The sequence below is a fragment of the Salvelinus fontinalis genome, chromosome 24 (assembly GCF_029448725.1).
Source record: "Salvelinus fontinalis isolate EN_2023a chromosome 24, ASM2944872v1, whole genome shotgun sequence".
Classification (NCBI taxonomy): Eukaryota; Metazoa; Chordata; class Actinopteri; order Salmoniformes; family Salmonidae; genus Salvelinus; species Salvelinus fontinalis.
In genome coordinates, this window is record NC_074688.1 from 19,946,388 (window position 1) to 20,018,476 (window position 72,089).

The following is a 72,089-nucleotide window of genomic DNA, read 5'->3' on the forward strand; positions in this document are numbered from 1 at the left end:
TGAGCTGAGTGAGGCTGACAGATCTACTTGTGCCACTTATGTTGCTATCAATGCTAACACAATTGGACTAGGATGGAGTTACTGATTGTCCAAAACACACCGAAGAGAGAGTCACAAGGGAGGCTGTTTTACACTGTCATCTCCCTCTTTATTCAAAGCAAGCAAGCACCTCCAGCTGACCCCTCTCTCTCATCCTCCTCTCCAGCCCTCTTCTCTCTTCACCAGCTTTCTTGCACGTCTCTAATGAGAGTGTGTTTCACAAGCATTCAGAAAACCCCTCTTTTAACTACATGGCAAGAGGTTCTGGGCGGCTAATGAAGAAGAATAGCTAGTGCTGGCGCTGGGACTGGGGCCCAGTCTGGGGCTGAACAGAGGAGGGGAGGGGGGGCTGCGTGGGGGTTTGTTTTGGAGCTCTGCCAGCATCTTATCAAGGGCACGCTGGACTGAGCATCTTCTTCTCCCTCCTCTTTACTCCGTCTCCTGTCTGTCTCCCCCTTCTCTCATCTTTCTTTTCTGCTTCTTGAGCTAGAACTATGTTAATTGCAGTTAGTTAACTCACTGAAATGTTTCATCACACTGTTGTATTTGAAAAGAGACATAAGGAGGGGATGATTTTAATCCCTGTGTTTTAACTTGCAGTCACTTGGTACATTTGATGATCTTGAATAAAAATTCTGAGAACAAACATTATATTGGGTCAAAATCAAACTCTGTAAATGTGCCACCATCTCCAGAAATGGCAAGTCAAGTCCATACATGTGAATTGCTCTTCTAAAAGGTTTTAATTTTACTTTCTGGTCCTTCACTCAAAAGGTGAAGTGGGAAGCATTTGTTTTAATAGTACAGTGACAGTGTCAGTGTCATATTTCAAGACAACAACTTGTCTGCTGAGCTGAGCAACAGTCAACCACTATCCTCTGATCCCAGGTCAGATGCAGGGAACAATGCTCTTCAGATTGAACTAAACACAGTCCCTGACTGGGGGGAAGGGGACTCAGCATGTGATTCTGTATAACCGGGTCTGTCAAGGCAACGCTTAAACAGAAGAGCCCTGTCCTGGGTACAGAAACATGAACCATCTGGGGCGAGTGCACGCTCCCAAACTATCAAATACTGAGGATGTTAGTCTGATTTAGTAGCCCTATTTAGGCCTGTTTAGACAACTTGCCAAAGGGATTGGTGCCTTAATTAAAGATAATATATCTCCCAAGACCTCTGCTTCATAGTCAGACGGCAACTAAGTCACAGTTCTTTGGGTCAAAGTGTGACCTAACCTACCGAACCACTGCCACTTCTGTATAAACCCACTCAAACCAATACAGAGAGCCTTTCCATGACTTGAGTATTCATTTAGTACTCCAGTGTTTCTTTCTTTTTACCAATGCCAATATAGCGTCTTTTCAACGACCTAAAACTCTACCATAGCGATCACACATTGATACTGTCATAAAATATTACATCCTCACTTTAGTCATTTGAATTGGGTCTTTAATCTAAAAATATCTCGGCAAGGAATAGAACACGTTTTGAGCAGAAAGATTAGGCCTCTGCCTCTGAAAGCACCACATCTCGGAGACAGAAACACACAGGGACCAAAATAGACGTTCTCCTCATAAAGAGCTCCTTCTTTGTAGTTGGCCTAGCAACATCTGCGGGCCAGTTTCTTCGGTGGGGAAAGGATTCGGGCATCATATCAAAGAAAATGGCCATCTCCTGTGTGAGGGGAGTGGGAAGAGAACTCCCCATTGTCATTCTCTCCCCTGAAAGAGACAAACACAGCCCAGGCAGGTTTACCTACAGCAATCAGAACACTGCTAATAAAATACCATTAATATCACCTGTCAGCTCTATCTCTAGAATATCCAAAAATGAGAAAGTGAGACAAAGGTTTCCTGATCTACACCCAGTCAACATACCACAGCACACCATTGGGGAGAGGGGGAGGGTGTTGATTAAAACAATATTGATCTACACCCAGTCAACATACCACAGCATACCATTGGGGAGAGGGGGAGGGTGTTGATTAAAACAATATTGATCTACACCTAGTCAACATACCACAGCACACCATTGGGGAGAGGGGGAGGGTGTTGATTAAAACAATATTGATCTACCCCCAGTCAACATACCACAGCATACCATTGGGGAGAGGGGGAGGGTGTTGATTAAAACAATATTGATCTACACCCAGTCAACATACCACAACATACCATTGGGGAGAGGGGGAGGGTGTTGATTAAAACAATATTGATCTACACCCAGTCAACATACCACAGCATACCATTGGGGAGAGGGGGAGGGTGTTGATTAAAACAATATTGATCTACACCCAGTCAACATACCACAACATACCATTGGGGAGAGGGGGAGGGTGTTGATTAAAACATTATTGATCTACACCCAGTCAACATACCACAGCATACCATTGGGGAGAGGGGGAGGGTGTTGATTAAAACAATATTGGGAATTGGGATGACAAAGGCATACTGTCAATGAGGCGACATAAGTACAACACACAGGACTGAGAGATCTTCTAAATTCTATTCTTATTTTTAATTCACATTTTTTAGAGGGTGGATCAGCTTTAATATTGCAGATAGATTGTAGTTTCCATCAATGTAATTGTCTGCATTATTTCCAATCCCCCATATATTTGTTTTGTAAATATATATACAGTACCATTTAAAAGTTTGGACACACCTACTCATTCAAGGGTTTTTCTTTATTTTTACTATTTTCTACATTGTAGAATAATAGTGAAGACATCAACATTATGAAATAACACGTATAGAATCAGGTAGTAACCAAAAAAAGTGTTAAACAAATCAAAATACATTTTATATTTGAGATTCTTCAACGTAGCCACCCTTAGCCTTGATGATAGCTTTGCACACTCTTGGCAAAGCTGTCTGGGGAACGGGCGGGCCAGTCCATAGCATCAATGCCTTCCTCTTGCAGGAACTGCTGACACACTCCAGCCACATGAGGTCTAGCATTGTCTTGCATTAGGAGGAACCCAGGGCCAACCGCACCAGCATATGGTCTCACAAGGGGTCTGAGGATCTCATCTCGGTACCTAATGGCAGTCAGGCTACCTCTGGCGAGCACATGGAGGAAATGCCACCCCACACCATGACTGACCCACCGCCAAACCGGTCATGCTGGAGGATGTTGCAGGCAGCAGAACGTTCTCCACGGCATCTCCAGACTCTGTCACGTCTGTCACATGTGCTCAGTGTGAACCTGCTTTCATCTGTGAAGAGCACAGGGCGCCAGTGGCGAATTTGCCAATCTCAGGTGTTCTCTGGCAAATGCCAAACGTCCTGCACGGTGTTGGGCTGTAAGCACAACCCCCACCTGTGGACGTCGGGCCCTCATTACACCCTCATGGAGTCTGTTTCTGACCGTTTGAGCAGACACATGCACATTTTTTGCCTGCTGGAGGTCATTTTGCAGGGCTCTGGCAGTGCTCCTCCTGCTCCTCCTTGCACGAAGGCGGAGGTAGCGGTCCTGCTGCTGGGTTGTTGCCCTCCTACGACCTCCTCCACGTCTCCTGATGTACTGGCCTGTCTCCTGGTAGTGCCTCCATGCTCTGGACACTATGCTGACAGACACAGCAAACCTTCTTGCCACAGCTCGCATTGATGTGCCATCCTGGATGAGCTGCACTACCTGAGCCATTTGTGTGGGTTGTAGACTCCGTCTCATGCTACCACTAGAGTGAACGCACCACCAGCATTCAAAAGTGACCAAAACATCAGCCAGGAAGCATAGGAACTGAAAAGTGGTCTGTGGTCACCACCTGCAGAACCACTCCTTTTTTGGGGGTGTCTTGCTAATTGCCTATAATTTCCACCTGTTGTCTATTCCATTTGCACAACAGCATGTGAAATGTATTGTCAATCAGTGTTGGTTCCTAAGTGGACAGTTTGATTTTACAGAAGTGTGATTGACTTGGAGTTACATTGTGTTGTTTAAGTGTTCCCTTTATTTTTTTGAGCAGTGTATATATCTTTATTATATTACCCTAACCCTACCACCCTAATTGGAGTAAGTTAATGAACAACAACACTTAGGATTCTACTTCCAGGTTATACATTCTATTTACATTTTGCGGACAAGTGTATTTTACAATAGTTCTCTTTTGTTTGTTTTTAATCCCATCCAGCTACCCACAACCCCTTCCATCTATCTCTGAAGACCATCCAGTTTTGATTTCTATTTGCCATATATTTTTAACTGTGCTGTTTCACAAAAGTTCTGAACCTATAGACATTTTATGGACATAGTATATTTTAGTCCCACCCTTCAGCACCACTCAACCCTCCCATTATAAGGGCACAAGGCGAGACCCAGATGCAGACACAGGAGGCAGATGGTTAGAGTCTTTGTAGTTTATTTATAATCCAAAAGGAGTAGGCAAGAGATTGGTCATGGACAGGCAAAAGGTCAAAATCAGATTCTGAGTCCAAGAGGTAGAGTGGCAGACAGGCTCGATGTCAGAGCAGGCAGAAGTGTCAGGCAGGCGGGTACGAAGTCCAGAAAAAACAGGCACGGGTCAAAACCGGGAAGACTAGAAAAAGAGAATAGAAAACAGGAGCATGGGGGAAAACACACTGGTTGTCTTGAAAACATACAAGATGAACTGGCACAGAGAGACAGGAAACACTGGGATAAATACACTGGGGAAAATAAGCGACACCTGGAGGAGATGGAGACAACCACAAGAACAGGTGAAACAGATCAGGGCATGACACCCATCTATCTTTGAACACCATCCAGGTTTGATTTCTATTTGCCATAACGAAATTCCTAATGATTTACTCATGTTCTACTGGCTCATCTGGAAATCACTGCTCTTACTTTCACTTCAGTTTAAACACAATAGTTCACCCAAAATCTTGGTTTGTTAGATGTTTTTATACTTCAATAGTGTTCCAACTTTACCATGCCAATCCTGTGCCAGTTCACTGAGGACTGAGACCTGCAGAACTCTCCTGATGCCTATAGACAACAGATGGTGTGGAAATGGGTTCAGTTTGACATCAAACCACGTTTGAGGTATGAAAATGTCTGCCAAACCTTGGGTGAACTATTCCTTTAATACCCAGAAGGGTCTGTCTGATGGCCTAGTGACTAACAGTAGGGTAGACTTGGGCTTCATGCGAAGAAGATGTAGCTAACCATGAAGCAAAAAAGCAAACAGCCATCTCAAAGTAAAACATAGTGAAATAAATAACCAGAGTACATATAACTGTAGTTTCACTAAGACAAAAAACACAAGGGAAAAAATGAACGTCAAGTAACACCATGACTTTGGTACAAGGTACAGTTGGCAATAAAAAAGTTCATACTCTTTGAATTATGGGGCTTACTGGTGGTGATGGCATGATGTTCACTATCTGTTTAATGTAAAGCATGACTGCAGTTGAGCCAGAGAGAGAATGAAAGAGTGAGAGAGAGTGACTGAGCGTAAAAAGGTGGCACAACAATGGCATGAGGTTAAGTGATGAGAGCTGCTTCATGTGGAGCAGAAGTGTATTGGGGCCTCCCCTTTGAACTCCCAATGCTGATTTTTGAAACAGCATTGAGGGGGCATTAGAATAGATCTGGATTGCATTCCTGCCCCTTTATTCAATTTAGTTCATCAGAGGGGCGAGCCCGATCTCCTCTTTTCGCATCGCAATAACTCATCCCCTACCCTTTTGCCCCCGACGTGTTGCCTATCTATGCCCTGAGGGGGCCAGGGAAGAACAGGGGTGGCCGGGGGCGGGGGGCCGGGGGCAAGGGGCCCGCGTCAGAGCTTCAAACGAGGTGCTGAGAAAGCGCAGGCCACGCGCCCCAGCCCAGCTTGCCACTGGGCTCCTCGTCTACAGCACTTCTTCACGCCTCTCACCTTGGACTTGAACAAGATGTACTTTAAAGAGGCAGCCTCTGCCAGGGGCTTGGTACTTTATCATTCAAACAAATGTTCTACCAGGGTCAGGAGAACATCACTGAGTCACAAGGTGTTTCAGATGAGACGCAAGTGTTGAGCTGATAAATCCCTGCTTTTCTCATTTCACCATCATGTTTTCAAGTAGAATGCTTTTTTACAGATAGAAAAATTCTTATAGCGCAGTTAATAACCAAATAAATAGATACATATCATGTTGTTTCCTGTATATCACAGCACCCTATCAGATACAGAGGGCTTGTAGACTTCCCGGCGTGTGGAATCACCTCTTCTCATTTCGCAGACGACTGCCTGAGGTTTCCGTCAGGGCTCTAATCAGCGTCACACACGCATGGCCTGGGATGGGGCTGAACGGCGATGAGGCACCAGCCACTAGAAAGCTGTGGAGGAGCAAATAGATGACAAATATTCAGGAACCAGATACCTCTCAAGGGTATCCTTTATAGTCCCGGAGGCAGCCATGCGCCGCAACTACATGTGCTGTTTGAGACACCTTGGTGGTGGCACACTGTTGATGAGCACATGCCTTCTGACACCAGGCAGGATAGAAAGGGCCCTTGGCCTGTATGTTCTAACAACTGACTGACCACTCCCTAGGTCTCACCCTTTCCTGACACTTCACTGATGTGATACTGTGTGGCCTGTGTGCCCAAAATTGGGGACTTTTTCCAGGCCACCCAGGAAGCCTATCCATTGTCACCAAGTTCCAACTACACCTGCAAAACCAAGCGAGATGATCATATCATTGGCTTGATGGTAAGAATTCAAGATGACACTGAAAAAAGTATATATGATTGACAAACCTGCATAGGACTGATGGTGAAAATCCAGATGTGTCACTAAACAATAACACGTTTTTCTATTTGGATAACAACAGTTCGATTACTCAGCGATTGTGTGGAACACCCCAAAGGGAATTTGAGTGGGTCTCGGTATGATTCGAGGGTGGGACTTAAATCCGGCAAGTGCATATTCCTTCCTCCTTGGACTCACTATAAGCCCAGGTACAGCATCAGTGCATTGAGTCTGTCTACAGCTGAACTGTCACAGCCAACTAGCCTACAGAGCGCACCACTCAACCAACCTGCAGGAAGTTTCACTCACAACACACGGTAAGTTTATACTCTTACCAATTTTACAAATCCAGCAGATATATGTTGGTGGAAAATAATGTTGTTTACATATAAATATGAGAAACAATAGGAGTGTGATGTGTCGGGTTGTAAAGCTCGCTTTGAAGTGCAGTCGCGCTTCCCGTGAGGAATGCTGTTGGAGCGTGAATGAACCGTGCAATCTGGTGCATTTTGAATTAAACGGAGAAGACCGCGTTAATTTGATCAAACGTACATCAAAATAGTTTTGAAAAAAATGTTAATTACAGCTTAATAATATTTGTGGTATATCTGCATTGATATGCAATAGCATATCACGTGCGTCTCTGTTTGGATTCTCTGCTGTGCCAATTGCCATTGACCCAGTCATTTGGAAAATATGTTTATATAAAATGTTTTACCTCACAATAAACCTTGAATTGAATGCAAACTATTGGTGTCCTAATGTAATTTCGTGACTTTGGCTGCATAGATTTATGATACATATTTTTCTCTTGTAGTCAATTACAATAGTTATCACTTGACAATGATAAAGTATTTGTGATGTTTGCTAATTAAGGCATACATTCGAGGCTACTTGTCCCTACCTACGTTGTCTGTCAGCTCCCCTGGAAACGCACTCCTCTCAGCTGGGTTCCTGTTCCCCGTCTGTTGATGTTTCTACTAGTAAACACATGATAATGAGATGCCCAAAGTGAGTGGGAGGGAAGGAAGGAGAGTGGGAGGGAGGGACAGAGGAGGAGGAGGAGAGCGGTAGGGAGGTAAGAAGGGGGGGGGGGGATCAGGCAAAGAATTATCAGCCCTGAATATTGAAAAAGCTGCCTCATATAAATGTCCAAATATGGAGACACACTAGCAACTGAATACATTATAATCTTGACTGGGATGTTGTAGGCTAGAATTTAGTATTTGTTATTGCATTGTTGTCCATGCTAATTTATTTATTTATTTTTTGTCCATGTAAAGAGGAGGAAATAATCAAGTTGTTATTCATTAAAGATCCTCTATTTCTAACCCCATTTTCATCAAGTGATTATGTCATTTAAAGTCAACATTGCAAAAAGGAAGAATTATCACAAAGGTGTTTGGGATGTCTGCATTAGATGTTACACAGGGCAGTGTGGGGTGGTGCCACTCTATGTAGACCTGTGGTGACAGCTTATTGTAGTCACACACAGTGTAAACAGTGTGTGATTGATAGGGGCCCCGTCTCGGCTGTTTGTAGGCTGATCCCTTCCACAGGCCTGCTGCTCCATCCAGACCCCAGGATGAGTTACTACATGGATCCAGTTTTCTCCTACTCGACCCTTCACCCCTGTGACCGTCTGGGTGCGATGGTAAGACCCCGACCACCATAAATCACACTCCTGTTACAGCCTGTGGACCGGCTAGCTACCTACCACATGCCACGGTGTAGGAGGAGTATGCAAGTGTGTGTTAGCAATGCACCTCTGGATTCCATCAACCTACTGCAACACTGGAGCGTTGTTAAGTTTACTATAAAAAATCTGCACTTTATTTGTCATTAAAAAAATGCTACAATCAGTTCTTCATTCTAGACCACTATGGACCAGAGGTAAAATGTAAGGTAGAAATTGTCTTGGGAGGCTGCAGTGGAATAAGAGATGGACGACGAAGACCAAGGTCTGAAACCTATAGTTTCAATCAACTCTGCTCTGCAAAACAATTATTACCCTCATATCGGCAGTAAATACTTAGAAGTGTGGGGCCCAACCATCACTGAGCCTATTTGGAGTCATGCAGAGCACCCTCACAGGAAAACACTTTACCATGTAATACCATCTTGATGTGCTATAGAGCAGGTTATTTAGGCTATTTGTAAACACAGTCTGGAAACCATGTGTTTGATGTATTTGATACCCTTCCACTTATTCCGCTCCAGCCATTACCATGAGTCCGTCCTCCCCAATTAAGGTGCCACCAACCTCCTGTGCTTAACAGTGCCGATACAACTGCCCGCTTCCCCTGGCTATCACTCCCCTCTCCCTGCCAGACTGGACTGATAGTGCCGTCATCGGCACATGTACCCCCTAGAGACTTCACTAGATTAGACTCCACAGTCCCCTCTCACTATTAGCTGGCTGTAAATTTGACAGCCTACTGATAAACCCAGCATCGCTTTAACAAGAGTCCTTATCAGATGGGCAGTCAGTCAGGTACCCTGATCTGAGGTCTCAACTCCGAGCCATGCCTGTTGTGAAGACCGACCAGGCAGTCAGTTAAGTGGTGAGGTTACAGTGGTGAGGTTACACCACACACTATGGTGAGCTAATAGAGCTGATAGATGGAAACTGCAACTGTAGAGGCTCCTATGCTTCTTGCTACTGGTCATCACCACCAAATACCATCATATTGTCAAAAATAAGAAACATATTGTGAAAGAATATTTTGGGCCAAATTACCCAGCCCTAGACCATTTCCAGGCTCACTTAGTTAACCCCCTGTTTTGTGTTGCCTTTACAGAGGCAGAGTGGAGGGGTGGCTATGGGACCACTGAACCAGCTCCCTGGTATGGTGGTTCACCCCCAGCAGCAGCAGCACTACCCCCCATCCAGAACCCTTTACCCCCAGGACATCACCCTGCAGGAGGTCCCCAATGGACACGACCTCATAGCCACAGGTAGGAGCCAAAGTAAGCCTCTGACTAAGAACAAATCCTACAGAACACAGTTGTTTGCCTGTTTATCAGGTCACTGCACTTAATACAGTGAATTAAGCAAGCATAGTGAAATCTGCCTTTTAAATTTCTCAAAGGAACACATGGATAGCTTCATATAAACGGAAACTAGATTGGGGTAAAATGGAACTGAGATTGGGGGTGAAAGAGATTGTTCATTATGGATTAAGTGTTCACTGCAAACAAATTACTTTGTGTGGAGAGGTGTGGCAAATGAACTGTGACTCACATACAGACACACACACACCTCATCCCCACATCTTACATGGACACACACACACACACACACACACACACACACACACACACACACACACACACACACACACACACACACACACACACACACACACACACACACACACACACACACACACACACACACACACACACACACACACACACACCGGTCCAGGCAGTCCGTCTTGCTCCAGAGTGCTGCATACAGAGCGGCCGGCTGAGCAGCCCCGGGGCCCCCTGTGGGTCTCCTCCTCCCTGGCGACCATGGTGACGTTGACCCCAGGGCCGAATGCCTTTACCAGATGCCCCCTCCTCTCCTCCTCTGGGGACCTCCACATGCCCCGCATTTTTCTGCCTGCACTCTGTTTTTTTCTGACGTTTATTTTAAACTGGAACATTCCTCCCAGTGCATTGCCTCTGTTTGACTCTGGCCTCCCTCTTTCTTAAGAGTGATTTATTCAGGGGACTGGGACACACGCCATGGGGGATTGGGGGGGTGGTGCTTAGGCCAGGCACCAGCTTTCTTCCGTCTCCTCCCAGGCTGGATGCAGGGACACAGGGGAAAGGAGGACAAAAGGACAGCCGTCTTTTTCCCAAGCCTCTGGTTCCCCCCGGGGGTAAGGTCGGGGCTGGATCTGATGGGATTTGCTGATGTTTGTTGCTGGAGACACACTCCTTTGGAGCCTCCAGTGGTTCCAGTGCTAAACCGTTGACATAAACATTATCACATGGAAAAAAACGACCTCCTGTTGACCTCCTCTCCCTCGTGATGGTGATCAAGCAAACCACTGCTGTTCATTCATCCGCGCAATGCAACCACCTGTAGACGCAATTAGAGTAATTTGGTGACCCCACAGAGTGTCATATACATATTGTTGCTGTCATTGAAGTGTAGCCTCCCAGTGTATGGAGCTGAAACCTCCTAACCAGTAACCCTTGACATACTCCACCTCCTAAAACCGTTGATCTGACCTATATGTTTCTCAAACTTATATATTTTGACTTCTTAACCACAGTCGTTCGAGGTCATCTAATAACCTGTTGAGAAAACCAACTATATAGTAAGGATAGAAGTGAAGAAGTCTTCTTTGGCTGTCTGTGCCACCGGCAAACATGCTCTTCCTTTCCTGAAGCCACGCTTTACCGTGTGTGTAAGTTTGCCCTGAGACCACTCCTACACCTTGCTTAGCTTTAAACACATTTGCGTTTGCTTCCCTTTCATATTTTACAGCCCAAGTCACTGCGCACAATTAATTGGTGACATTTTTCTGCTAATGAATATTTTGCCAGCTACTACATGTTTCCTTTCGTGGAACCAATGCAATTAAACACAGATACCACCTCAACTGCTGTTGAGTCAGGCTAACATTATGGAAAAGGACTGTCTGTGTGTCAGTATCCACCTAGAACGTTGTCACGTTCCTGACCTGTTTTCTCTTGTTTTGTATTTATTTAGTATGGTCAGGGTGTGAGTTGGGTGGGTTGTCTATGTGTTGTTTTCTATGTTGGGGTTTTGTGCGTTCGGCCTGGTATGATTCTCAATCAGAGGCAGCTGTCAATCGTTGTCCCTGATTGAGAATCATACTTAGGCAGCCGGGGTTCACGTGTGTTTGTGGGTGTTTGTATTTCGTGTCAGTGTTCGTGCCACACGGGACTGTCTTTCGGTTCGATTCGCTTTTGTTATTTTGTTTCGTGTAGTGTTCAGTTTATTGTTAATAAATCATGGACACTTTCCACTCTGCGTCTTGGTCCGATCCCTACACCTCCTCTTCAGACGAAGAGGAGGAAATCAGCCGTTACAAACGTCCAATACAGTATACAACTTGTGAAGAACCTCTTTGTGTTTCACTATGTATACGGCCAATACAAACTGCCCTGGTTCTCTTTCATAGAAATGATAGCTATAATACCAGCACAGGTGCACTGAGTACTGGGGCCAGTAACGAAAATGTTTTCTACTTTTTATAGAGGAACACAACTTAAAGTTTGAAAGACTGAGTTCCTAACACAGTACCCTAACACCCTTTTAGTTTACATCACTTGGATTTATAGCTTGTTGCTACAGTAACTGTGAGAGAGACCTGAGAGCTGATGTGGTGAAGGGATGTTGTATGTTAAAGGGCCTTTGCATGTTTTGCCCTGAGCCCACTGTCATACACATCTTCCTGACATCCGCCATACCATGGCACTGTTTACAATAACCCCCCTCTCACTTTCCTCTCTTTTCACTCATCTCCTTTCCAGTCCTCTCTGCTCCACTCTTCTCTTCTCCACTCCTCTCTTCTCCACTCACAGAAACCTAGCCACTCTCACACCGCTGGGTCTGATCATTAACACCCACTTAAAGATTCATGATGTGTGTGCTGCACAGTCTCACTGAAACCCAGAAACCCAGAGACACACATACACACATACTTTACTTCTGGTAGTCGCTCACACCCCACATAGTCATTCATTAAATTCACACCAGTTCTCTGGCATTTATTGTATTACTGTATCCTCCCATTCAGTAAAAAGCCCACTTCGACATACATCCACTCCCAGGCACTCAGGATCTCACTGTACATTTAAACATCCACTCCCATTTAGAACACAGCTGTGATATGGAACCCAGGGACCATTGGTCTGGGTTTTATTTTTTTGTGATTTAACAGCTGGATAGTAGGGAGGGGGGATGGTCACAGGGCTGGGGGTGGTGGGTTGGAGGGAGAGAGGGAGGAGGAGAGTAAAGGAGTAAAGGAGGGGAGGGGGGAGAGATTGGGGATAGGGGGGGGTGGGCGTCTTCGCCTCTGATGAGGGGCACGTCCTCACGGGCGCAGGCCTATTTATTTTTTCTAAGAGTAAACAAGCAGCCTGCGGGGGTCTGGAGGTTATGGGAAAGGAGGAAACAGCGATGCTAATCAGGCCGAAGCACACTTCCCCCAACAATAAAACAAAATGAGGGGAAAAAAGAGAGACAACTCTGAAGCAGAGGGTTGCAGCGCAGCCCCACTTCGCTAGACTATGTTTTTGTGAGTGGTTGTAGTAGTGACATTGGCTTTGTTTGTAGTGATAGCTGATAAGCTGGCATTGGGCCGGGGATGGCACAGCCATTAGGCATATGTAAAAATTGTTCTCTAGAGAGCCTCTGTACATAGCTGCATAGACCAGTTCTGGTAAGGGTAAGTGGGGTCAGTTCCTCTACGGTGACTAACGAGTGACCACATATACAGAACATTCAGTCTTCAAGGACATACACTACCATCATGGGAAGAGGTGATGCATCTAATGCCAGCTCATCGGAAAGGTGGAACATGTGGGTATGATCCAAGAAAAGACCTCTATTGTAAAAATGCTATTATGTGGCTTAGTAATACCTACTGTCATTACACCCTTACGAGTGTGTCAGGACTGAACAATGTGTCAGTGTAGATAACGGTAATGAGAATATTGTTATTATCATAATGGTATCATAATCATATCACATTTGGTATAGTGTGAGCTTTTATAGTCAACCAATGAATCCATCTAGTGATGTTAACACTATATTGTAATGCAGACCAGCTTATAATTAACAGGCTGTAGTCTAACTGGGGAGACGAGGGGCTTTCCTTTAGCTGCGGGGGGTGGTTGAACTTGATCAGTGAGCTCTCTCTCTTTCTGTGAAAGAGAAGGATGGACTGATGGAAAGAAGGAGGGAGACCTGGGAGGCTCAGAGACTCTGGGGGGTGGGGGGGTGGGGGGTAATTGAATTATTTGCACAATGGAGTGATGGGGGGCACATGGTGGCGCTAATGGAGGAAGAGACATATTTTTTAGCGAAGGCAATTGTTCAGAAAGAGCTGAGCTTTTGTTCAGGGAGGCCCAGAACCACCCCTAGCATACTCACTCAAACACACACACACACACACACAGAGACACACACACACACACAAAACACAGCCCGTGGTCCTGTCCCTACTCGAGACCTATGATCTCAGCAGAACTGCATCCAGCTTATGGCATCCCTAGACGCCTAAGAGATCAGGGCCCTGTCTGTCTGTCTGTTTGTCTGTCTGTCTGTCTGTCTGTCTGTCTGTCTGTCTGTCTGTCTGTCTGTCTGTCTGTCTGTCTGTCTGTCTGTCTGTCTGTCTGTCTGTCTGTCTGGCTGTCTGTCTGGCTGTCTGTCTGTCTGTCTGTCTGTCTGTCTGGCTGTCTGTCTGTCTGTCTGGCTGTCTGGCTGTCTGTCTGGCTGTCTGTCTGTCTGGCTGTCTGGCTGTCTGTCTGTCTGTCTGTCTGTCTGTCTGTCTGGCTGTCTGGCTGTCTGGCTGTCTGGCTGGCTGGCTGGCTGGCTGGCTGTCTGGCTGGCTGGCTGGCTGGCTGTCTGTCTGTGTGTGTGTGTGTGTGTGTGTGTGTGTGTGTGTGTGTGTGTGTGTGTGTGTGTGTGTGTGTCAATGAGTGATTCATCAATTACTCGCTAAGTGGTGTCTAAGCACAGGGAGGCCAATCCAGTCATGCCATACCCATTGGCTGGTGGTACCCTTTAGCTGGTACCAGCAGCAGGTTATTTCAGCTAGCTAGCTGTCAGTTAAACCCTGATAGCAGCAGCAGGTCTTTTCAGCTAGCCTGGTGTCAGTTAACCCCTGGTAGCAGCAGCAGGTCCTTTCAGCTAGCCTGGTGTCAGTTAACCCCTGGTAGCAGCAGCAGGTCCTTTCAGCTAGCTAACTGTCAGTTAACCCCTGGTAGCAGCAGGTCCTTTCAGCTAGCTAGCTAGCTGTCAGTTAAACCCTGTTAGCAGCAGCAAGTCCTTTCAGCTAGCTAACTGTCAGTTAACCCCTGGTAGCAGCAGCAGGGCCTTTCAGCTAGCTAGCTGTCAGTTAACCCCTGGCAGCAGCAGGAGGTCCTTTCAGGTAGCTAACTATCAGTTAAACCCTGTTAGCAGCAGCAGGTCCTTTCAGCTAGCTAACTGTCAGTTAACCCCTGGTAGCAGCAGGTCCTTTCAGCTAGCTAGCTGTCAGTTAAACCCTGTTAGCAGCAGCAGGTCCTTTCAGGTAGCTAACTATCAGTTAAACCCTGTTAGCAGCAGCAGGTCCTTTCAGCTAGCTAACTGTCAGTTAACCCCTGGTAGCAGCAGCAGGGCCTTTCAGGTAGCTAACTGTCAGTTAACCTCTGGTAGCAGCAGTAGTTCCTTTCAGCTAGCTAACTGTCAGTTAAACCCTGGTAGCAGCAGCAGGGCCTTTCAGCTAGCTAACTGTCAGTTAACCCTTGGTAGCAGCAGCAGGGCCTTTCAGCTAGCTAACTGTCAGTTAAACCCTGGTAGCAGCAGCAGGTCCTTTCAGGTAGCTAACTGGCAGTTAACCCCTGGTAGCAGCAGCAGGTCCTTTCAGGTAGCTAACTGTCAGTTAACCCCTGGTAGCAGCAGCAGGGCCTTTCAGCTAGCTAACTGTCAGTTAAACCCTGGTAGCAGCAGGTCCTTTCAGGTAGCTAACTGTCAGTTAACCCCTGGTAGCAGCAGCAGGTCCTTTCAGGTAGCTAACTGTCAGTTAACCCCTGGTAGCAGCAGCAGGGCCTTTCAGCTAGCTAACTGTCAGTTAACCCCTGGTAGCAGCAGCAGGTCCTTTCAGGTAGCTAACTGTCAGTTAACCCCTGGTAGCAGCAGCAGGTCCTTTCAGGTAGCTAACTGTCAGTTAACCCCTGGTAGCAGCAGCAGGGCCTTTCAGCTAGCTAACTGTCAGTTAACCCCTGGTAGCAGCAGCAGGTCCTTTCAGGTAGCTAACTGTCAGTTAACCACTGGTAGCAGCAGCAGGGCCTTTCAGGTAGCTAACTGTCAGTTAACCCCTGGTAGCAGCAGCAGGGCCTTCCAGGTAGCTAACTGTCAGTTAACCCCTGGCAGCAGCAGCAGCAGATGCACCAGTTATATGTCTGGATTAAGGAGAAGCAGGCAGCCATAACAGATGTGCCTGAGGAGCAGCTTTGCTTTAGCTACAGCTGCTAAACTGCAATGCTATTGCATGAACCCCTAATTGTCAAAACCATGGCAACAGCATTTGCCAGGTAAAGAAGCTAGACATTGAAACCCAAGTGCACATGTTGCCTGATCAGTGGGAGATGATGGTGGTGCTGCTGCTCAGTCTCATGGGAGGGCTGTCATTGTACACGTACAGTGACATGTACAGACTTTTTCATTCCCATAAATATCCCTTCTTCCTGTAACTTTACAATGTATACATTACAGTACAATGACCAGTGACTAATGTAACGGATGTGAAATGGCTAGCTAGTTAGCGGGTACGCGCTAGTAGCATTTCAATCAGTTACGTCACTTGCTCTGAGACTTTAAGTAGGGTTGCCCCTTGCTTTGCAAGGGCCGCGGCCTTTGTGGAGCGATGGGTAACGATGCTTCGTGGGCAACCGTTGTTGATGTGTGCATAAGGTCCCTGGTTCGCGCCCGTGTCGGGGCGAGGGGACGACATAAAGTTATACTGTGACATTGATGCTGTTGACCCGGATCACTGGTTGCTGCGGAAGAGGAGGAGGTTGAAAGGGGGGTGAGTGTAACGGATGTGAAATGGCTAGCTAGTTAGCGGGTACGCGCTAGTAGCATTTCAATCAGTTACGTCACTTGCTCTGAGACTTTAAGTAGGGTTGCCCCTTGCTTTGCAAGGGCCGTGGCTTTTGTGGATCGATGGGTAACGCTGCTTCGTGGGTGACTGTTGTCGATGTGTGCAGAGGGTCCCTGGTTCGCGCCCGTGTCGGGGCGAGGGGACGACGTAAAGTTATACTGTTACACTAACATATTTGGAAAAGGAAACCTAGTCAGTGGTACAACTGAAATGTGTCTTCTGCATTTAACCCAACCCCTCTGAATCAGAGAGGTGCTGGGTGCTGCCTTAATCAACACCCACAGCACCCAGGGAAGAGTGGGTTAACTGCTTTGCTCAGGGACAGAACAACAGATTTTATTTTACCTTGGATTCAATCCAGCAACCTTTCAATGACTGGCCCAACACTCTAACCACTGGGCTACCTGACGTGGTAGTATCCAGGAAACTGTATCTTTGGGTCAACAACAATAGCCCTAGATCTTACAAATGTAGGATCTTCATTTGAGGCAGTTTGCTACAGCAGGAAAATAATCCTGCAGCAACAGGAAATGTGAATGATTATGTGGATTACAATGAATGGACATTTTTGTTGGGGTTGATACATTTTTCGTAAATTTCAAACTTCTGAAGCCTTTTTAAACTTCAAATGCACTACAAGTTGTACATTTCCTGAATTTCACTCCTGCAAATTAAGATCCTACATCTGTACCTGGCTTTTGGAATGATAATGTTTTTATTTTAATTTTATATTTCCTCTCAGATTCTGTCTTTGAAGTATTTTAGTAAAGGGAGACCCAGCTCTTATTCACTCTGTTGTAACGCTCATGGAAATGAGTTTAGCAGGTCAGATAGATAATACTGAATGAAAACTAGAGTGTATCAACCAAGTAGAAAATGGGTACATCAGTCTGCCTGCGCTTATATGTGTCTGTGGAGCTCTCAAAACATTAAACAGAAGTTTATATTCAACTTGATCTATTTTCAGAACTTAGTAAGTTTCAAGCTAATATATTAAGTACGTAGATAGATTAATACCCACTTTAAATGTTTACCATTAACAAATGGATGATACAAATAAGGGAGCGAGAGGGGTCATGATGCACCCCCATTGAAAAGGCCATTCTGCAAGCTCCTGTCCAGATATTAGTCAGCAACACTATTAGTCTTAATGGCTGTCCTCAGGCACAAAGGATCTGGGCTGTCCTTTTAATAAGAGTAGATACAAGGAGCTCATTAAGCCAAAACAAAGATGGTCAGGGAGAGGGAGAGAGAAGAGAGTGACTGACTGACTGAAATGAATTGAAAGGTACCCTTAAACCACCCCTCCCACCCTCTTGACGGCCCCTTGTGAGGAGCAGTGAGACCGCAGAGGCCACACGACATCTCTGCCTGGCATTTCCACTACGGCTGATATCTGTGAAGTGAAACATTATCCAGGTTCGCTAATGGAGACAGTGAAAGATCTCTATTTAAAAATCCATACATGATCAATACCCCTGGCTCCCCTACCTCCCAATCCCATTTGGAGGTATACTGTAGCTACGTACATGCATAATCATGTTGTCTTGCATATTAGGATGGACCATATTGACTTATCTAGCTAACTATGTTATTTTGTGTATGCAGACCTGTGTAGATTGGATGCTGATACACTGGCTAAATCCAATGTCACTGTATTGTTTGTTTGAGGAATTAATTCCACAGCTCAAAAACAATGAAACGATTGTACTTTATCTGTCTACTTCTACCAGTAATATTGTCTTGGACAGACCATCTTACTGTTGTCAACATCGCTAGGTTCCACTAAAGAAGCAAAGAGACCTGCATGTGACAATTGCAATGACAATCTGTTGCCATGGCAGGTAATTTCCATATGGTTATCTTTGTTCCAAGTGGAGCACCAGCACTCTTTCACTCTTGCTCATATATTCAGTCATTTTCCTACAAGAGGCAGAACTAAATATTGATTCAATTTCCGAAATTACACGCTGATTGTCCCTCACCGGAGTAGCCTAAAAAACTGACTAACACATGAAAAGGAGCTTATAGATAAAACAGTAACCCTTACAAATCAAATTAACTGTGATGGCCATGATGACAGGGGCCCCAATTTGATTTGTGTCGATAAAGAGCCAATAGATCCATTTATTTTGAATTCTCTGTGTCCACTGAGCAGTGAAGATTTTAGCATTTAAATCTTGGTGGAGCAAACTCCCCCCAAAATGTTTTTATGCATGCCAGGAAATCCACTACACAACACAACACTAAACAATACATGAATTGCACTACAACGGTGACAAGCAGTGCCCACAAACTGTTGGGGCCTACATAAAGCTGTCCCAACAGCAGAGTCCCAACAGCAGTCCCAACACCTTACCACTGCTACACCTGGATATTAGCAGAGCCTTGTCTGCGAGCTGAACAGTTGATTCAGCCTTGTTGTGCTGTGCTCACTTGAACAGGAAGGTGGTGCGGCGGCCCTTCGTAGGCTAATTTTGTCATCAAACTTCATCATGAAAGTCTGGCATTCTCTGGATTTATGGGGTTTTCAAGACAACTGGGAACTCGGAAAAAAACAAGGGTGAATCATGACATCAGTGATCTTCAGGTAGAAGCTCTAGAAAGAGGCCTGATAATCCCGACTTGGAATTCTGAGTTGGATGCAATTTTTGTCAGAGTTCCCAGTTGTCTTGAACTCACTGAAGTATGAGATTTCCCGGTTCCAAGTTTCCAGTTGTTTTGAACGCAGCATAAGTCATGCTGGATTGACAACATGGCCAATGTTGAATGTTTATCCTTTCAAGCTTGGGAAAAAAAGACCCCTAAACCCAGACTTGGACCACGTACCCACTCCACTGAATAGCAGGCTAGTGATTTTTTTGCAATGCTTGCAGTTAGCCATTGATTCCTTCCAAACCACTCATTGTTGCAATTTCCAACTTCTTGTCTAATGTTTATGTCCAATGGCCGATGAGCACCAATACAGTTTATGTATGATTTCTCTTCATATGACAAGTATTAAAAAGGATTTGCCAGTAGGTTGTCGATTTGATTCATGATGATGACTGCTACCTTGCTAGCTAAGATTTTGAAAGTATGATGTCGACATAATCAGTCCAATCAAAGCTACGGTAGACATAACAAGATTTGACATCATTTTATATGTGGCCAATGACCATGAGCCTTATTGGATGGGCACTTCTAATGTAACCCTGACATAGCAGCACCCAAGGGGCTTACATTTTAGAGCTCTCCCCATAGATTTTGCGGTGGTGTAGTGTCCCAATGAATGATAGAACACTGAGCCAATCACAGGTGCAACTACAGAACATTACCAACCCCTACGCTCCATATGTTCCACTGGCTGCCCAATTACCACAGAAAGCACTGAGCTAGGCTGAAACTCCTGTTTGTATGGATGCTTTATTAACTCAATGATAAAACATTTTTACATTGTTTGCAAACTGATATGTGACACATATTAGTGCCAAAAAAACATGCAAAACAGGGGCAACATTTTTTAAATAATATATATTCTTTTGGGGTGGGGGGCAAAATAGGCTCTGCCCCACCTGCCCTGAATGACGGGTCGCCACTGCCACTGATTGATTTTGGATATGTTTCAAGTTTCAGCAGCATCAAATCCTGTGCATTCTCCCAAGACGTCATCCCTTTTCAAAAGCCTGAGAGGCAGTTCTCTAAAAAGACAGGCTTGGTTTTGATTGATCAGTACAAGGTGAACAGGAAATACTCTGAGGTGTTTATGAGGATGCTTGGACCCTTGGAGTTGGACACAGATGGTCCCCTTAGCCTGAAATGCTTGGTACAGTGCCTTCAGAAATTATTCAGACCCCTTGACTTTAAAAAAAAAAAAAAAAAGTTACAGCCTTATTTTAAAATGTATTAAATTGTTTTTTTCCCTCATCAATCTACACACAATACCCCATAATGACAAAGCAAAAACAGGTTTTTAGAAATGTTTGCTCATTTATATTAAAGAAAAAAACTGAAATATCACATTTACACAGGTATTCAGACCCTTTACTCAGTACTTTGTTGAAGCACCTTTGGCAGCGATTACAGCATCGAGTCTTCTTGGGTATGACGGTAAAAGCTTGGCACACCTGTACAGTACTTAGGGAGTTTATCCCATTCTTCTCTGCAGATTATCTCAAGCTTTGTCAGGTTGGATGGAGAGCTTTGCTGCACAGCTATTTTCAGGTCTCTCCAGAGATATCCGATCGAGTTCAAGTCCACGCTCTGGCTGGGCCACTCAAGGACATTCAGAGACTTGTCCTGAAGCCACTCCTGCGTTGTCTTGGGGTCATTGTCCTGTTGGAAGGTGAACCTTCGCCCCAGTCTGAGGTCCTGAGCTCTCTGGAGCAGGTTTTCTTCAAGGTTGTCTCTGTACTTTGCTCCGTTTATCTTTCCTTGATCCTGACTAGTCTCCCAGTTCTTGCTGCTGAAAAACATTCCCACAGCATGGTGCTGGCAACACCATGCTTCACCGTAGGGATGGTGCCAGGTTTACTCCAGACGTGTCGTTTGGCATTCCGGCCAAATAGTTACATTTTGGGTTAATCAGACCAGAGAATCTTGTTTCTCATGGTCTGAGAGTCTTTAGGTGCCTTTTGGCAAACTGCAAGTGGGCTGTCATGTGCCTTTTACTGGGGAGTGGCTTCCATCTGGCCACTCTACCATAAAGGCCTGATTGGTGGAGTGTTGCAGAGATGGTTGTCCTTCTGGAAAGTTCTCCCATCTCCACAGAGGAACTCTAGAGCTCTTTCAGAGTGACCATCGGGTTCTTGGTAACCTCCCCCACCAAGGCCCTTCTCCCCTGATTGCTCAGTTTGTCCGGGCAGCTAGCTCTATGGACAGTCTTGGTGGTTCCAAACTTCTTCCATTTAAGAATGATGGAGGCCACTCTGTTCTTGGGGATCTTCAAAACCCTTCCCCAGATCTGTGTCTCAACACAATCCTGTCTCGGAGCTCTACAGACAATGTGTTCGACCTCATGCCTTGGTTTTTGCTCTGACATGCACTGTCAACAGTGGGAACTTACATAGACAAGTGTGTGCCTTTCCAAATCATATCCAATCAAGTGAATTTACCACAGGTGGACCCCAATGAAGTTGGAGAAACATCTCAAGGATGATCAATGGAAACAGGATGCACATGAGCTCAATTTCGAGTCTCATAGCAGAGGGTCTGAATACTTATGTAAATAAGGTATTCTTTTTTTTACATTTTATAAATTTGCAAACATTTTGAAAACCTGTTTTCGCTTTGTCATTATGGGGTATTTTGTGTAGATTGCTGAGGATTTTTATTTATTTAATCAATTTTAGAATAAGGATGTAATGTAACAAAATGTGGGAAAAGTCAAGGGGTCTGAATACTTTCTGAAGGCACTATACTGGTCTGTATACTTGTCTATCAGACGCTAAGTAACCCTCCCTCACCTTTCTTTTAACTTGTGCCTTAGGGTGACAGTGAGATGTTTCAGAAACAATGGGAATTGTATAGGGTTATTAACTCACTGTATTAGGCCTCTATCTGGATAATTATGTAATTTGTTCAACATTGTAATTGAAGACCTTCTTATAATGTTTCAGAAAAGTTGCCTTATGGGGGAGTCTTTGACATTAGGGTTATAGAACATGGATGAACTTCTGTGGGCCTATTGTTGTGTGTGTAAAAACTGTAAACAAAATGAATCAAAATGAGTCTAACTAATCAGATGTCCAAAATAGCCTACTATCAGCCTCCGAATTGGACTAATTTGCGGGAACATGCGGATGATTGATTCTCATAGAAAGACAGCAGGCAAGAATGTAATTGAATTGTGAATCACTGGTGGAGTTCGTTTGCATGGCCCGATGCTCCTGTATGTTGGAGATTTCACTTAAAGACCAATGGAATGGTGTAAAATGCGAACTCTGCTTGCCCGGGGAACCGTGCCATGCAAAACGAGTTTGACCACTGGCGGTAGAAACGCCGCCCCTTCAAATGCCGGTGGTACATTTAGGCTCCACGGAGGGAACAACACAACCTCTTTCGTACTGCTCAGTCAGAGCGACAGAAACGCCCTGACGGAGATAGATAGAGGGAGGGAATGAGTGGGAGAGAGAGAGAGAGAGAGAGAGAGAGAGAGAGAGAGAGAGAGAGAGAGAGAGAGAGAGAGAGAGAGAGAGTGAGAGAGAGTAGCGGACAGAGAGCGATTGAAAGAGAAGTTTGTAGCCTACTGGATACATTTTGGTGGAGATAAATTGAAGCGGGAGGACAGGAAAAACGCAATATTGTTTTTGAGTAAATCAAAACTTTATTAGACGGCAAGAGAAGAAAGCAATTTTTAATAAATTATCACGGAATTATTGTGTTAGAGAGAGACACAATTGATCATCCCGTTATCGAACAAATTGATCTGATGATCATGACGGCAGCTGTCGATATGAAACCGACATTAACCATCATAAAGTCTGAAAGAATGGACGGTGAGTAAAGCAACTTTTGTATTTTGACATATAACATTGTAATTACAGTTGCCTACGCTCCCTCTGTATGTTTCATGTTGTAGCGGCTTGTATTTAAAACTCGGGTCAACTTTTGTAAGGCAAATGCCATCCTATGTAGTGCAACATGTATCAGTGGAGGTAATACGTATTTCCCTATGATAAAGCTATCATTTAGCCTAACGGGATATGTCCGTGTCCTATCGCGTCTTCACAATTGTTGTGCATGCAAAACATTAATTTGTTTATTGTGTAAACGAATAAGACAATATTTTTGGATAAATGTTTGTGGATCCAGACAGTTGTGCTAGATAAAATAAGGGACAAAGGGAAATACATTATTACTCTTATGCAATTTCTGCTAAATGGTATCCCCGTTTACATAATTGTATTTCTTAATCGTCCATCTCATGTTCTCAACATACCGGTCTAATGCTCTGTGTCACACGGCTAGACTTTAGGCTAAAGCTGCAGCTGCTGAACCCTGCATTAGACTGACAATCATATTTCATGGATGAAGCGTTAATTTATGAGGAGGCATGATTTAATACGTAAAAAAAACATGCGTATGTGACCACCAAATTTAATTTGATTTGAAGAGTTAATTTATGAGGAGTCATGATTTAACTATTTAACCTATATGAACACTTAGTTCAACTATGGCAAAGAACATGAGACTAAAGCAATCAGTATGACATTGTGCCTACTAGTGTTTGAAAGTGCCTGTGTGTTTAAAAAAATGATGTTAATTTGACAGTTGACACTTCTACTCATTCATAAAACGTTTGGTAATTTGAACACATTATTTATGGAGCTGTACAGTAGCCTTGTGCCTTTAGTATGTGCCTTTGGTGTACTTTTTTTCCTTTTCAAATGAGTTCCCTCTAGAGAGTCAGCCTTCTGTTTCATGCTAAGTAGATCATGCCTTGCCGGGCACCTACTATCATAGTCCCATCTCCCTCCCTGGCCACCCAGAGTAGCCCCAGTCCAGGGAGGGGGTGTCATATCAGGCATGCTGCTGTCTGCATGGGAAACCACCACTGGTTCCCAGTCATCAGTACTATTCCTCTCCTCTCCTCTCCTTCTTGTGCTGAGTGGTTTAGCCAGAGTCTCAAGAGAGAACCAGAGGCAGACGGGGTTGATGAGTGTGCAGGCCTGAAGGCTGGATATCCTGCCTGTTGCCCGTAAGGCCAGGTCATGGTTGCACTGGGCTGTGGCATGGAGTGCAAGCCCACACAACACAGTGTTTGAGTCTGTATTTAGAACTCTGTGGTTTAATTCCCTTCGAAGTGACTCTGTTCTTTTACATTCAGAGTCAGACTGATTTCACTCTTTCTTCCTTCATTGAGAGGGCTGACTGGGCTTTAATAGCTAACATTAGGCTAATATTCAAATCTCTACGTTTATGGCTTCAGACGTGTGCCAGCTGTTAAGGTGGCAAAGGCTTGAGACGTCATGGAAACATCATACATACACTTCTCCGTAACCCGTTATGCAGAAAAATAGGAAGAAAGTGTAATGAGATGTGTTCACCACCTTAACTCAGATTACACCTGCAGAAGGAGAGCACATACACACACATACACACACACTCACACACACTCATGGTAACGCACTCATATCAAAAAGTTGCTGACAGCTGCAGTGGGGTTGCCAAAACATACCGCTATCTTGCAAAGCCATTTCGCAATGCTAGCTTTCTCTGCCGACCGTGTGTGCTGGGGTCAGGCTGTAGCTGCCAAGACTCTCTACATCAGACATACACATAACATCTACTCCTTCCCCATTTCCATGTAGCTAGCTTCTCTCACTGCAAATAGGACAGTAGACCAGTGGCCCACTGATGAAGTGAACCCTTCCTGCTCCTTCTGATCCAAAGAGGAAATTGCGATGTTACCTCGTGGCTGAGTTTTACTGAGTAGGCATGACAGAACATGACAGGATCTTTGTGAATGGTGGACACACACACACACACACACACACACACACACACACACACACACACACACACACACACACACACACACACACACACACACACACACACACACACACACACACACAAATTAAATGTATTTAAAAAGCCCTTTTTACATCAGCAGATGTCACAAAGTGTTATACAGAAACCCAGCCTAAATCCCCAAACAGCAAGCAATGCAGATGTAAAAGCACAGTGGCTAGGAAAAACGCAGGAAGAAACCTAAAGAAGAACCAGGCTCTGAGGTGGGGCCAGTCTTCTTCTGGTTGTGCCGGATGGAGATTATAAGAGTACATGGCCATTAAGGCCAGGTTGTTCTTCAAGATGTTCAAACATTCATAGATGACCAACAGGGTCAAGTAATAATCACAATGGTTGTAGAGGGTGCAATGCACGCACGCACACGCACACGCACACGCACACGCACACACAAACACACACACACACACACACACACACACACACACACACACACACACACACACACACACACACACACACACACACACACACACACACACACACACACACACACACACACACACACACACACACACACACACACACACACACACAAACACACACACAGCAAGACAATAGGATTAAGTGGTTGGAGTACATCTCATTGTCTTGTTTATTTTTCTATCTTTGTGAAGGTGCAGTGGGTGTCAGTTTACTGAAGCTTTTTTCACTCTATCCCACTGAGATAATTCATTTTAAGTGCCTACAGACTGTGGAGGTTAGGGGTGATCCCAAACAAAGCTGTTTATATATACCAAAAAGCAGGTTCCTGAGTGTTACTGTATAAGTACTGACATAGTAGATCCTTCATTCCCACACAGAAGTCAGATTTTTTGGAATTTGAAATGAGTAGCGTCAATGATATATTGGGAAATACAAGTGAAAGATTTCTACAAGCAAGTGAATACTTGGCAATAAAGTGCTGCTATATTGAATTAGATTTGACTGTATTCCCAGTCCAATGTAGAGCATGGTGCAGTAGCTGATTACTCAGTTTATCAAGTAGCCATAACAAAACGATAAAGCTAAGGAGTGGAGCTGCGAATGCTAAGATAAGTCCGATTCCTTCTCAAGATGGAGGGTGTCGGATTGCAAAATAACAGGGCCCCTTTTTCTGATTTCAAAAGAATGTAGCTCATGGCTTCTTTACAGTACTGTACTTACACTATTCCTACCACTGTATCGTGTATAAGGGCGTGCTTTCATGTACTGACTGAGTCCTCCCTGCATGGTCTAGGATCCCTCTCTCTCTGTTCTTCAGGTCTGCAGGTCAGGGTGCATTGACTGAGAGGAATGTGTGTGGCAGGCAGGCCTGCTGGGTGCGAGTCTCCCTTTTATCTGGTTAAGACGCGGCTGCTTGTCTTAACTGGCATGCTGCACCACCGGGCCGGGCGGCTACACTCAGGGCCCCCTATGCCACCACACACCCATGTCACATACAGCCAGCCAGGGTCCACAACGGGCCAGGAGCCAGAGGCTGACGCCCGACTGTCCCTCCCCATTTTGGTGCCTGTTGGCATGGTGAGGAGTGTTTTCCTTCTGGGAAGGGTGGCTTAAATAAGCATGTGTCAGCTGAGGGCTGGTTTGACAGTGTCAGCACTTCTTCAGTAGTGCTGTGTAAAATGCTAAATGTGCCCGTGTTTGAACCCGCCTGGCCATTTGGCAGCTGTGCAAATAGCGGTGGGGCGATTCAGCCTCCTCCGATGTGGGTTGGCGCTGCTGGACCCAACAGAACAAACAGGTATGCCGAAGTCCATTTCACTCTGCCGAGTAATGGCCAACCAGGATGTTCGATCAAAAGTGCTTTTTGGTGTCTGGTATTTGGTGCTTTGCCCATAGTAATTAGACAGTGTTTAGCTAAACAATGTCTCCATGATGCCAGGCTGCCGTTGTGCCCAGTGGGCACTGAATGCCCAGTCTCCTGAATGGGTCTCAGACTCATCTCATGTGGGGCAGACGTTTCAAAGGCTGGGCTGTTGGTAGAATGGTTGTCTATGAAGAGGAATACTTTACTACTGGCCACAATGACCCAGTGTCTCTGCTGTGAATGGGCTATGATGTCACCCTATCATATCATTAAATGGGTATCTCCTCCCTCCTCCTTCTCCTCCTTCGTTCATTCATCTCTCTGACCGTAGTCCTGCCCTGTTAATCTGTGAAACATTATTGTGCGTGGGCAATATCGGGATGTCTCTCTTGTGACTACACACATTAATTTAGCCTTTCAGAACTTAGTCATAAAAGTAGGCTTGCTACCTTGTGATACATCAGTGTGCTAAATAGTAAGCATATGTGGAGCGAGAGCACAAGAAAGGCATTTGAAGGTGTGGCACATACTGTAAGATATGCTGAAAGCATAGGCATGTGTGGAATCGGGTTGAAAAATTAATTTGGTTGTACTATAAATCTTTTTGAAGTCCAATAACGGTATGTGAACTTCTTGAAAGATGATTTCTTTAGAACTTGTCAAAAACAGAGTAGATTCATCTCTTGGAGTGTAGCCTTCACCAGTAAGCCTTCTCGAGACGCCAACCAAAACAAAGAAACAGCATGTCCACGAGTTAGGTAAGAAGAAGTAACAAGCTTGAAGGTTTTTTACAGCCTCCCCCCTCTCATTCCTCCTCTCCCCCTCTCCTTCCTCTTTTCCATCCCCTCTGTGGGCCACATGAGCATCTCTCAGTCTAACGTCACCTCAGGCCTTGATGTGGCGTCGGCCTGTCTCATCCCAGCCATCTGTCAGTCTCTGCTAATCACTGAGTCACAGCACCCGCCACACCACCGCGTGCAACCGGCTGCCTCCTGCCGCCACAGGCCCTTCCTCTCCCCATTACTCTACATTACTGTGCTGACTGGGAGAGCTAACTGGTGGGCTCCACGGTGCCTCACCAAACCAATAGCTGTGTCTGGAGGTGTGGCCAACCACCTCCCACACGTCCCACCATTCCCTGTGTGTTGCATTACATGTATTTCTGTCCCCATACTGCTGTTTTACAGTTCCCCATCGGGAGGTTGTTTGCCCAGAGTAAACGATGCTTTGTCTGGTATAGACATCAATCTGGTGTCCTCCGAGGACAGCCCAGTCTTTTGCTTACGGCCAGTGGCCCAGATTTTCCTAATTCCCTTTTGTATGCATTTTCTGTTTTCTGCAGACCACCTGTTTTTGGAGTCAGCATTTGGGCTGCTTTTGTAATCAGGCTACTAGTGAACGTCCAATGAGCCACAGACTGCGCTTTAATGTATGTCAACCCTTCTACATCAGAGGGGTATTGACAAGCAGGTCTGCTCTCCTTAGCAGAGAACAATAAGGAAAGCTGTGGCGGGGGAGGAGAGCTGTATGATGTAGGTGAGACTCTGTGGCGCTCTCACGTCGAGTCGAGCGTCAGTGATGCAGGCACAGTCAAATCGGAGGCACATGTGCTCTGCTCTGGCACCCCAAGGAAGGGAGGTTGGGGTTGGGGTTGGGGCTCAGGCTGTGGTTGGTTTGGAGTTGGGTGTTTGTAACAGCTGGATGCCTTAGCTTTTTTATTTATTTATTTCACCTTTATTTAACCAGGTAGACCAGTTGAGAACAAGTTCTCATTTACAACTGCAACCTGGCTCCTTCTCTCTCTTTCTTCATATCTGCATATTTTCGATAGAGTGAGTGGCCTGGCAATCTCCAGACTGAGTGTTGCTAATAACAGTTACTGTGGGCATCTGGAGGAGTCCCAAGGGCCCATTCTATTGAGAACTTGTCGTTGACACCGTTCACTTCCACCACTAAAGAGCTGCTGGGACACAGTCCACTGGCAGTTTCTCATAAAACCACATTAAGAGGTCTCTCTACGTGCTCCTGCCTCAACACTCAGACCTCAGTCTCCAGTGTGTTTTTATGGGAACCTCTGAGGAATAAATTACAAATAGTGAGTAAATGACAACATTCTTTTAGAAAGCCAAATTTCTTGCGTCATGTTTACTCACATCAAGAGGAACACAATGTTAAGTCCAGTCATTCTTTGACAGTGTGAGTCACATCTGCTCAATGTTTTGCCTATACCTGCATTTGGATGAGTGTGTGAGTGAGTGTAAGGGTTTGTACGCTTGCGTGCATATTTTTCATGAGTTGTTACACATCATTTGATCAGCACACACACAGCTATATCTCTCTGAAGTGTTGCATTGCATCAAAAACCACCTATATTGAGATAGAGGTAAATAAAAACAGTAACCAGACATTTGATGTGTTTTACAAACACTAATTTCAACTCGAAAACAACACTGTTCCATCCAAAATAGAGAGTAATTCAACTCTTTGACCTCCAACCATTTTCTAAAGGGGCCACAGTCATTTTCGGTCCCACTAAAGGCATCCAAGAAAGCTGTCAGAAACACATTAGTGATTGTAAAACACCAGAGAAATGTATGGCACGCAACAGGAAAACAATGTGGTCTGCAGGGAATTTATTTATCCAATATCCATCTGTCGCCCATGCTTTAGAATGAGCAGAGCACATTAAGCTGTGTGATGTAGAATTGTATCCATGGCTCATAGTGTTTGTGTGCGTAGAATGTCACAAAGAGAACTGTCGAATGAATGAATATTCCATTAATATGACGGATTCCCCCTACTTTCAGTCGGTATCGCTTCCCGCCATATTTCAGAATGGTGTCAGGAAACTGTAGTCACGGAATGTTGCAGTTTAGACTGAAAAGGGGCCAGGCATGGTGGGTTTGTTAGAAGAATGCAAGCGAGCGAGTAAACTGTTTGTCAGATATTTTGTGTGTTTGCTTTAACGCCTAAACAGTTCCCCCAGAGCATCCCCTGTGTGTTTACAGCAGGGCTGGGGCCAGGGAAAGCTGCTACATGCCGCTAATCTCACACCACCTGCTCTGCTCTCTAGCATGTACTCTAACAGCTAGCCAGAGCCCTGGTTAACTCACAAACAACATAGAACAGACTTCTCCTGCTTTTATCCCTTGATCCTTGCCTTGGGTGGATTGGAGGGTTGTGAAATGCTGAAATGTGCTGTAGGTGTTTTTCATAGAGAGTTGGGGCATTGCACAATCTGTGTATGTAGTTTTGCAGAGTGAGACATTTTGTAACCCAGTCGTTACTTCTATTTTGAAGACGCATAAAACCATCTGGTCTTTCTCTATGATTGAAGCATCGAGTATATGATCGTGAGCAGCATAGATGGTGACCATGAGCCCTTAGTAAGAGCTTTGTCTCGGTTTTATCCCTTCTGCAGAAAGCAGGGAATTTCCACCAGCTTTCAAGAGAAATACACTCCACCAGGCATAGCCAGCGATCAATTGAAAAAGGCAGCTAATGTCATCACGCAAGAACTAAGACTGGTAAACAATATGGAGTTAATGCACTTACTACACATCAGAAACTAATGTGATTTCAAAGATAGAGAAGAGAGAGAAAGAGAGAAGAGCAGCTATGGGGCATTAGTCTCTGTTAGCATGAGAGTGGTGTTCCTTGAGAGCTATGTGTTTGTGTTGTAAAGAGAGACAGACAGACTGAAGAGTAGTTTCAGGTCTGGTCAACAGTAGTAGTAGTTATGGGTCTGGTCAACAGTAGTAGTAGTTACAAGTCTGGTCAACAGTAGCAGTAGTTTCAGGTCTGGTCAACAGTAGTAGTAGCTATATGTCTGGTCAACAGTAGTAGTAGTTACAAGTCTGCTCAACAGTAGTAGTAGTTACAAGTCTGGTCAACAGTAGTAGTAGTTACAGGTCTGGTCAACAGTAGTAGTAGTTACAAGTCTGGTCAACAGTAGTAGTAGTTACAAGTCTGGTCAACAGTAGTAGTAGTTACAAGTCTGGTCAACAGTAGTAGTAGTTACAAGTCTGCTCAACAGTAGTAGTAGTTACAAGTCTGCTCAACAGTAGTAGTAGTTACAAGTCTGGTCAACAGTAGTAGTAGTTACAAGTCTGGTCAACAGTAGTAGTAGTTACAAGTCTGGTCAACAGTAGTATTAGTTACAAGTCTGGTCAACAGTAGTAGTAGTTACGGGTCTGGTAAACAGTAGTAGTAGTTACGGGTCTGGTCAACAGTAGTAGTAGTTACAGGTCTGGTCAACAGTAGTAGTAGTTATGGGTCTGGTCAACAGTAGTAGTAGTTACAAGTCTGGTCAACAGTAGTAGTAGTTATGGGTCTGGTAAACAGTAGTAGTAGTTACAGGTCTGGTCAACAGTAGTATTAGTTACAAGTCTGGTCAACAGTAGTAGTAGTTACAGGTCTGGCCAACAGTAGTATTAGTTACAAGTCTGGTCAACAGTAGTAGTAGTTATGGGTCTGGTAAACAGTAGTAGTAGTTACAGGTCTGGTCAACAGTAGTATTAGTTACAAGTCTGGTCAACAGTAGTGGTAGTTACAGGTCTGGTCAACAGTAGTATTAGTTACAAGTCTGGTCAACAGTAGTAGTAGTTACAGGTCTGGTAAACAGTAGCAGTAGTTACAGGTCTGGTCAACAGTAGTAGTAGTTATGGGTCTGGTCAACAGTAGTAGTAATTACAGGTCTGGTCAACAGTAGTAGTAGTTACAGGTCTGGTAAACAGTAGTAGTAGTTACAGGTCTGGTAAACAGTAGTAGTATTTTGTAACTGTTTTATTTATTTCACCTTTATTTAACCAGGTAGGCTAGTTTGAGAACAAGTTCTCATTTGCGACTGCGACCTGGCCAAGATAAAGCAAAGCAGTTTGACACATAAAACAACACAGAGTTACACATGGAATAAACAAACATATAATCAATAATACAGTAGAAAAAGTAGATATACAGTGAGTGCAAATGAGGTAGGATAAGGGAGGTAAGGCAATAAATAGGCCATGGTGGCAAAGTAATTACAATATAGCAATTAAACACTGGGATGGTAGAATGTGCAGAAAAGGAATGTGCAAGTAGAGATACTGCGTTGCAAATAAGCAAGATAAATAAATAAATACAGTATGGGGATGAGGTAGTTGGATGGGCTATTTACAGATGGGGTATGTACAGGTGCAGTGATCTGTGAGCTGCTCTGACAGCTGGTGCTTAAAGCTAGTGAGGGAGATAAGAGTCTCCAGCTTTAGTGATTTTTGCAGTTCGTTGCAGTCATTGGCAGCAGAGAACTGGAAGGAGAGGCGGCCAAATGAAGAATTGGCTTTGGGGGTGACCAGTGAGATATACCTGCTGGAGCGTGTGCTACGGGTGGGTGCTGCTATGGTGACCAGTGAGCTGAGATAAGGCGGGGCTTTACCTAGCAGAGACTTGTAGATGACCTGGAGCCAGTGGGTTTGACGATGAGTTTGAAGCGAGGGCCAGCCAACGAGAGCATACAGGTCGCAGTGGTTGGTAGTATATGGGACTTTGGTGACAAAACGGATGGCACTGTGATAGACTGCATCCAATTTGTTGAGTAGAGTGTTGGAGGCTATTTTGTAAAGGACATCTCCAAAGTCGAGGATCGGTAGGATGGTCAGTTTTACGAGGGTATGTTTGGCAGCATCGGTAAAGGATGCTTTGTTGGGAAATAGGAAGCCAATTCTAGATTTAATTTTGGATTGGATATGTTTAATGTCAGACTGGAAGGAGAGTTTACAGTCTAACTAGACACCTAGGTATTTGTAGTTGTCCACATATTCTAAGTCAGACCTGTCCAGAGTAGTGATGCTGGACGGGCGGGCAGGTGTGGGCAGCGATCGGTTGAAAAGCATGCATTTAGTTTTACTTGCATTTAAGAGCAGTTGGAGGCCACAGAAGGAGAGTTGTATGGCATTGAAGCTCGTCTGGAGGTTAGTTAACACAGTGTCCAAAGAAGGGCCAGAAGTATACAGAATGGTGTCGTCTGCGTAGATGTGGATCAAAGATTCACCAGCAGCAAGAGCGACATCATTGATGTATACAGAGAAGAGAGTCGGCCCAAGAATTGAACCCTGTTGCATCCCCATAGAGACTGCCAGAGGTTCAGGCAACAGGCCCTCCGATTTGACACACTGAACTCTATCAGAGAAGAAGTTGGTGAACCAGGCGAGGCAATCATTTGAGAAACCAAGGCTGTTGAGTCTGCCAATAAGAATGTTGTGATTGACAGAGTTGAAAGCCTTAGCCAGGTCGATGAATATGGCTGCACAGTAATGTCTCTTATCCATGTCGTTTAGGACCTTGAGCGTGGCTGAGGTGCACCCATGACCAGCTCTGAAACCAGATTTCATAGCGGAGAAGGTACAGTGGGATTCGAAATGGTCCGTAATCTGTTTGTTAACTTGGCCTTCGAAGACCTTAGAAAGGCAGGGTAGGATAGATATAGGGCTGTAGCAGTTTGGGTCTAGAATATCTCCCCCTTTGAAGAGGGGGATGACCGGGGAAGCTTTCCAATCTATGGGAATCTCAGACGATATGAAAGAGAGGTTGAACAGGCTAGTAATAGTGGTTGCAACAATTTTGGCAGACAATTTTAGAAAGAGAGGGTCCAGATTGTCTAGCCCGGCTGATTTGTAGGGGTCCAGATTTTGCAGCTAGTAGTTACTGGTCTGGTCAACAGTAGTAGTAGTTACAGGTCTGGTCAACAGTTGTAGTAGTTTCAGGTCTGGTCAACAGTACTGGTAGTTACAAGTCTGGTCAACAGTAATAGTAGTTACAGGTCTGGTCAACAGTAGTATTAGTTACAAGTCTGGTCAACAGTAGTAGTAGTTACAGGTCTTGTCAACAGTAGTAGTAGTAACAGGTCTGGTCAACAGTAGTAGTAGTTACAGGTCTGGTCAACAGTTGTAGTAGTTTCAGGTCTGGTCAACAGTACTGGTAGTTACAAGTCTGCTCAACAGTAGTAGTAGTTACAAGTCTGCTCAACAGTAGTAGTAGTTACAAGTCTGGTCAACAGTAGTAGTAGTTACAAGTCTGGTCAACAGTAGTAGTAGTTACAAGTCTGGTCAACAGTAGTAGTAGTTACAAGTCTGGTCAACAGTAGTATTAGTTACAAGTCTGGTCAACAGTAGTAGTAGTTACGGGTCTGGTAAACAGTAGTAGTAGTTACGGGTCTGGTCAACAGTAGTAGTAGTTACAGGTCTGGTCAACAGTAGTAGTAGTTATGGGTCTGGTCAACAGTAGTAGTAGTTACAAGTCTGGTCAACAGTAGTAGTAGTTATGGGTCTGGTAAACAGTAGTAGTAGTTACAGGTCTGGTCAACAGTAGTATTAGTTACAAGTCTGGTCAACAGTAGTAGTAGTTACAGGTCTGGTCAACAGTAGTATTAGTTACAAGTCTGGTCAACAGTAGTAGTAGTTATGGGTCTGGTAAACAGTAGTAGTAGTTACAGGTCTGGTCAACAGTAGTATTAGTTACAAGTCTGGTCAACAGTAGTGGTAGTTACAGGTCTGGTCAACAGTAGTATTAGTTACAAGTCTGGTCAACAGTAGTAGTAGTTACAGGTCTGGTAAACAGTAGCAGTAGTTACAGGTCTGGTCAACAGTAGTAGTAGTTATGGGTCTGGTCAACAGTAGTAGTAGTTATGGGTCTGGTCAACAGTAGTAGTAGTTACAGGTCTGGTCAACAGTTGTAGTAGTTTCAGGTCTGGTCAACAGTACTGGTAGTTACAAGTCTGGTCAACAGTAATAGTAGTTACAGGTTTGGTCAACTGTGGTTGTAGTTACAGGTCTGGTCAACAGTAATAGTAGTTACAGGTCTGGTCAACAGTACTGGTAGTTACAAGTCTGGTCAACAGTAATAGTAGTTACAGGTCTGGTCAACAGTAGTATTAGTTACAAGTCTGGTCAACAGTAGTAGTAGTTACAGGTCTTGTCAACAGTAGTAGTAGTAACAGGTCTGGTCAACAGTAGTAGTAGTTACAGGTCTGGTCAACAGTTGTAGTAGTTTCAGGTCTGGTCAACAGTACTGGTAGTTACAAGTCTGGTCAACAGTAATAGTAGTTACAGGTCTGGTCAACAGTAATAGTAGTTACAGGTCTGGTCAACAGTAGTAGTAGTTACTTGTCTGGTCAACAGGAGTAGTAATAACAGGTCTGGTCAACAGTAGTAGTAGTTACAGGTCTGGTCAACAGTAATAGTAGTTACAGGTCTGGTCAACAGGAGTAGTATTTACGGGTCTGGTCAACAGTATTAGTAGTAACAGGTCTTGTGAACAGTAGGAGTAGTAACAGGTCTGGTCAACGGTAGTAGTAGTTACAGGTCTGGTCAACAGTAGTAGTAGTTACAGGTCTGGTCAACAGTTGTAGTAGTTACAAGTCTAGTCAACAGTAGTAGTAGTTACAGGTCTGGTCAACAGTAGTAGTAGTTACAGGTCTGGTCAATAGTAGTAGTAGTTATAGGTCTGGTCAACAGTAGTAGTAGTTACAGGTCTGGTCAACAGTAGTAGTAGTTATAGGTCTGGTCAACAGTAGTAGTAGTTATAGGTCTGGTCAACAGTAGTAGTAGTTACAGGTCTGGTCAACAGTAGTAGTAGTTATAGGTCTGGTCAACAGTAGTAGTAGTTACAGGTCTGGTCAACAGTAGTAGTAGTTATGGGTCTGGTCAACAGTAGTAGTAGTTACAGGTCTGGTCAACAGTAGTAGTAGTTACGGGTCTGGTCAACAGTAGTAGTAGTTACAGGTCTGGTCAACAGTAGTAGTAGTTACAAGTCTGGTCAACAGTAGTAGTAGTTACAAGTCTGGTCAACAGTAGTGATAGTTACAGGTCTGGTCAACAGTAGTAGTAGTTACAGGTCTGGTCAACAGTAATAGTAGTTACAGGTCTGGTCAACAGTAGTAGTAGTTACAGGTCTGGTCAACAGTAGTAGTAGTTATGGGTCTGGTCAACAGTAGTAGTAGTTACAGGTCTGGTCAACAGTAGTAGTAGTTACAGGTCTGGTCAACAGTAGTAGTAGTTACAGGTCTGGTCAACAGTAGTAGTAGTTACAGGTCTGGTCAACAGTAGTAGTAGTTACAGGTCTGGTAAACAGTAGTAGTAGTAACGGGTCTGGTCAACAGTAGCAGTAGTTACAGGTCTGGTCAACAGTAGTAGTAGTTACGGGTCTGGTCAACAGTAGTAATAGATACAGGTCTGGTCAACAGTAGTAGTAGTTACAGGTCTGGTAAACAGTAGTAGTAGTAACGGGTCTGGTCAACAGTAGTAATAGTTACAGGTCTGGTCAACAGTAGTAATAGTTACAGGTCTGGTCAACAGTAGTAGTAGTTACAGGTCTGGTCAACAGTAGTAGTAGTTACAGGTCTGGTCAACAGTAGTAGTAGTTATAGGTCTGGTCAACAGTAGTAGTAGTTACAGGTCTGGTCAACAGTAGTAGTAGTAACAGGTCTGGTCAACAGTAATAGTAGTTACAGGTCTGGTCAACAGTAGTAGTAGTTACGGGTCTGGTAAACAGTAGTAGTAGTTACAGGTCTGGTCAACAGTAGTAGTAGTTACAGGTCTGGTCAACAGTAGTAGTAGTTACAGGTCTGGTCAACAGTAGTAGTAGTTATGGGTCTGGTCAACAGTAGTAGTAATTATGGGTCTGGTCAACAGTAGTAGTAGTTACAGGTCTGGTCAACAGTAGTAGTAGTTACAGGTCTGGTCAACAGTAGTAGTAGTTACAGGTCTGGTCAACAGTTGTAGTAGTTACAGGTCTGGTCAACAGTAGTAGTAGTTACAGGTCTGGTCAACAGTAGTAGTAGTTACAGGTCTGGTCAACAGTAGTAGTAGTAACAGGTCTGGTCAACAGTAATAGTAGTTACAGGTCTGGTCAACAGTAGTAGTAGTTACGGGTCTGGTAAACAGTAGTAGTAGTTACAGGTCTGGTCAACAGTAGTAGTAGTTACAGGTCTGGTCAACAGTAGTAGTAGTTACAGGTCTGGTCAACAGTAGTAGTAGTTATGGGTCTGGTCAACAGTAGTAGTAATTATGGGTCTGGTCAACAGTAGTAGTAGTTACAGGTCTGGTCAACAGTAGTAGTAGTTACAGGTCTGGTCAACAGTAGTAGTAGTTACAGGTCTGGTCAACAGTTGTAGTAGTTACAGGTCTGGTCAACAGTAGTAGTAGTTACAGGTCTGGTCAACAGTAGTAGTAGTTACAGGTCTGGTCAACAGGAGTAGTAGTTACAGGTCTGGTCAACAGTAATAGTAGTTACAGGTCTGGTAAACAGTAGTAGTAGTTATGGGTCTGGTCAACAGTAGTAGTAGTTACAGTTTTGGTCAACAGGAGTAGTAGTTACAGGTCTGGTCAACAGTAATAGTAGTTACAGGTCTGGTCAACAGTAATAGTAGTTACAGGTCTGGTCAACAGTAGTAGTAGTTACAGGTCTGGTCAACAGTAGTAGTAGTTACAGGTCTGGTCAACAGTAGTAGTAGTTATGGGTCTGGTCAACAGTAGTAGTAGTAGGGCCTCCCGGGTGGCGCAGTGGTCTAGGGCACTGCATCGCAGTGCTAACTGCGCCACCAGAGTCTCTGGGTTCGCGCCCAGGCTCTGTCGCAGCCGGCCGCGACCGGGAGGTCCGTGGGGCGACGCACAATTGGCATAGCGTCGTCCGGGGTAGGGAGGGTTTGGCCGGTAGGGATATCCTTGTCTCATCGCGCTCCAGCGACTCCTGTGGCGGGCCGGGCGCAGTGTGCGCCAACCAAGGGGGCCAGTTACACGGTGTTTCCTCCGACACATTGGTGCGGCTGGCTTCCGGGTTGGAGGCGCGCTGTGTTAAAGAAGCAGTACGGCTGGTTGGGTTGTGCTTCGGAGGACGCATGGCTTTCGACCTTCGTCTCTCCCGAGCCCGTACGGGAGTTGTAGCGATGAGACAAGGTAGTAATTACTAGCGATTGGATACCACGAAAAATTGGGGAGGAAATGGGATAAAAATTAAATAAATAAAAAAATAAAAAAATAAAAAAAACAGTAGTAGTAGTTATGGGTCTGGTCAACAGTAGTAGTAGTTACAGGTCTGGTCAACAGTAGTAGTAGTTACAGGTCTGGTCAACAGTAGTAGTAGTTACAGGTCTGGTCAACAGTATTAGTAGTTACAGGTCTGGTCAACAGTAGTATTAGTTACAAGTCTGGTCAACAGTAGTAGTAGTTACAAGTCTGGTCAACAGTAGTAGTAGTTACAGGTCTGGTCAACAGTAGTAGTAGTTATGGGTCTGGTCAACAGTAGTAGTAGTTATGGGTCTGGTCAACAGTAGTAGTAGTTACAGGTCTGGTCAACAGTAGTAGTAGTTACAGGTCTGGTCAACAGTAGTATTAGTTACAAGTCTGGTCAACAGTAGTAGTAGTTACAGGTCTGGTCAACAGTGGTAGTAGTTACGGGTCTGGTCAACAGTAGTAGTAGTTACAGGTCTGGTCAACAGTAGTAGTAGTTACGGGTCTGGTCAACAGTAGTAGTAGTTACAGGTCTGGTCTGGAGGCTGAGCACCACAGGCTTGTGAAGGGAGTGGGCGCCCAGCAGACAGCGGTGGAGCCCTAAGAATAGCAACCGTGTTTCAACAGGATGAAATGGACGGCTAGATGAATGAGGGGATAGCCCCAGCCTGTGACCTCAGAGCAGCGCCTGGGCTGGCCCTCATCTGGCCCTGGCCCACTGTCGGTCCTGCTGTAACACCACTACTCTACCGGCCCGGCAACCTCCTCTAGCGAGTGGCAAGCAGCCACTTCTATTCCTGTCTCTGGCCCTGGCCCTCACATGGAATTCCAAATAGCGACAGAACAAGCGGACCTCTCAGGACTTAGAGTGCCCTCTGACCCCCCCCCCCCACCCACCACTTATTTCCCCTGCTGCTCTACTCTGCAGGGCTGAATGGTCTCTCTTTATGTCAGCGGGGTTTATGACCCTGTGCTCCCAGACTGGGACTGATACAAATCTCCATCAAAGCCTCTCTCAGATAGCAGCGTCACCTCTGGACAGGGGGTCCCTGAGTTGGTTGGACCCCCTGGTGGTACCCACCACCGCTGCCTAATAAACCATAAAGCCTCAGAGGGATATTTTCGTTAAAGGGGTTAACCTGGGTTGGCCCTGAAAGGCCCAACCCGCTCAACCCACTTCTCACCTCTCTCTCTCTCTCTCTGGGAAGTGACACCTTACCCTCAGGAAGTGGAGCCAGTCGCATACATAAATACAGCCGTACCACCCACAAAGCGCTGCAGAGAGAGAGAAAGAGAAAGACAGGTGTATTGTCAGCCAAAGATGTTAATCTCACATTAGACTGAACTAAATCAGCCCTTTATGGCTTTAAAAGCATTTCACTGCTGAAATATCTGACAGTCCACTGAATAGCCCCGTAGACGTCCTCCCTTCTTTGATTGCACACCAACTCTCTTTCTCTCTCACACACAATGACAGACCTAAATGGACACCCACACATTCATACACACTCAGTCTAGGTCTATTTATAGCCACATGATAGCACAGTGCTTCTTTCTCCCATTGTGTCAGTAGAAGTTTCATGCTCCATGCATGTCGTTGCATCATCTGAAGCAGAGGCAGCATCGTAGCAGGGGGTTTATGAATGAACACAGCAGTCTCAGCCAGAGGCAGGGTGATGGCACCATTCCCACTCTGATGTCAGACAGAGGGAGCACTCTGAGGCCTCCCTTTTCATTCATCTCCCCCCAGTCAGTCCTGTGATCGACTCACATTACAGCTCAATGACTCATCCTTCCACTCTCCCTCCACTCCACTCCCCTCACCCACTCTACCCCACCCTGACTTGCCCTGCCCCGCCCCAGCCCCACCACGTTTCCTTAGGGCCATGGCCCTGGCCTCGCTCCGGCGCACAGGCGAAGAAGGCTACTAATTCGGTTGACGTGTGTCTCCCTCCTCCTATTCCCCGCTGCTAATAGACCTGTGGGCCAGAGGTGTGAACTGGAACCTTTGTCTGCAGGGAAGGTTAGGAGTGGGGGAAGAGGGATGCTTTTCCGGCACGCACAGCATCTATTCAGTGGGCGTCTGTGGGGACAGATATCATTGTGGCACACCAACCAGTGACTATCAATATATTTTACAGTAAATCTACAGGACATCTCTCTCCCGCTGTCTGTCAATGATAATCTAGTCCCATTTTACATACCACTTCTAATAAAAAATGTAATGATCCATATTTTTTCCTAATTGTTGGGCAATAAGACTATTTACCATAAGCCACATGCAGGCACGGTCCTCCCTCTCTCCAATGTAATCTAAGTTGTGGGTGTCATAGATCACCAACCTTACCCTCCTTCTGTCATAATCACACTACATATTAAACCCAATCACACTGTCAGTCCACTAAATGGATGGGTCTTATCCTATGATAGACTACCACTCTGTGTGTGCAGGTGGCTGGCTAACTCTCAGTGATTAACTCTCAGTGATACTGACCCTGCCTAACCTGCCCTAATCAGACTCCCAGGCATTGAAACCATATCACAGCCTCATAATTTAGCAGAGACTCTATACCCAAGCCAGCCTCCCCAGTTATTATATATACAGTACATTAGCTATCTTACAGAGAACTGCATTTAAAGTTAAAACATGAATGTTATGCAGTTCAGACACTCTGGTTAAGTCATAACCAATATTAATCTTATCTGGGGTTTTTAAAACTGCCTGTTTCAGCTGGTGGGTGTCTGTACAATATGAACCCCCACCTGCTCCCCCAGAGGGAGCTGTGTGTCTTTGATGGGGCCCTGGTTTTAAGACAGCTTTAGGCCTGCGAAGCCCAGCGTGGGGATGGCGAGAGGGCAGCGCGAGCTGGTTCCAAAGTGCAGACAAACGCCACTCGATCCATGTAAAATAAACTTCAACATTCTCTCTGTCTTTGTCTTTGATAGATATCAAAGCCCAGGCACAGTCTGACTCTGAGCATGCTCCATCTCATCTCAGCCAGCGAGCGCTCTCCACTAGCGCTATCTAACCCTACGTAGTTACTCAACAACCAGCCGTCTCGGTGGAGATGGTCAAGACGACCGTGCAGTCAGGGACATGGTGTAGGCTATACAGTCAGGTCTCGTTTTATTTTAATTTCAGAAAGGGCCTTGTCTGACAATAGCCTCTTCAGTCTTTTGTAATATGATACTAAAATACCATGATACTGTAGAAATGCGTAACCAAGCCAATAGAGTGGTTACTGTAATATGTAGTATAATCAGGACTTCCAAATGGAGAGAGAGGGAGCCTAATCGAATCACACACCGGCAGTGTTATGGTTCGCTTCCATTTGGGCATTCTGCATCATTTGGCATGTCAGCTTCCAGCGGTTAGACAGAGCGAGAGAGAGCCTTGGGTTCCAGACGGGCAGCGTTGAGTTACAGTTCCACAGCCCACAGAGGAACGACAGCTGTTGTGCATTCCAGACGAAGTCGGGAACGTCGATGGGCAGTGAAAACACGCATGAACTGCACATCGCCACGGCCTCCCCTTCGCTGGGCTGGCAGATCAAACCAGGGCAGAGATGCCAGAACATTTATGGCATCGAGAGACAGCAGAGGGGTGACAAAACGTCTCCAGCCTCCCTCCGGGCCTGCTTGTGATCTGGTAGTTTACCTCACACGGCGAGGGGTGATAGAGACAGAGTGACATACAGCCGTGGTAATCATTTATGCCTTTTTTTGTTATGAAATGTGGTGATTTATATATTCATTCACAATAGACTGTCACAGTCATTGTCTGTCTGTCTGTCTGTCTGTCTGTCTGTCTGCCTGTCTGTCTGTGTTTGTCTCTCTCTCTCTCTTTCCATGTCTTAGTTTTTTCTGTTGCTGTCTTGATCCAAGTAAAGTTTTAGCACAAGTCTAGCGCTCCTGCCCTGGGGGCTTTCCCTCTCCCCCTCCCTCCATCCACCCCTCTGTAGCCTGGTAGAGTCTAATTAGATCAGTGCGAGTCATCAGGCACTGTTTAAAGGCATCAAAGAGTGCTCTGTCTCATGCTGAGTGCCCACTGGCTGTGAGGGGAGAACAGTGGGCCTATGTGTCCGGGACCACAGAGACACTCACCCTCCACCCACCCCCCTCGACCCCTTACCCCCACCCCCTCCAGCCTGGCAGGGCTCAGCGTGACATCATCACCTCGTCCCTGACCTCTGGGGGGAAAGGGGCATAAGAGGTCACAGTGATAGGTATCAGCCCCACTGTGAGTCCTACCCACTGGGTCCCCAGTGAGAATGGCTTCTACCTTGTCCATATGTGAGGCATTCATGTATTATATTGCCAAACAAACAACTGTTTGCTTTGAGGCACTTGGACAACACGGACAGCGGAAGCTGGAGCATGTGTTGTTGGTGTGCACGTGTATGTGACCATAGCGTTTGCGGCAGCTGCCATAGTATAATTGATTCTCTCCCAAGTCGATACACTGTCTGTCTGGACAGGATGTAATTGTTCAGCCAAGTGGTTCATCACGGCGGCTGTGTGTGTGTGTGTGTGTGTGTGTGTGTGTGTGTGTGTGTGTGTGTGTGTGTGTGTGTGTGTGTGTGTGTGTGTGTGTGTGTGTTTGTGGCCCTGTGTTCTGTGTTCTGTGTTCTGTGCGCTTTGAGTCTGACTGCTAGTCTCTCTCTACTGTGTGACTGGCAGATCTGGAGTGTGGAGACGTGCCCCTGCTCACTCCAGGGAGTAAAGAGATGATGTCTCAGGCTCTGAAGGACACGTTCAGCGGCTTCACAAAGGAACAGCAACGACTGGCCATTCCCAAAGGTAAAGCACTTAAACAAGGGCTAACTTTCTCTTTCTCTTCCTTTCTCTCTCTTTACATGCATATTTTTTGAATACCCACTGTGACATGTTTCCCTACACACACTCAAAATCTAAACCCCTCTTCTCAGTATGACTTAAGATAGCTAAGTAGTGACATTACATACAAAATTACAGATTGAGTGTATTGGTTGTCAGACAGACTGTAAGATTCAGAGAAAGCCGGGGTAGAGAGACAGACAGAAATGATTAATGATGGTTCTTCGATTGAGGCATACCACAGAGCTCACCATTTTGATATTATAGGATGCAGCATGTCTATGTTTGGTATCCCCAGTCCAGCCCTCCCAGCCAGTCTGCAAATAGCTGGGGTTTCACTGTCAGAATATTGTTACTATCACCACTTATCTGCACCACCTCACCTCTTACCTCTAATAGCAGCTGCAGCACGTCTAAAATATGACCCACTGAAATTGCTAATGAAAATGAATGTGCTACAGAAATGGCTCTGTGGCCTGGTAATACCTCACCTCCATTCTAATTCAGGAGATGGTAGATTAAAACAGAGTGGAGTTGAGGGGAGGTTTCCTGTCACCATGTATATGACTGTGACCTCAGGTAGCCCTTCAGTGACATGTCCCTCCCTCTCCCCCCATGTTCCTCTCAGACCCCAGGCAGTGGACAGAGAGCCACGTGGGAGAGTGGCTGACGTGGACGGTGAACGAGTTCAGCCTGAAGAGCGTGGACTTCCACAAGTTCTGTATGAACGGGGCCAGTATGTGTGCCCTGGGGAAGGAACGCTTCCTGGATCTAGCACCTGACTATGTGGGCGACATCCTCTGGGAACATCTAGAGATGCTTCAGAAAGGTAGGCCCAGGCTGTAGCATGATGTACTACAGTATGCACAATGCTCTGTACCTCATACCAATTGGGGTTGGGCTCAATTAGAATTGAAGTTAGTCAATTCAGGTAGGGATTTTAATAAAAAATTCTGAAATTTCCAAAATGTTGATATATATAGCTTCTACTTTTCAGTTCATTGAGAAGTCATTGAAAATAAATGCCCTTTTTAGATTATTGAATTACAATTTTTGTTTACTTCCTGAAATGACTGCCTTCAATTCAAAATTGAGCCCAACCCTGATATCAATCATAAGCCTCAGAATTGCCTACTGTACCTATCACATCAGCTGTATGGTGTGTTGAAGCACAGCATTGCCGCTGTAGTCTCTTTGTGCAAAACGGTTTAAAGTGTTAGCGCTGTTAGCATTTACATGGTAATCTGAGATGAAGAGGAAGACCTGTTTCCTCCTGGTCATTAATATTTAATCAGCCAGGCCCAATCATACTGGATGCAGTGTGTTTACGACTGTTATAGGATACATTAAATCAATGACAGGGTCAGTGACTGTTGATATCTATTTTTCATGAAGAAGACACAAAACATTTCCCTGTCAACGGCCTGACCTCCACCTTCCAGGAATCCCACTATACCTCAGACTACTTTGTCAGTAAGTATCACTGAGGAGACTAAATCCTATGTACGTAGTCTGGCTCTAATGCACTAATGGCTTGTTAATATGTAATATGTTACGTCAATCAATGTCTATACATAAAGAATGGGGATATGACTCAGCACAGTAGGTCCAGTAATTTTTTGCTGTTGCAGTTACACTGAGCTCTTCATTTCTCCATCTCTCTCTCTCTCTCTCTCTCTCTCTCTCTCTCTCTCTCTCTCTCTCTCTCTCTCTCTCTCTCTCTCTCTCTCTCTCTCTCTGTCTCTGTCTCTGTCTCTGTCTCTCTCTCTCTCTCTCTCTCTCTCTCTCTCTCTCTCTCTCTCTCTCTCTCTCTCGCGCACGCTCTCTCCTACCCCCTCCTTCTCTCTCTCCACCTCCCTCTCTCTCTATCTCTCACTCTCTTCCCCCTCTCTCTCTCTCACTCTCTCCCGCCCCCTCCTTCTCTCTCTCCACCTCCCTCTCTGTCTCTATCTATCACTCTCTTCCCATCTCTCTCCCTCCCTCCCTCCTTCTCCTCCTCCTTCTCCTGTGTTTCTCCAGGCTATGGCATTGAGCATGCCCAGTGCGTTCCTCCCTCTGAATACTCAGAGCCGGGCTTCATCACAGAGTCCTACCAGACCCTTCACCCAATCAGCTCCGAGGACCTGCTGTCACTCAAGTACGAGAGCGAATACCCGAACGTCATCCTCAGGGACATGCCCCTCAACACACTGCAGGGGGACTACTTCTCAGTCAAGCAGGAGGTGGTCTCCCCCGACAACATGTGTGTGGGCCGCATCAGCAGAGGTGAGGGGTCACAAACAAGATAGTGAAGGAAATGGTTGGAAATCAAGATTTTGTGAAGTGTGGCTGTTACAGCTGCTGTGTATTAGGTGCCCTATCTCAAAGAAGAATAAGTTAACTTGGGTAACTTGGGGCCATTACGTGATTAGGCCTATAGTGCATGTCTTAGTTGTGCATAAGACTGAGACTCTGATTCAGTCCATACATTATGAATCTATGATAAGTCATTCCACGGTGTTGACTGTAACTCCTTGTGTGAGTCTTGAGGTCTAGCTAATTGGGTTGGGTTTGTGAACATCACTGTGTGCGTGTGATTTCGCTGACGCCCTCCAATCTTGCCCTGCCACATCACTGGATGTACCACGATAGAAGAAAGGAGGCCCTAAGGCTGGCTTGTGGTTCAAGCAAACCCGCCTCGAGGAGATAATAAGTCAATTGTTTATGTCAGAGTGAGAAGAGAACAAAGCCACACGGTGCGTTAGCGCTGTCTGTCCCTATAGCTTTCATGTAAAACAGCCCAAACGATGTAACCTTCAAGAACAACCACATTTTTTTTCTCTCAAATTTCTCATCTCTGTTTTTTACATCTCAACCTTGAGGTGGTTCTCAGCAAGGACAGAGAGTGACAGAGAGTGACAAAAAGTGTCAGAGAGTGGTTTTTGTTTCTCATGAATCGTTCTGTTTACCTGCCACATGCACCACTGTATGATTTCCTACTGATAGTTTGGAGAAGAATTAACAGCGTGGTTTACATTGATACAAATAAAGTGAGGATTTTCTTCTCAAATCCCCCGGTTTAACAAATTAATAAGGTGTGTCAAGGAGTTTACAGTCCACAGGCCCGTCCAGTGGACTGACTGGGCATTCGCCTCCAAGGTATGTCCAGGCCTCGTACATAATAAATCCCAGGGTTTTTGGCAGCGCAATGTGCTTTCTAAATGTGGGAAAGTATTTGTGGCACCACCGAAAACCACATGTGGCTTCAATTTGTGCAATTGAAGATTTCAGTATCAGTCGAGGCACTGGATTATCTTTCATTCTTTAATAGCTCTCAGTTGAAATGCTCCTTTTATCTTTCCCGAGGCCAGAAATAGCAAGGCAATTTGCATTGATCTTCTTCCAATTAGACAAAACCAAATAGCAGTTGCACATGCTAAACTGAGTGTGAAATGAAGGGACCAGGACCATACCATTACGTTATACAGAACAAAGAAGCTCAGTGAGAGTGTAATTTACTGCCAATGTCTAATGTGTATTCCTGCCATAAATATTGTCCTCTGTCAAATCGTAATGTCACTGCTCTAAACTATTTACTTTCAGATAATTCTATTTTCATTCCCTCTCACACTATGAGGCAATAAAACGAACAGATTCTGCTCTCCCCCTCTCTGTCTCTCAGGTAAGCTGGGAGGCCAGGACTCGTTTGAGAGCATTGAGAGCTTTGAAAGCTGTGACCGTCTGACCCAGTCCTGGAGCAGCCAGTCCTCCTTCAGCAGTCTGCAGCGCGTCCCATCGTATGACAGCTTCGACTCCGAGGACTACCCCAGCACCCTGCATGGACACAAGCCCAAGGGAACCTTCAAGGACTACGTCAGGGAGCGCTCAGACCTCAGCAAGGACAAACCTGTCATCCCCGCCGCAGCACTGGCAGGATACACAGGTTAGTCGAAATGAATGAAGAAAATACAGGTTAGGAAAATGTGGAAATTGGAAAATGTGCGATCAACTACAATAAATATGGCCAAACGTTCATCCTTCTTACTTCTTACAGGCGTTTTTATGCCACTCAAAGGAGCCCTATGTTACATGTTTGCCAGGCAGTTGCAGCAGATGTACATACTGTAGGTGTACCTCAGTGTAATTGGGTCTCTGTAACTGGCAGCACAGCTTCTGGCTGAGAGCGTTTATATACACACCTCTATAACAGCCTGCGGCACTGCAGCTCCAGAGTCATGCACTCACAGGAAACCAAGACATTTGCTCTCAGCCTCTTCTCTCCATCTCGCCTCGTCTTGCACCTCTGACTTTCTCATCTGCACCGTTTTATCTGTGGCCGCATCTCAACCTATTTTCCAGGTCGTCTTGGCAACCTGGGTGCAAACACAAAACAATACCTGCACTTAAAACTAGAGTAGATATATCTGTTCATCTTTTAAGGCCCCTTTCTACCTACAGTGCCTGATGAAAAAGCTACTCTATCTTCTATTCAAACACAAAGAAACACATCTTAGAAGTTTAAAAAAAGATCCAAGGTCTGGCACATTCTATTTTCGTATTCTTTTTATGGCAAGGTTTTCAGTTTGTTTTGTAAAAACGTAGTGAAAAAGTTTTTTTTTTAAAATCGACTTAAATCCCTATTCACCATTTTACATTTTGGGACCTATAGCCATTACAGAAAAACTACATGTTTGTGGAAAATCACATGATTTCACATGATCATGTGTTTTGTCCGTAAGAGAGTTGAATTCTTAATGTTTCAACATTAAGCACAAGTATATACGGTGCATTCGGAGAGTATTCAGACCCCTTGTGTAACGGCGTTCCTCCTCCTCTTCATATGAAGAGGTGGAGTAGTGATTTGACCAAAATGCAGCTTCTTGATAAGACATGATTTATTAAAGTAAAGACGAAAAAACACGAAAACACTTTAACAAACTACAAAACAACAAACGACGTAGACGCACCTGAACATAAGAACTTACATAAAACACGAAGAACTCACGAACAGGAACAGACTACACAAACCGATACAGTCCCGTGTGGCGCGACAAACACTGACACAGGAGACAACCACCCACAACAAACAGTGTGAAAACACCTACCTTAATATGACTCTCAATTAGAGGAAACGCCAAACACCTGCCTCTAATTGAGAGCCATACCAGGCAACCCTTAAACAAACATAGAAACAGAAAACATAGACTGCCCACCCAAACTCACGTCCTGACCAACTAACACATACAAAAACTAACAGAAACAGGTCAGGAACGTGACACCTTGATTTTTTCCACATTTTGTTACGTTACAGCTTTATTCTAAAATGGATTAAATATTTTCCCCCCATCAATCTACTCACAATACCCCATAATGACAAAGTGAAAACAGTTTTTTAGAATTTATTTGCAAAAATAAATGAATACGTATTTACACAAGTATTCAGACCCTTTGCTATGAGACTCAGGTGCATCCTGTTTCCATTGATCATCCTTGAGATGCTTCTACAACTTGATTGGAGTCTACCTGTGGTAAATTCAATTGATTTGACATTTTTTGTTGACAGTGCATGTCAGAGCAAAAACCAAGCCATGAGGTCGAAGGAATTGTGCGTAGAGCTCCGATACAGGATTTTGTTGAGGCACAGATCTGGGGAAGGGTACCACAACATTTCTGCAGCATTGAAGGTCTCCAAGAACACAGTGACTTCCATCATTCTTAAATGGAGAAGTTGGAACCACCAAGACTCTTCCTAGAGCTGGCCACCCAATCAAACTGAGCAATCGGGGGAGAAGAGCCTTGGTCAGGGAGGTGACCAAGAACCCGATGGTCACTCTGACAGAACTCCAGAGTTCCTCTGTGTAGATGGGAGAACTTTCCAGAAGGACAACCATCTCTGCAGCATTCCACCAATCAGGCTTTTATGGTAGTGGCCAGACGGAAAGCCACTCCTCAGTAAAAGGCACATTAGAGTTTGCCAAAAGGCACCTAAAAACTCTCAGACCATGAGAAACAAAATTCTCTGGTCTGATGATTGAATTATTTTGCTTGAATGCCAAGCGTCACGTCTGGAGTAAACCTGGCACCATCCATACAGTGAAGCATTGTGGTGGCAGCATCATGCTGTGGGGATGTTTTTCAGCAGCAGGGACTGGGAGACCAGTCAGGATCGAGAGAAAGATGAACTGAGCAAAGTACAGAGAGATCCTTGATGAAAACCTGCTCCAGAGCGTTCAAGACCTCAGACTGGTGCGAAGATACACCTTCCGAGAGGACAACGACCCTAAGCACACAGCCAAGACAACGCAGGAGTGGCTTTGGGACAAGTCTCTGAATGACCTTGAGTGGCCCAGCCAGAGCGTGGACTTGAACCTGATCGAACATCTCTGGAGAGACCTGAAAATAGCTGTGCAGCGACACTCCCCAGGATCTTCAGAGAAGATTGGGACAGACCAAATACAGGTGTAACAAGCTTGTAGCGTCATACCCAAGGCGACTCGAGGTTGTAATCGTTGCCAAAGGTGCTTCAACAAAGTACTGAGTAAAAGGTCTGAATACTTATGTAAATGTGAAATTTCCACAAAAAATGTCAAACTTGATTTAGCTTTGTCATTACGAGGTATTGTGTGTAGATTGTGAGGATTTTTTTCATTTGATACATTTTTGAATAAGGCTGTAAGGTAACAAAATGTGAGAAAAGTCAACGGGTCTGAATACTTTCGAAATGCACTCTATACATCTATGGAGACAGAGAAGCAATTTAAGGGGAAATTATCTCTCAATAGCTTTAATGCACTAGACACACTAGCTACAATGTCTCCAATTCTCTATCTAGTCTTTGGGGACTTTCTCCCCTCTGTGTTAAATTGCAGTCACAAGGTTGCTAGTAGAGGAGAGGGGAAATACCAGAACATACAGTGTTCATCACTGACAATGTTTACTTCAGATTGCATTACTCATTGCCTACAATTGGCATCTCATGGTAATTTTTAATCTGCAAAGTTGCCTGTACTAATAAATTATGTCAATTTCTTAATTCATGCATTCATCTTTGGATCATAATTGCATACCTACAGAGACGTACATTAGATGTACATTAGACATTTAAGATAAAATGAAAGACAGATATAAAAAATTGGCATGCCCTAATTGAAGGCTTTTACATGGCTACAGTATGCATTCGTAATATAATGCCAGCTAGTGGTACAGATGTAGAATCTTAATTTGATCCAACCTGTTGCAGGAGAACTTTCCTGCAATGGTTTAAAAAGTCTTCTGAAGTTTGTAATTGCCACTTTGACATTTCAGAATTGATTTTCCCTTGCGACAAATGTATTAACCCCAACAAAAATGTCCATTAATTATAATCCACATAATAATGAACATTTCCTGTTGCTGCAGGATTATTTTCCTGCTGTAGCAAATTGGCTCAAATTAAGATCCTACATATTTAGGCTATATTCTGCATGTCATCATTCATGCATTTCTGCAAAGTAATTCACTTCCCTACTGTATGTGTTTAATGATGTAGCATTAGTTATACAACTACCATAGACTCATGTTCAGAGGCTAATCCATGTTCCAATATTTTCATTTTAGTCAGAATACTTTATCAGAGCTTTTAGAGTCATGCAGAACTAAAGAGAAGAAAATGAACATAAGTGGTAAAAATACTTCAATATGCTTCAGATATGAAGTGTCTAGCTGGCAACAGCCATTGTTATTAACTGTTATTACCCTGTATGCTGTCCTGAAAGATCAACCCCCATTTGGCCCCCAAACAACAAATGCATTTTATTACTATGTGAAAAACAGAGAGAATCTCCCCAGAAAAGAGTAAAACATTTATGTAATATCTCAAATAGCTTTTGAGGAAAACGTGTGTTTTGGCTTCCTTTCCCAGTAGCTGTGCACTGACAGGCACACACACGGTTCCCTGTCACACACAGTGATGAGCTGGTGTGATAAAGAAGGTGTGAGATTAGTGAGGCCCAGTCAGTCGTCAGCTCTCTCTGAGGTTGACTGTGTTTCTCATCTCCAATCACACTTCTGTCACTTCTGGGGATGCAGCAGGCAGTCAGTCACTGTGCCTTGGGGCCAACTACACACACACACTCTCTCTCTCTCTCTCTCTCTCTCTCTCTCTCTCTCTCTCTCTCTCTCTCTCTCTCTCTCTCTCTCTCTCTCTCTCTCTCTCTCTCTCTCTCTCTCTCTCTCTCTCTCTCTCTCTCTCTCTCTCTCTCTCTCTCTCTCTCTCTCTCTCTCTCTCTCTCTCGCTCTCTCGCTCTCTCGCTCTCTCGCTCTCTCGCTCTCTCTCTCGCTCTCTCTCTCTCTCTCCCCCTCTCTTTCCATCTCTCTGTCCACCCTGCATAGGCTACAGTCTCATCTGTAAAGCCTTAAGGCAGATCCTAAACAGTACTATGAATGCAATCCCCCCCACCCTTTCTCCACAGTATATACTTTTTCAATGAGGCCCATTGTGCATGGGGGCATTTAACATATTTTTGGGAAAACATTTTAGGGTCGCCAAACATTCTCGTGTGAGAGAGCTTGAGGGGGCTGGAAAGGGGCACTGTTGTATCACCCTTATGTGGGCCCACGGTTACAGTAGCAGGCTTTTTGGAATGTGCCTTCATCTGGAGGAGAGATACTGTACAGTAGTCAGTTGAGTATAGCTGGTTATTATTTTATGAAATGTGGGTATTGCGTCTTTGCATTCATATTCATAACTGAGGGAAGCGAGTAGAAGCCTTGGATTGAACACAACTTATTTTGCTTTCAGGTGTTCAACCCACACTTCAATTTCTCTGAAAGCTTTGGTGTGTGTTGTATGAGGGTGATTTTATGAGGCATGTCTGGGAGGTAACAGCTCCGTTCTGCTACAGCTTTGCTAAGTAGGCGCTGCATAGCCAGGTGTGATTTGAACTAGGTCGTTTTTTTGTCTGTACAGAAAACCACAAGATCAAAGAGTACAGAAGATAATAGAGCGCAGCACAAACCAAACGTTTTTCTCCCCTGCTACGATTTATTTTTCTTTTCAACACGATTGTAAGTTCAGGTCGTCACATTTGGTCCATTTGTTTAATCTACAAATATATGTAAAAAATGTCAATCAAATTGTAGGTAAATGCATTCAATTGCTTTTACGGTACATTGCATTATTAGTACAGACCAGAAAATAACAGAAAATGAAGCGACATTTGTTTACAAATTAGATTAAATGTAATGTTTCTAATGGCTGATATCTAGGAGTTTACACTACACACACACATACAATGCCTTGCAAAGTATTCACCCCTCTTGGCGTTTTTCTTATTTTGTTGCATTACAACCTGTAATATAAATAGATTTTTATTTGGATTTCATGTAATGGACATACACAAAATAGTCCAAATTGGTGAAGTGAAATTAAAAAAATTACTTGTGAAAAAATAAAAATAATCAACACGGAAAAGTGGTGCGTGCATATGTATTCACCCCCTTTGCTATGAAGCCCCTAAATAAGATCTGTTGCAACCAATTACCTTCAGAAGTCACATAGTTAGTTAAATGAAGTCCACCTGTGTGAAATCTAAGTGTCACATGATCTGTCATATGATCTCACTATATATACACCTGTTCTGAAAGGCCCCAGAGTCTGCAACACCACTAAGCAAGTGGCACCATGAAAACCAAGGAGCTCTCCAAACAGGTCAGGGACAAAGTTGTGGAGAAGTATATATCAGGGTTGGGTTCTAATAAAATATCCAAAACTTTGAACATCCCACGGAGCACCATTTAAATCCATTATAATTTTTTTTAAAGAATATGGCACCACAACAAACATGCCAAGAGAGGGCCGCCCACCAAAACTCACGGACCAGGCAAGGAGGACATTAATCAGAGAGGCAACAAAGAGACCAAAGATAAACCTGAAGGAGCTGCAAAGCTCCACAGCGGAGATTTGAGTATCTGTCCATAGGACCACTTCAAGCCGTACACTCCACAGAGCTGGGCTTTTACAGAAGAGTGGCCAGAAAAAAAGCCATTGCTTAAAGAAAAAAATAAGCAAACACGTTTTGTGTTTGCCAAAAGACATATGGGAGACTCCACAAACATATGGAAGAAGGTACTCTGGTCAGATGAGACTAAAATTTAGCTTTTTGTCCATCAAGGAAACGCTATGTCTGGCACAAACCCAACACCTCTCATCACCCCGAGAACACCATCTCCACAGTGAAGCATGGTGGTGGAAGCATCATGACGTGGGGATATGTTTCATCAGCAGGGACTGGGAAACTGGTCAGAATTTAAGTACTGATGGGTGGAGCTAAATACAGGAAAAGTCTTGAGGGAAACCTGTTTCAGTCTTCCAGAGATTTGAGACTGGGGCGGAGGTTCACCTTCCAGCAGGACAATGACCCTAAGCATACTTCTAAAGCAACACTCGAGTGGTTTAAATTGAAACATTTAAATGTCTTGGAATGGCCTAGTCGAAGCCCAGACCTCAATCCAATTGAGAATCTGCGGTGTGACTTAAAGATTGCTGTACACCAGCAGGAACCCATCCAACTGGACCAGTTTTGCCTTGAAGAATAGGCAAAAATCCCAGTGGTTAGATGTGCCAAGCTTATAGAAACATATCCCAAGAGACTTGTAGCTGTAATTGCTGCAAAAGGTGGCTCTACAAAGTATTGACTTTGGGGGGATGAATAGTTATGCACACTCAAGTTTTCAGTTTCTTTGTCTTATTTCTTGTTTGTTTCACAATAAAAAATATTTTGCATCTTCAAAGTGGTAGGCATGTTGTGTAAATCAAATGATACAAACCCCACAAAAATATATTTTAATTCCAGGTTGTAAGGCAACAAAATAGGAAAAATGCCAAGGGGGTGAATACTTTCGCAAGGCACTGTGTACACACACACACACACACACACACACACACACACACACACACACACACACACACACACACACACACACACACACACACACACACACACACACACACACACACACACACACACACACACACACACACACACACAGCCAAGGCCTCATATGAAGACCCCCTCTTATTTTAAACACTGTGATTTCATTGCCATGAAATTCATACAGATAGACAAAAACACGCTGTGAAGCCCAGCTCCACATACTGCAGAGGGCAAAGTGTAGACAAAGGGATTCATGATGAATGGGACCCTTGTCTGTGAAGACACTGTTTTCTCTCCACTATCGTGCCTTGTACATGTCTGATTCTGAGTGCAATATTTGTATTTTTATAGTAGGAGATGAATGACCCCAAGTCAAGTAGTTAATGAGAAGCATGAGGAGAACAGTCAGTCACAGATATGCTGTGTTTACATGCGGCTGATGATGTCATGTTCAGTAATACTCATCTGTATTATAGGAAAAGGCTCCTCTCAGTGTTCTAACCTTGTTCTCCTCTCTCTCCCTTTTCCTGGTTCTGCTCTGCAGGCAGCGGCCCCATCCAGCTGTGGCAGTTTCTGCTGGAGCTTCTGACGGACAAGTCCTGTCAGTCCTTCATCAGCTGGACGGGAGACGGCTGGGAGTTCAAGCTGTCCGACCCTGACGAGGTGAGAGGTCACCCCAACTGACCTCACATGGCATCGGGGCTCTAAACAGTTAGACAGATTTTTTTATTTTTTTATTATTTAAACTTTATTTAACTAGGCAAGTCAGTTAAGAAAAAAATCTTATTTACAATGGCGGTCTACCCCGGCCAAACCTGGACGACGCTGGGCCAATTGTGCGCCGCCCTATGTGATTCCCAATCACGGCCGGATGTGATGCAGCCTGGATATTGAGCTTGATGTCTTTTTAATGTGACGCCAACAACAGTGTTATTTGCCTTACTTAGACTCAGAGAAACCTTAGCGGTATCAGGTACATTTAGCTACATTAAATATTGATCCATGTCAAGAGAAGACATGTACACAATCATGTTTTAATGTGAGGTTAGTGCAGAGCTCCGTCTCAAGGTTGATACACAGTGTAACAGGGTGCCTTTTCCCTCTGTGACTCAGGTGGCTCGGAGGTGGGGGAAGAGGAAAAACAAGCCCAAGATGAACTACGAAAAGCTGAGCCGAGGCCTGCGCTACTACTACGACAAGAACATCATCCACAAGACATCAGGGAAGCGCTACGTCTACCGCTTTGTCTGTGACTTAAAAAGCCTGCTGGGATACACCCCCGAGGAGCTCCACGCCATGCTGGACGTCAAGCCTGATGTGGACGAGTGAAAACAGAGGGATGAGAGAACAGTAATAGTAGAAGAATAGGGGAGTAAAGGAGCCGAGGAGACTAGGGCTCAGAGATTGATGCCGTCCGGTAAAAGAGGGCGCCCATTTTGGGACCAAACCTAAACTGTGGTTTGTATCATTTTGAGCTGTTGTCAGATGACGTTCAAAAAGGAAGCACATGCCAAACGTGAAAATTGATAATATGTTGCATTTGAGATAGTATGTATGGTAGCTATATGTATATACTGGTATTACTTAGTAGCTCAAGGCACATGGAAAGCTATCAGTTAGAATAGAGTGGCCATTTAGCCTAAGTAGCACAAGAAACTGACATTGAGGAAGGGGGCCAAGAGACAGTGAAATATTCATTATAGGGAAGGACATGAATGGAGAGTTCCTGCTATGAAATCTGTTGCCAAATATAAAATGGAAAGTAGTGGAAATAGATCACTGTTTCTCTGCCACACTCCACACAATAGGCATGGGTAGATTTCTCAGCTTGGACCAAAAAAGTGTTGTTTTTGTTACTATTGTTTCAGAAGCATAATGTTTGTGTCAGTATTATCGTTGAGATTCAACTCCTGGTGTACTGTTTAGTCCCAGTCCGACCAGGGTTCCCCTGTTTTTTAAAATATTTTTTTTATGAAGGTATTATGAAACCAAACGTTGCACCATTTAATGTTAAGTTAGTCCTGTCTCCTCTCTGTGAAAGCCCAATAACTGAAACATGCTGATATGACTATCAGATGACACTAGACACTGGCCTTTTTACTCATTTTCATAGTTGGATGGAGAGTTACTTACTCATACCAAGAATGGTTGATAGACACCTGAAAGTAACCGTTGCTTTAAAACTGACGCTTTCAGCTCTGCACATTTGCCGCTTCACTATAGAAATATACTGTCTTACCACCAGTAATAAAAATCAGACACCCTTTCTGTGGTGAGTTTTGAAAGTATTTGGACCTGAAAGAGTCAAACGTGCCCATCACAATCTGTACATTGAGTGGTTTCCAAACCCCCATTTTAGCATTGCTTTAGAAGAGAGCAGAGAGGGAGGGACCTGTTGTTGACAAATTGAATTGCGAACCATGTACGAGGGATGGTTTTTGTAGTCAAAAGAGAAAGCTTAGGAATGTAGAGTGTACTGTATTTGTGTGTGTTACGTGGTGTTCTCTGAATGAAGGGAAGCTGCCATAGATAGGTAAGGTATATCAAGGTGCATGATGGTAGTAGGGTGAAAAGAGAAGGGTTCAAAGCAAGGAGTGTAAACTTTGGATGACTGTTTGAAAAAGAGAGAGATGAGAGGAGGACTGGGTAGTTTTGGGAGGGAACCGTGGAGTTGTGAAGTTAATCAGTAGTGGCTGAAAGAGAATGATCATCATTATGGTATGAGGATGAGATTAATGCTTGTGCTGTTGTACAGCTTGGAGTCTTTTGTTAACTGAAGTGTTTGTATGGATGCTCCATTTCACCAATGAGGAGGGAGAGATCGACAGGAAACAGGACTACCATAAAGAGTTGGGCTAAAGGACTACTGGGAGAGATGTGGCATTATATGCTCTTTTCTTACCATGCTTTGTACATGCTTTTCTATTTCTAACACATAAGAACACCCAATTCAGTACATGGAAAGGATAAATGAAATGACATGCCCTGAATACTGTATGTACTTGTGCAGCTTGCTCAAGAGCCACAGTAGCTGTGCTGGTTGGGTTTTGAGTAATGTCGTCATTGGGAACATGACTATACGCAGGTCTTATGGGAAAAGCCAAAGTCAAGAAATATCATCTTAAAATACAAATGTTATTGTTTACAGTGGCTGAATGTTACCCATTCTGATGAAAATAGGTTTTGAAATGTTTATTTGTACAGATTGTATTTCATAATGCTTTATTAAGATCCAGATTAAACAAATAAGCAAGAGACAAAGCAGGAATAATAACCAAACCCATGTGAGGTCTGGGCGATTGATAGAGCTTTGGGTATGTCCACCATCTTGAAGGACAGGGACTGTTATTCCCTCACATTCAAAGTGTTGTTTCTGCTTTGATCTATTGATTTGTTGGAAAGCACTCAGTGTTAGGACTCAGCGAAGCTATTTGGCTGGACTGACTGTAGTTCCCTCTTGAGATGATAGGAAAGGGATTTCTGTCCATATTAGTTACTTTTTTGTTGGGCAACTGACCACAGGGTTGGTTTTTCTAGTGTCAGTCAGCACACACACACACACACACACACACACACACACACACACACACACACACACACACACACACACACACACACACACACACACACACACACACACACACACACACACACACACACACACACATAATCTTGTGTAGAGAAGATTGAATTCTCTTGAACAAATCAATCCACCCAATCTCTGTGGTTCATTTTGCACGCTACATTTCCAGGATTCACATCACTGTTTGTTTTACGTTTGGGCAACTGTTCATATATTTAAATATATGCTTAACTTGTTGTTGATGATGCCTTCCAGCTACTAGCCAGTCACCATTTTGAGTAAATCAGAATATAATATCTTTGTTTAAATGGAACATATACTGTGTCTGTTTGGACTTCAAGTCAAGTTTGTTTCAGTAAATGTCATATACGTTAAGTTGTAGACACAAGTATTGCACAGATCTTTCTAAATGGACTAAATACATAAATACACAGATACCTTGCGATATTAGCATATCTCAGACTGATCCATTAGGAAACCTTTTTTGTTATGGATGGTGTTGTTGTTTTTGTATATTTTATAGTGTTTCTGTATTTTTGTTAATGAGATCATTTTTTATGTATTTAGTTCACAAACATTTGAATATTTTTCAATAATTTATATTTTATAAAAGAAAAAGACGCAGACAGCTGGTGCTTTCATGGGAAATAAAGGTAGCACAGGAAAAAAATGTAGCGATTTTCTTTCAATATAGAGAATAGACCTGTCTGTTAAAGAAAAAGGCTGATGCTGGCCCATCATTGATTTCTGCTGGAAAGTTTTATAAACTGTTGCTTCTATTTCTTAATGTACTTTAAAAAAAATACGTTATAAAAAAATATATGTGAACAAGTATTTCATACTTTGTGTGTATTGTGTGATTATTTCTTCTAATATTACCAGAGCAACAACGGCTTTTGAAACATTACATCTATACTGTTACTTACAGTACATTGGAAACAAGTTAAATATTTATTAAAGAAAGCAGATTCGCAGATTGCAGTCTTACTTGGCTTCCTGGCCTTGACTACATGCCAAAAGAAAGGTTAGTCAGTTAGTCTATCTTTTTGTAAACATAATAGAAGTACCTACACATTATCCTCAAAAGATTTCTTCGTACTCATGTTAATAACCACCTGCGCATGTACTGGATGAACACATCTAGGCCAATTCACGTCACACATTGCATATGAATAACTCACATCCAAAACCTGCCTGAGCAAGTCAGTATCTCACTCAATCATGATAACACTAAGACGGTGTAAGGCAGCCCAATTCTGATATTTTTCACACTAATTGGTCTTTTGACCAGTAAAATCAGATATTTTCAAATCAAATCTTTTTCATAGCTAATCTGATTGGTCAAAAGACCAATTAGTAGAAAAACATCTGAATTGGGCTACCCAAATACATCTACAATGTGCAGATCAACAGTATGCATTGGTCTCTCGGCCTCAGAACCCAGTTTGGGCCTGGTGGCAGATCCAGGTCCCCTCTGAAAGGCATGCTGGGATGTCGCTGGTGTGTACCTGGCTAACAAGAGTGACACTTCCACGGCGATGGGTGACGTCAAAGCAGAAACAGGCACGCTGGGCCCATTCATGTGTTTGTAGCCCTAAGGTCCTAGTAATTCCACTATAGATTTTTAAAAAACATAGATGTCGTGACCGCTCCCCAGCCACTGCCCTGGCCAGCACAGCTGTCTGGCTCCTCTAGAACAGCACATAGGGCAAAATGCCAAGGACCAGTCCCAATGCAGACTAGTGTCTTTATCCCGCAATGGTCTGTAGCAAACTAAAGTTATTGGCATAAAGATTAAATATTTTATTTTCCTTTACTGGGATGATACTGTATATTGGCTTGGTTTGAGATGTCACATCAGGACATAGGCTAGTCCTTGAAATCCATACCATATTTAGAACGATTGTCTAGTGCATCATAGCGTGCAATATGTTCTTGGTTCAAATAAGCTGTAGTGAATACGTTTAGGTTAGAACAGGAGAACATTGAATCAGACATTGATAGAACATTTGTAGGAAGTGTTAAAACTATAGTCTCAGACTCCTTAACAAAATAAAGTTTATTATTTTTACTGGGACTTGGATGCAACATGACTAAAACTTTCCGTACCTGCAACTTTCTATAAATATAGCAGACAGGATGTAGATACTGACACACGTTCGCATGCACGCATACACTCACATACACACACATACACTCACATACACACACACACATACACACACATACATACTGTATTGCTGGCTAATTTCCCCCTGGACAGGATGAATATGTATTTAGCAGAGGGTGGCTTCAGTTAGGCAGGTTGTTCTTCTAACATTCAGCATTCCACCCCCCTGGGCCTGTGATCCAGACCAGACACTATAACCAGGCAACATAGTCTTTAAACACTTCACTGGAAGCTCTGGGAGCCCCTTGTGCCAAAGAACCTGGAACATAACCCAACACATTATGATACCATTCACACCTGCTGGTTTCACAACCAAAGAAAGAGACTCTCAGACGAGGTGGGGATTTCACATGGTTCTTTTTTGTATCTCACTCAACTCACAGACTGCTATAATCACTGGTGTAAAGAGAAAAGAGAGAGAACCGAACAGCGGAATAGAAAATAAAACCGTAGCGCCTGGTGGTGTCACCGAGACGGAGATGTCTGCCTCCCTGTCTGAGACCCCATGTCGCTCACAGCTTACTCCGCTCCAGAAACGGAGAGAGACGCATTTGTCAGACTTCAACCCAAATATTTATCTAATGGCCTCGCTTGCGAAGCTTCATCTGTCTCCTACGCCTAATCTTCCCATGAGTGAGAAAGGATGAGGAGGAGAAGGAGGATGAAGAGGAGGAGGAGGAAGAAGAGGAGGATGATGAAGAGGAGGAGGAGGATGAAGAGGAGGAGGAGGAAGAGAAGGAGGAGGAGGATGGTACACACTAAGGTTCAGATAGATAGCTGCGCTATATAGGCTGGTGAAATGTGTTGCTCAACACAGGTAAAGATGACATGGTTAACCTGAAAAGACTGAGATGAAGGGGAAGAATAGAGTAGGAGGAGGATAGGAGGTTTGTCTGGCTGTGTGGCCATGAGATTCCCATAACCACCTGACCTAAACAGGAAAAACTCCTAGCCCTACTTAGTAAGTATGTTGTTCAGGCCTATTGCATAGTTGGTTAAGAAATGTGTATAGAATGGTGGTAGGACCCACGATGCCTCCCTGATCTCTGCCTCTTTCAGTCCTTAATCACAGCTCCTCTGTAGGGAGAGAGGGAGAGTGTGACGCAGACAGATACAGCTCACTGCTTCCATTATGCAGAGAAGGCATGAAATATGACCAACATTCCCCTCGGCCCCCCATTGGTGGTAACACAACAGAGGTGGTTCTATTCTGGTCTTATTGTGCGGCTGGTAGCCTAGTGGTTAGAGCGTTGGACTAGTAAACGGAAGGTTGCAAGATTGAATCCCTGAGCTGACAAGGTAAAAATCTGTTCCACTGTTCCTAGGCCGTCATTGAAAATAAAAACGTGTTCTTAACTGACTTGCCTAGTTAAATAAAGGTAAAATAAATAAATAAATTTAAAAAAAATGTTATTCATGGTAGAATCTCCTTGGTTGGGTTAATATGGACCCAGGGTAGGAGTGCTGTCTGGGTAAACACATAAACACATTAGCCCATGCCTGTTACAAGAGTCCGCATATTTTCCAATAGTCTGACTCTTCTCATGGGTCCTGCCGTTACCGAAAATCACTCAGAGATGGAGGATTTACACAATCACCACAGTGGTCAGAGACTGAGTAAGCACCCATAAAGCAGATTGACATTTATGGAACGTACATGTAAGTAACAAACTTCATTGACACAAAAAAAATACATTTTATTTACTCTGACTTCCCACTCAGGGAAAAGGAGGTAGTCAATCTCTTGCTTTTTTATTTTCTTTCTCATTCAACTGTGTGTATTGTGGTGGAGGAGATGGGTTGACCCACATGTCACTGCAGGTGGAGGACTGTATTATACAGGTTTATGAAGGTCACGGCTGGGGCATCCTCAGCTTGGGCTGCAATTTGCATTTTTATTGCTGTTGTCGCATCCCCAGTTAATATGCCATTGACTCCCAGAGGCACCCCTGGTCCTCCTGGTAGCCCTGCTGAAATGAGAGCCAGTCTTGGGGCTGGTGCGCCACCCACCCTGCATTCATGAGGGCCTGGGTACCAGGGACCTGGCATTCTGGGCAGGAAATGGACTGGCTTCACATGGTAATGTGGACTTTCTATTAGTAATGGTGATTGATTTACAACCCATGCACTACAGCACCTGTCAGATACAGGGCCACAATGAAGGGGGGCTTCTTTGTGAGGAGGTGAAGGAGGAGATGTGTGTCTGAGGACTGGAGTGGTCTTTCCTGGTTAAGGGGAGAGTGAGGAGGGTTGGTGGGGTGAAGGGGTGGTCGTGAAGGTGTTGAGCCACTCTCCTGCATTCATTAGAAAATGTCTATTCCAGACGACAACAACAAAGGGGAAAGGTAATACGCCATAATTAATTTTCTTGAATAAAGGTCATTTTCAATTTTGGTTCTTAAGAGGCCAATGTATTACTTAACTTGAATAGGGACACTGAATTTGATATTTATATGTCTATATTTGTAGGTCTAAATGTATAGGTCTATAGGAAGCGTTTCAGTTGGAAATAAGAATGTGATTCCATGCATGTGTTCCTCTCTTTGTACAAGTGGATTGTGTGTGTGTGCAGCTGGATTAGAACAGGTTTTGGTCACTGTCCAGTTGTAGGACCACATTTTTTCTCTTCTCTTTTACTGCAGGTCGGCTGGGATTCAGCAACTTTCCCAGGACATCTGCTCAGAGCGCCCACGTTAGAGCCCTTGGCCAATCAGATGGTTTTGAACACCCCTCAGACCAGCGTGTGCCGTGCTGTGATTGGCTTCTGGAGCCAGGGCCCAGAAAGAGAAGGCCTGAGAATTTTCCCCAAAATTTTCTTTTCTGCCTTGGCTCTCGTCAACATCTGTTTCCAATCACAGTCAGCGAGCGCCCCCCCCCCCCCCCCCCCCCCTCCCCCGTCTGGCTTTCACGCACACATACCAGTCCCATGCAGGCCACCCCCTCAACTCCTGCCACTGCCGCCCACCCCTCAAAGGTCCACAGTCCTTTCTCTCTCCGCTAAGGAACCTCCATTCCCTCTCCCTTTCTATTCACTTCTCGCTTGTAACAACTCCTTGCATTACATTCATAAGGAGTATGAAACCTTTCAAACTACCTTCAACAAATAAGGGAAGGGTTAATGGTCTAGCTTTGTCTGAGGGACATTGAGTCTGTCAGCAAATTAAGTTGATTTCATTAAATGTTATAAAGTTATTATTACAATAAATCAAAACAATATTATTCTCTAATGTCCTTGGTTAGAAATATAACTGGCTTGAGAGTTAAGATGTTTTCCATTGTGGGTGTGAGAGTTGTGGGTAGTTAAAGAGACAGTGGATCAGATGTGAATATCTTAAATGAGCTAAAGTGAACACGCAAACACACGCACTCACGCACACAGCTAGATCATGGAATCCCACTCCCACCCTCTCCATGAGAAAACAGGGCTAGGGTCAACCCTCTTCACCAAAGCCCCTTGGCTTCTACTCGCTCTCTTTTCTCTTCATATGTAGCTTGCCTTTCCCCCTTTAACGTCCACCCCCAGCTCCTCCCCTTTAATTAAACTATTTCAGCCTCATGTGTGGTCAGTTTTAGCTCTTCTTGCGTGACTTTCAACCATGCAGATCAAATCAATAAATAGTGAAAACCCTGCTTATCATAGCAGGTACTTTCCATACATATTCAGAAATAAGCATGGCTAATCACTGTAGGCGAACAAAAACACACACGCTCCTGGCTGTCTTACTGTATTATTTCTGCCAGATAACCACTCTAAGGCTTCAAGGCTAAACATGGGAAACTAGTTTTTGGAGTGAAATTTTAATCAGAGAAAGGTTAAGAATTTTTCCAACTCCCACTAACATGTTCTGTTCAACCTGTACTGTGCAGTGCAAACACAATGGATGTCGTATACATCAATAAATCAAGGACAACGAACACTGTAGGTCTGATGCCAGAAGTGAACCACACACTACCATAATTTGCTGAACAGCCACTGATAAAGGGTACAACAAACATATTAGCTCTAAGGCACAAACACATGTCATTGTTTTCTAGTGAGTGTCAGAGAGTAACCTCAGAAGTAGATGCAGACTGTGCTTGAGCTTCCTTCCCATTGACGTTTGACCCTTAACTTCATTGACTCTCTGGCCTGCTCCTGCTGAAGCTCCTGCTGAAGCTCCTGCTGAAGCTCCTGCTGAAGCTCCTGCTGAAGCTCCTGCTGAAGCTGTTGTGATTTAGTGGCCAGTAGTGCTGACTGCTCTTCCTGGGTAATCTCGGGGCTGGCCTGGACTGGCATTACATCTATTATCTCTGTCAAGAGGGAGCTAGGGTAAAACTACAGACATGCTTTTTAGGTTGTATCTTTTGCCTAAGACATTTTCTGGTCAATCGCATTGATCCAACCTGAACTGAATGCAAATAAAACATTACGAGTATTTTAATTGACCGTCTACTTTCCTGTATTTGCTGCACAGGCACTTGTGAAAGTAGAAGAGTTGAGTGTCCCTTTGGTTACCTCTGACTGTGGGAATTGGGGTCTCCTTCGTTTGGCAGAGAGCAGAGCTGAGGCAGTAGACAGCCAGGTCGTGTTTGGTCTATGGTCTCTGGTTACAGTGGTTTCTCACCCCTCCACCTCTCACTACTCCACCAGCCTACTCTCACCGTCCACCAGCCTCTCAGAGGTGGCTGACCAGGACGCCAGAGTGCAAGCGCTGCAATAACCAAAAATAAAAACATGGACACAGAACAAACATGGATGAATGTGTGTGACTGCAGCCTGTGCTAACTAAGCAGAAGAGGGGAAAAATAAATGAAAGTGATATTCAGCACCTGCTATCCCACATTCCTTAGTGACTCATGGGGAATTGGTGACCTGCTTCTTTCTCGCTTCACAGTAAGGGCTCTATTCAATCCATTGCTCAATTGCTTCAGCAATAGGGATTTAATAGAGCCCTGAGTATTTTTCTATATTTTTAAGGCTGATTTATTATGTTGTCTATTTATAATACACCTCTATAGCTGCCAAACAAATGGTTCCTCATCTGAAGCTAAAAGACTTCAGCCCAAACTGGGTGACACTTTAAACTGTATGCAGTTTAACAGAAAAAAAGGCAAAATGTTCACAAAGTCTTACTTTGACTGAAAACACTAGAGAGTTACAGCAGATACTGTCCTCAGGAGGAATTCAACCCTCCCTATCTCTTCCAGTGGCCACATTGAGTAAAATAATCTGTAACAACCTTTGGCATCTCAGAGGTTAAAGCTTTGTGGGAAAGGACAAGAGCGTTTAGAGTTTGTGTGAACAAAGACGTACACAACATGAATGAACTCACACAACATGAATTAACTCATTTTCTTGTAATAATACAGTAAAATATCTCCCGTCTGCCTTGAGCCATAAACTAGGCGGGTAAAAACTTACACAAGAAAACATTCCTGAATTGATTGGTCTGCTGGCCGGTGGCTTTGCCAGTGGTCAGGGCAGCTAGGGCGCCAGGGGAGAAGGCCAATGGGACTTGGTGGGTTTGAGTGGTTTTCTGCCCATGAGTAGGCATCTCAATGGATGGCTATGAGCCCTCAACTGGCAGAAGTTGGTCACAAGTGGAGTTGCACATCAATGCTCTTTTGTGCTGCAGTTGCTAATGGAAATACAATGTTCTTCAAGGAAACTACCAAGAGCTCCTAAAGGTCAGAAATCATAGTCACCCTTACGTTTTCATTTATTTCTTTTCTGTATTTAAAGTGTCACAACCTTACTGATGTAACATGGAAAAATCTGAAGGAGTTAATAGACAGATGATTATGGCTTGATAAGGTTTCAGTTTGTCAAGAACATGGAAACATGTTCTCTTTTCACTGTAGTTCAAAGGGTAACACTGTCTATATTTGGAAACAGAGGTTTCTTGAAGTCATTCCTGAAGTCTCTCTAAAGTTAGTCAGTGGCATATTGTTCCTTGTTCACGATCACACTACAAAATCATAATCTCCCCTTGTTATTTTCAGTGGATGGCAACACTCCACACACCCACAGTGTACAATACCTAGAATATAGTTTGGTAAGTATCACTGCTTCTCTCCATGGAAGCTGAAATCATGCAATCAACTACGTCATGTTGCCAGTAGTATTTTCCCACACAATCTTTCTGTATGACTAAGTAGACACATCAGCCTTCTCTCACTGTGTCAGAGAGTGTGACATCACAAGACACTGTCCAAGATGACACTATCCAAGATGACACTGTCCAAACTCCCTCCTATGACCTAGCATCCCCTGCCAGACCCCCCCCCCCCCCCCCCCCCACCCATACACCCCCAAGGCCCTTAGGCCTACATTGCGTGTATATCATGAAAGCCAGAGAGAGAAAGTGGAAAAAAGAGTGAGGAAAAGTTCCCTGGGACTGCTTCCCAAGCATGCATTGCCCGGACTCAGGGAGCAATATAAACAGGGCCCTCCAAATGACTAAGGCCTACTATAAACCATAGTTAGGCGCCTGTCTGTGCCAGCTGGGTACCACCCCACTGAGTCAATGAAACTTTAAAAGACAAGAGAGAAAATACAATGTAACACATACAATCAATCGTGAGGGAACGTGAGGGAGAGGAAGGAAAGCAGTTTTTCACACACTGCGTAGCAGACAAACTCACCTCAGGTCACCCACTTTCCCACACAAGGATCCCAGTGACATATGGACATTGAGTTAGTGTTGGAAGAACTTCCCATAACTTTGTGTGACTGCATGTGGTTCTGTGTATATGTGTGTGGGCCTGTGTATTATATATGTGTGTCTGTGTATGTGTCTGTGTGTGTGGCTGTGTGTGTGTGTATGTGTTTGTGAGTGTGTGTGACTGCCCAAAAGCAGTTATTTTCCAGTCGGAACTGGTATGCTTCTAGGAATCACAGCTTCATGACAAAGGAGGTGTAGGCGAAGGAGGGAGTCTTCTTGATTCTAATAGCATGGACGTGCACTATAGACTGAACAGGGATGTTGAAACCCCTCACTAAGCCCAGATGAAGGTTGCTGGTCTAAGTTTGGCCCTTAGGTTGCCCCCAGTAGTGTTCTCTTTGGGGGTGTGGCGTCTAGCAGAGATGTGTTGGGAGGGAAAGAGTGGAGGAGGGGGGTCTGGTTCTCAGGTCTGAGAGAGAGCAGACACTCCTGCTCCTTATCAGTGTAACATGGTAGGGCTAGACTAAAGGTTACTCACAAAACCACCCTGTAGTCTCTTCAGTTATGATAGTGGTTGTGTAATACATAACACACACTAACAGTCTGTTGAGGTAGCTGGATCTGAGTCATAACACAATGTAAGTGGTTTCGATACTTGTAATAATTCTGACAGTTGTTTGTAGTAAGAACAAGAGAGGTGATAGCTGAATAAAGAGAAACTACAGCAACGAGTTGAAAAAGGACAAAGGGCAGAAAGTGTAGTGTTCTAGAAAAACAAATGAGGAACACAAGGGGGAATAACATTAATTATTAACCCTGGAGTGACCATTTTCTGCAACAATGCTAACATGTTTACACACTGCTCCTAAATGAAGTCAGAAAGAGGTCATAACCCCTGCAGCCACTTTGCCGCGGAGACTCCAGTCCCGACCACTTGTGTGGCACTGTCGTTCGGTCTATTAGGCAAGGCGAAACAACAGAAGAGAAAACACACACAGAGCTAACTATCTTTAACTGTCCGAGCCGGGCTGGGTGCCTCAGTCCACTCAGTGGGACAACAACCTCCCTCCCTCCCAGGCGATTCCCATTCCCACATCACAGGGTTGAGCGAGGCGAGGCAAGGCGGACTCGCTCTATGGCAATCTCCTGGGCCGTGGCTGTTGGCTGGGAAAGGCCAGGGCCCACCATTCTCACATCCTCCCCCTGCAGCACAGCAAGAAGGCTCGGATCAGCCCAAAGGCAGATGTGTGGTTGGGGACTTGGCCCGTGCTCCAGCCTCCAGCCCCAGTGCAGAGGAGAGTGGCAGGGAAGGGGAGAGCCAACCAGTGCAGCAGGAGTGTGAGTAGTTTTAGGTGATATGGAGACTGATTTACAACAGGACAGTCACTGACTGCAGCATACAGACTAGTGAGAGAAGTTTTATCTTGTTACAGTGGCTTGCGTGGACAAGAACAAACTCCTCCTGAAATGTTCATGCTAATGAATACGTGCAATTCTATACTCTGCAGACTACAAATCCACCAACTTTACAAACTTAGACACTGCACTGCCAAAACACTGCCAAAGGACAGATGTGCACCAAAAAGAGTGCTACTCTAGCTTGAACACCCCGTTCCCCCTTCCCCCCAATGCAGCAAAGTAGATAAGGGAGGAGAGAGAAAAGGTCTGTATTTTGGGTAAATTAACCTGGCAGCCATTAGTGTGTTGTAGAGCTGTCAACAGGGGTTGTTCAAATCGCCACTCCTTCCCTGCAATGGCCAGAGGATGTGCTCCGCTGATCACACACACACACACACACACACACACACACACACACACACACACACACACACACACACACACACACACACACACACACACACACACACACACACACACACACACACACACACACACACACACACACACATTGTCTCCCAGGTGGCGCAGCGGTCTGAGGCACTGCATCTCAGTGCAAGAGGCGTCACTACAGACCCTGGTTTGATTCCAGGTTGTGTCCCATAGGGCAGTGCGCAATTGGCCCATCGTCGTCCGGGTTTGACCGGGGTAGGCCATCATTGTAAATAAGAATTTGTTCTTAACTGACTTGCCTAGTTAAATAAAATAAAAAAATTAAACACACACACTGTGTATGCCTTTCAGCTGTGATTGCACTTTTCACTATCTCTCCCAGCTAAGTGGAGCAGTGGCAGGAAACCACCTTTATCAGACACACATCGCAGCGCGACAACACCCCAGAAGACATCTCTGAAGCGCACCACAACACAGAGCGCTGTGCTGTCACCGCGTTTGAACTTAAACAACACCACTCTCTGGGACCTGCTACTCTCAAGTATTTTTGGACTGTAAGAAGCTTCAAGAAAAATGTATGCAACTGTAAACAAAAGTGTCTTGCATACAAATTAATTTACAGACACACATCTGCATCTCATTACTAAATCTCATATAATTTGAAAACTCACCCTGACCTACACCAGCGTGGTACATTGGTTGTGTAAACACAATGTCTCGAACCAAACTGTTCTCAGCCTAAAGACATTTGTTTATAGCACAGACTCTCCCCAGCAATGGCAGCTGCTTTGAAAGTAAACTATGGGGCTTGAGGAGCTCCAATGAGACAAGAGTGTGTTGTCATTGCTATACTGTAATTGATGACTGTCAGCATGCTACTAGACCAGAGCTAGAGATCCATATCTCCCAACACTGCATTGCTTAGAGAGAACATCTGGAGGGACAAAGAGTGTGTGCAGGTGGGGTACTAAACAGCATGCCTTGCTCATGAGAAAAATATTCAAAACCCACATGGCTTTTCGAAGGAACTTGTAACGATGTGCGCTGAGAGTCAGGAAGCAAGTACAGGGAGTGAGTGTTTTACTAAATAAACAAAACAATAAACACGAAACACAACAACGCACCTACATGAAACAGAGTCAATAACACCTGAGGAAAGAACCAAGGGGAGACACAGATATAGGGAAGATAATCAAGGAGGTGATGGAGTCCAGGTGAGTGTCATGAGGTGCTGGTGCGCGAGACGATGGTGACAGGTGTGTGGGATAATCAGCAGCCTGATGACCTAGAGGCCGGAGAGCTCTCTTGGATTGTTGAATATTGTTGAATATTTCAGACCGTGTTAAATGTAATAAGGAAAGCCTCAAAGGGACTCACACAAAAACACAATTATTACAACCGGCAGCTAGTGTTGGATTTACCCAACCAGGGCTAGATTGTTTAGTTACTAGCAAGGCTTATAGAAGCAGCTTATGAGAAAGAAACACCTACTTAAAAAATGAAATATAGGATATTTCTATTGACTAAAACAATTTCTGTGTACTATCAACTCACTAGCCCACTGGGGTCAATCCGAATAGCTTATATAGCTGCAACTCTGCTTCAACAGATGTGCATACAGTACATACATGCGCAACACACACCTGTGCTTACACACACACACACACACACACACACACACACACACACACACACACACACACACACACACACACACACACACACACACACACACACACACACACACACACACACACACACACACACACACACACACACACACACACACACACACACACTAGCTATGTTCTGGGAGACATTTTGCTGCTTGAACATTGCATTTGGTTTAATGGTCTGCAGAGCTCTGTGCTATTGTGGAGATAAAAAATGTCTGTTGGGTCTGCATGTAAAAACAGTTTAGAAATTACAGAGCTACTCCGAGGAAGGCCAGGAAGACATTAATGTGGAGCATCTGTGGCACATCAGACAAGGGATTCAAGTATTTTTAACCAGAGACTGTTTTTTTTATTTACGTACCTGCAGATGCATAAAGAAATGATTTATCGATCCACCGTTTGGCTCCCCCTCTCCACAGGAGAATTAATCAGCTGTCAGACATATGGCTAAGGCAGACAGGGAGGCAGACAGGGAGGCAGACAGAGGGAGGCAGATAGGGAGGCAGATAGGGAGGAGAAGGGAAAGAGGGGAGACAGGAGGAGAGGTGGGGGAAGAGGAGAGGTGAGGGAGGAGGAGAGGTGGGGGAAGAGGAGGGTGGCATGAGTCAAATTGAAAACATATCCTTTCAACATGTCTAATCTAGGCATTTTATCTCTGAAACGGGCGAGGAGAGGCTGATCCCGATGGTTCAAAGCCAAGCTCAATTTGAAGATGAGACCATGCAGACACTCCAGCCCAGCTGAGATGAGTGTTGATGCACACGGCAACCCACTGCCGCCCCTCCTCCCCTGGGGTGGGCGGGGTCTCCTGCTGACGGACTAACTACCCCTTCATCACTAGGCTGCAGTCCCCAGAGAGCAGAGGAACATGGGAATTAAATCATGGACCTTTCTTGAGCTTTTGTGTGTTTTCTTAGTTTGATGAGAAAATAATATAAAGTACTTTCTTCCAGTAATTCTAGACATTTCATTATATGCGTAATGGGATTGTATTTTTAATGACTCAGCGATCTACCTTGGTTGTCTACTCTAAAGCAAAATTACCACTGAGACATGTTGAGTGGTGAGTTTGCAGCCTTGACCACATAATGGCCCCAGTTTAAGTGTAGGGGTCAAATGGGAGGATCCAGTGGCAGGTCTTAAGTAACTTGGCCCAGGGTTCCGGGGTTAGCCTAACAGGAAGCCTGGAGGATACACCTTATTAGGCCTCCACTTCCTGCTACTTTGAAACATCCAGAATTGATGACACTGGGGTTGGGTGCTGTGTTGCGGATCTGATGGATTTCCTCGCCTTCTCCAAAAGACTCAGCTGATTTTTTTCATGAAAACGTACATAGAGGGAGAGAGAGAAGAAAAAGAAGAGAGAGAAGAAGGTGAATAAAATAACCATCTGCTGGGCCTGGGCACTCCCCAAAGCCCAGCCAAGCAGTCTGGAAAGAATCACACATCTTGGCAGTACTATAAATATCCTGTGATCCTTATAACTCAAATGAAACATAGGAGGATATTAAATAGATCCCATTGCCTTAAAGCCTCTGTATATCAATGCCAGTAGGTACAGTTCCTCACTAGAAATAGAGGCTCACTGGAAATAACTCTCTCTGAATCTATCACAGATTCTCATCTCGCAGCACCTCAAATGGTCTTCAGTTTCTCCAAGCCAATACAATTAAAAAACGGTTCAGAAAATGCCCAGGCTGAACTAGTGACACTGTAAATACCTGAAAGCATGCACACTGGGCCTGTATGTCAGCCATTGTCTTGTCAACAGTCGTCTACCAAACATGATGCATTACCATCAATGTACAGGAACATTTGGCTGATCCTTTGCTTATTTATTTCAGATCTCATATGCAAATAAGTGTAATCAAGCAATGCATATTTGAGCTACCTGAAACATGTGATGTGGTGAGTGAAATCCAAGTTATAAATGATGTTGAGCATGGGGTGATACAAGCACAAAAACCTCAGTGACAAAACATTGCAAAATCATTCACCATATGGGTACGTTATAGAACATCAAACTTTAGAGTCAATAACCGCATCTAAGTCTATCATGGCTGTCTGCCAACATCAGAGCAGATGAACAACCTCAGAGTCACATTCATAACAGTCATTCTTCAGAAACCTGTCTACACTAAACATGAAAATTAACCAATGAAAATTCAGTTTTGTTTTTTACGTGTGGGCGAGGAGAGGAAAGACGGCGGCTACGTTTCTGCATAATCTGCAAGCTAAAAAAAAATACACCAAGAAGTACCACTGTCTCTCTCTGATATCTGTCTCGATATAGAGCCCCTCAGATACCATGTGATGATAGCGTGACAGGCACCTCACGCTTCTCTGTGCACTCAGCCATATGTTTCTTTCCACTACGAGACAGGGCAAACAAGTGGATGGTGTTTAACATACAAAGAAACCATTAGCCAAAGAACTGTTTTTCACGCCCTGGTCTGTTTCACTTGTCCTTGTGCTTGTCTCCAACCCCTCCAGGTGTCGCCCATCTTCCCCACTTATCCTCTGGGTGTTTATACCTGTGTTTTCTGTCTGTCTGTGCCATTTTGTCTTGTTTGTCAATCTTACCAGCGTTTGTCCTTCCAGCTCCTGTCTTTTCCCAGCCTCTCT

At 44.5% G+C, this 72,089-nt stretch overlaps 1 protein-coding gene and 1 long non-coding RNA gene across 3 annotated transcripts; one reads left to right on the top strand and one right to left on the bottom strand.

Annotated features, from left to right (window-relative positions):
- Window positions 1–4,379: 4,379 nt before the first annotated feature.
- Window positions 4,380–7,757, bottom strand: LOC129822115 (uncharacterized). Its single transcript, XR_008754454.1, has 2 exons — window positions 7,656–7,757; window positions 4,380–6,336 (listed from the first exon to the last, which is right to left on the bottom strand). It is a non-coding gene; the product is annotated as an uncharacterized LOC129822115 (long non-coding RNA).
- LOC129822114 (protein C-ets-1) lies at window positions 6,966–58,024 on the top strand. 2 transcript variants are annotated; one of them, XM_055880070.1, is made up of 10 exons: window positions 6,966–7,068; window positions 8,294–8,405; window positions 9,553–9,709; window positions 42,553–42,672; window positions 43,337–43,537; window positions 44,104–44,181; window positions 44,728–44,973; window positions 46,370–46,630; window positions 54,145–54,263; window positions 54,714–58,024. In XM_055880070.1, exons 2-10 carry the CDS (start codon window positions 8,337–8,339, stop codon window positions 54,927–54,929), a joined length of 1,467 nt encoding a protein of 488 aa, XP_055736045.1. In that variant the 5' UTR covers window positions 6,966–7,068; window positions 8,294–8,336; the 3' UTR covers window positions 54,930–58,024. The 2 variants fall into 2 exon arrangements, with proteins under 2 accessions (XP_055736045.1, XP_055736046.1); XM_055880071.1 differs by lacking the exons at window positions 6,966–7,068; window positions 8,294–8,405; window positions 9,553–9,709 and adding an exon at window positions 22,628–23,063.
- Window positions 58,025–72,089: the final 14,065 nt, after the last annotated feature.

Excerpts from the sequence above, each read along its gene's own strand:
- LOC129822114 (XM_055880070.1), top strand. The coding sequence starts at position 8,337 with ATGAGTTACTACATGGATCCAGTTTTCTCCTACTCGACCCTTCACCCC. Across the intron at positions 8,406-9,552 it reads GTGACCGTCTGGGTGCGATG|AGGCAGAGTGGAGGGGTGGC; the intron begins GTAAGACCCCGA and ends TTGCCTTTACAG. Across the intron at positions 44,974-46,369 it reads TGTGGGCCGCATCAGCAGAG|GTAAGCTGGGAGGCCAGGAC; the intron begins GTGAGGGGTCAC and ends TCTGTCTCTCAG.